Source organism: Notolepis coatsorum (genome assembly GCF_963971535.1).
Source record: "Notolepis coatsorum genome assembly, chromosome: 9".
Taxonomy (NCBI): Eukaryota; Metazoa; Chordata; class Actinopteri; order Aulopiformes; family Paralepididae; genus Notolepis; species Notolepis coatsorum.
This window is the reverse complement of record NC_140173.1, coordinates 28,743,510-28,815,598: the sequence shown is the minus strand read 5'-3', so window position 1 is coordinate 28,815,598 and position 72,089 is coordinate 28,743,510.

The window sequence follows — 72,089 nt, the reverse complement described above, 5'->3', positions numbered from 1 at the left end:
GCTTTATAAATACTTACTTACTTACTTACTTACTTACTTACTTACTTACTTACTTACTTACTTACTTACTTACTTACTTACTTACTTACTTACTTACTTACTTACTTACTTACTTACTTACTTACTTACTTACTTACTTACTTACTTACTTACTTACTTACTTACTTACATGGACAGTGTCACAAATATTGTGTCTATTACTAGGCTTGGTTAAATTGTGATGAAACAAAGGAGAATATGAATTATGATTTTTCTTTGCATCTTTGACATTGAATAACACCATGCTAATAATGACCAGACATGAAGACCTGCCACTGATCTCGTTCAGTACCTTCTTGCGATCATGTGTACAAAAAGATCTAAGGAAATTAATAAAGGGAAGATGATTAAACAGGTTCTGTAGATACAGTACTGAATTCTCCCATCCGGACCAATGCAATTTGAAATATTATTATAGCCAATTTGCACATTTATATATATATATATATATACATATATTATCCTTCAAATGGCCGAGTTCAATTTGGATTTAGTATCACCAGGCGTGCATAAGAACAGATAATGAAATCTACTGTAATCTACTGTACTTTTTTTAAATGTTGATCCGGGTGCAACTGTTTTGAAACAAATTTCAAATCTAATTGTTGCTGCATGCTAAAAATAGGGAAGAGAAACTAACTGCGCTGTCAATATGTCAATAACGTTAAGTGTTGTGGTTTATTATCCCGAATAATAAGAGATTGCATACAGAAGTATGACACTTGAACCCCATAGAGCCTTTTGAGAAGTGTCTATCTGAAAAATTCCAACGCTGATCGACAGCTAGCGATGTCCTTGACAAAATGGCCCCTAAAAACTACAATTCCCATGGTCCAAAATGTCCAAAATGGTCACCTCTCGCGAAATAAACATGACCAAATCGAAAAGTTTAATCTATCTAATAACACTTTAACATATTGCTAAACTAACGTATTGATGATAATATACATTATAAATGCTGTTGTGACATGGTTATGATGTTTATACATGAATACGTTTGGGGGAAAAAACGATACTTTTGTCAAACAGTCTGGAGAGATTGATTTATGAGGTGATGTCATTTGCGGTCTGCCGACGGACTGCACGGGCGGAAAAGATTAAGGCAACTCAAATATGTTCTACACCAATATATCTTTCACCCAGAGTGAAAATTGTGTAGTCCGCCGAGGTGGGAAAGGGGTGAAACAATACAGCCTTCACTTTACGGCCTATAGGGACATTTTATTTCAATGATGCAGTCATCAGACACCATCCCATCTGGAGAGCCACGAGCAGGCCGCTGTCAGACAGGAACACTCCCAACTCCTGGGGCGAAGTCATCATACCTGCAAAAAAGAAAATAAATTGTAAACTCTATGAAGCATAATCTCAGGAGGCTCATACACAACCAAATGTTTCACTGTAATGTACATGTACCTTATATGTGACAAATAAAACAAAACTTTAATTCGTTATATTGTTTAAAATATATAAATCAGTACTACTGAGTAATAATGCTAATCAGATGTATGTACAGAGTTGTAGTATTATTATGTACAGTGATACAGGAATAAACAGAGTGGCGCACAAGAATGACGAGGACGTTAGAAGGGCAGTAGAAGAAGGGCAGTAGAAGAGCAGAGCAGAGCACCGAATCCAAAGAGCTTCATCTGTATGTACTTACTGATTCAATATTCTCTTTCGGTCCCGAAGACTTGGTACATGCTAGCTCCCTTCTTTAGCAACAGACAGGAAATCACAGCAGCATTATAAAGTCCTTTGTCTTTGCAAAAATCCAAAAACAAACTTGGCCCATTGCTTGTGGAGCACGATATCATTAGGAAATGAGTGCAAGGACGTATTCGCTGCTTGCCCGTTTTGGTCATAACGTCAATGTTACACTAACTTCCTCGAATTGTTGATTGTGGGAGGTGGCTACAACAACAGAAGGAGCTGAGGTATGCAGATCAGCAGTGTCTTGCTACGTAGGATAGCATGTCAAATCAGAATGGCTTGGTTCAGTGGGGGAGGACCTTGTCTCATCTGAATTGGAGCAATCCGCCAAAATGAGCATTTGAGACATAGATAGTGTTGATACAACGCCACATTGCTAGAAAACAATGCTAAACACTGGAAAAGGCAATTTATAAGATAGTTCCCCTTTAAAGAAGACTTGTCCAGCCCATGGGGACATTAACCTGTGATTGCGGACTTTACAAATACATTTGATTTGATTTGACCAGTAGCCTGCATTACTTTTAGAGAACACACAGCATAGCTGCTAGTTACTGTAACGTTAGCTTACCGGTAACCTGCATTACTTTCAGACACCATGGCCCCTGCTCTAAGTCCTCCTGCTCCCCTTGAATCACCTTGGTTACCTTCCCTGTGAGTTATACAAACAACGAATGCGTCGAAGACAGATGAGAAGACAGCGACAAGTCCACCAATATCCTCTATTTTCTATTGATATTGTGTGTGTCTGGGTCAAATCCAGTGCAAATGAAGCCTTTCCAAACAAAACTTGTCAACAAAAATACCTTCTCATTCAGTTAACAGGGCTCTCTATGTCTATTATGGGTGTATGGACGATGTGGTCTAATCACGATAATTAGGTTACCATTTGTTTCAGCAATGGCCTAATTTGTTTCCAATCTGACAATGAGGGGTGATGTTTTCTAGGGAACAGTTATTGCATTAACAAACAATGCAACAGGAAATAAACCTCCATTTAAAATGTGAAAGACTAAAGAGAAAGATTATGAATGATTATGAATCTACGAGGCTCACTGGTTTAATGCCATCCTCCTCATATCTCCCAACACCTATGTATTCCCCCCACCTACTGTACACAGGTGATAACCCCTCTCCACACACACACACACACACACGCACGCACGCACGCACGCACGCACGCACGCACGCACGCACGCACGCACGCACGCACGCACGCACGCACACACACACACACACACACACACACACACACACACACACACACACACACACACACACACACACAGAAACACACACACAGACACACACACACAGACACACACACACACACACACACACACACACACACTCTTTCTCTCTCTCTAAACTATTATTATTATTATTATTATTAGGCTGATTGATTGATTGATTGAATTTATTTGACAATCAAAATGACATACAATACCGGTAGACAACATATACAGCCATCACATATAATCTAAAATCGTCGAGGATTAAAACACAATAATACCTTACGGTTTATTTCCATTGTGGTCCTCACAATGGGAAATGGACAAGATGACTAGTAGGCCTATGCACCATGCACAAATAAGACATATAAATATAATACAAAAAATGCAATAACACAAACAAACACAAAGTCTACAGCACACCCCCATATATCATCATCCTGCGTGACTAAGCCATTTCTTTATATCTTTTAAAAAAAATCTTTCTGAGACAATAATCTTTATGGACACTGGCAGTTTGTTCCACTCACAGGCTGCAGAGTACCGAAAGGTATTTTCCCCCATTGAGCTCCTGAAATTGCAACGTTTGATGTCAGTTAAACTGCCCCAGGTTGCATAGGAGTGGGTGTCCCTAAAGCACATAACATAATTTGCTAGATATGAGGGGACCCTATTGTACATTATTTTATGGGTAAGGTCCCACTTAATTTGAATAACCCGTTTTTCCACTGGGAGCCAATTAAGTTGTTTAAATATGGCTACATCCAGGTGAGTGCTGGTAGGATGCTTCATCACTACTCTAATAATTTTGTTTTGGGCAGTCTGAATTTTTTTTTCTTTTTTTCTTGGGTGCACTACAGTACCAGAAGGGGGCAGCGTAGTCAAAATTACTCTGGATCAGGACACCTGACAACATCCCAAGTGTTTTACTATCCAACATCTCAGACTTACGTGCTAGGAATTTGGTCCTTTGGCTTATCCTAGCCAGGGCTTTCAAGGCCATAGCCTCCCCTGTGAGTCATTCATCCAAGGTGCATCCTAAATACACTACCGAATCATTACCAGCAATGACCGACTCTCCTACCTGGATCTTCAGCCCTGGGGACCTTCGCAGCTTTACTTTGGATCCAAAAAGTATGGCCTCAGTTTTCCATGTTCCCACATTCTGAAGCTCCTTACTTAAGGTCTTCTCTACCTCTCCTAGGTCTTTGTGAGACACAAGAATGGCAGAATAATCGGCGTATAAAAACAGGTCAGACATACAGGCAGATTTCATATAATTAATATATAATAAAAAAAAGAGTGGCCCTAGCACACTTCCTTGAGGGAACCCACAGCTAACATCCTTGGGGGAGGAAAAGGTACCATTTATATGGACCATTTGGGTGCTTCCCGAAAGGTAGGAGTTTACCTATTCAAAATGTCATTAGCAGGATGCCATGGTCGACCGTATCAAAGGCCTTTTGGAGGTCGAGCAAGACCATTCCACAAAAGTGGCCTGTGTCAACCTCTTTTCTGATGCGGTCCGTTAAATAGAGGAGGCATGTTTCCGTAGAGTGACCCCCCCCCCTGACACTGCTACACGGAGGGAGGGTGAATAAACATACACAGGTGACCTCCTCCCCCCCTCACACTGCTACACGAAGGGAGGGTGAATAAACATACACAGGTGACCCCCCCCTCACACTGCTACACAGAGGGAGGGTGAATATCCTCCTCGCGGCCCTCGCAGGAATGGCTCTGCGCTGACATGGCTGACATCATACCTCAATGGCCGCTCCTACCAAGTGTCATGGAGAGGGACCCTGTCGGCCACCCGCCCCCTGCGGACGAGTGTCCCCCAGGGCTCGGTCCTAGGACCCCTTCTCTTCTCCCTCTACACTAAATCACTGGGTAACATTATCACGTCTCATGGCTTCTCATATCATTGTTATGCCGATGATACTCAACTCTTCCTCTCCTTCCCTCCCTCAGATATCCACGTCTCTGAGCGGATCTCGGCCTGTCTGTCCGACATCTCCGCCTGGATGACGACCAACCGCCTCAAACTGAACCTAAGCAAAACAGAATTGCTCCACCTGCCGGCCAAATCCTCCCCCCTGACCGACCTTTCCATCACAGTTGAGAATGCAGCTGTGACCGCGTCCCAGACCGCCAAGAACCTTGGTGTTGTGCTCGACGACCAGTTGAACTTCTCTGCTCACATCGCAGCGACAACCAGAACCTGCAGATTCCTCCTGAGCAACGTCAGAAGGATCCGCCCCTTCCTGACAAAAGAAGCCACCCAACTCCTCATCCAATCAACAGTCATCTCCCGCCTTGACTACTGCAACGCACTGCTCGCTGGCCTCCCGGCCACTGCCACCAAGCCTCTTCAACTCATTCAAAACGCAGCGGCCCGCCTGATCTCAAACCTACCGAAGTCGTCCCATGTCACCCCACTTCTTATGGACCTGCACTGGCTCCCCATTGCTACACGTATCCGCTTCAAGGCCCTCGACCTAGCATACCGTGAAGCAAAGGGAACCGCTCCCGCCTACCTCCGGTCAATGGTCTCTAACTACACACCCTGAAGACCCCTACGCTCTGCATCTTCTGGCCGCCTCAGACCTACTCCTATCCAAGCTCCGGGAGGGTCATCAAAGAGAAGCCGCCTATTCTCAGTCCTTGCCCCACAATGGTGGAATGAACTACCCACCCTAGTTAGGACAGCCAAATCCCGTCCAATCTTTCGCCGTCGACTAAAGACGCACTTCTTCAACCATTATCTGAAATAATGAAAAGAAAAAAAATAATAATAATATCTAACGCTAACTAACCTTACTGTCATGCACTTGTCCTAATAAACTAACCTACACTGTAACACGCAACACTTTGATGAACATTGTTACTCAGCTGATAGAGTTGTACCCTTCCTGATGACTTGTCGTACAAAACTTGTAAGTCGCTTTGAATAAAAGCGTCAGCTAAATGACTAAATGTAAATGTAAATGTAAATTAATAAACATACACAGGTGACCCCCCCCCCACACACTGCTACACGGAGGGATGGTGAATAAACATACACAGGTGACCCCCCCCCCCCCCTCACACTGCTACACGGAGGGATGGTGAATAAACATACACAGGCGACCCCCCCCCTCACACTGCTACACGGAGGGATGGTGAATAAACATACACAGGTGACCCCCCCCCCACACACACTGCTACACAGAGGGAGGGTGAATAAACATACATCCATGTTACGACCCCTGTGAGTCTAAGGGTAAAGGGCTGTAACATAACAGTTGGTTGACAGAAAAGATGGACCACGTTTGTAAACAACAATGATATTTATTGGTAAATGCAAAGGAAGCACATGTAGCTCAGGGGTGAGCCCAGGCCAAAACAACAAACAAACACCACTATACTCCAAATAAACACAATCTAATCTATGGTAAAAGAGATTACATTACCTAAACTACTCTTACCTAACCAAAACAGGAGAAAACAATGTCCAAAGGAAATGGCAGCTCACCCCATCTGTGCTTCCTGAGAAAGAGAGAAAAACACATTAATTATACAGAAACAAAAGCAGAATATATACAAAAACAAACTATAACTTAACAATGCTCTCTCTGTGGCCATACACACACAATGAAATTACTGCCAAGCACCAAAAGGCCAATAAACAAGATGCAATATTGTCAAAGTACAGGTTTACCAAAATCACAACATGCCTAGCCTCATGCCAGAGAGAGAGAAAGACTGAAGGGAGAAAACCATGCTTTAACAGGTGTGGGGTGATCCATGATTGGGGGGTGTGGATTGAGTGTTGGAGTCTGGAAAGCCAACCACCAATCACTGCTGTGTTGCAATAATGGAAGGATTGGCCTGGCAGGGACCAATGGGGAATGGAACAATGGCTGGAGGGAGGAAACAAAATGGAGAACACACACACATGGAGACACACACTGGGGAATATATACATTGGGATGTAACACCCCCATACATAAGACAAAAAACATGCCTACATAAACTACCAACTAAACATGTTTTTTTTTTCTTCTTTAACAACGAGACAACATCCCCGAGATAACATGCACTCCAAAACAAAGAGCTATGAAAAAACTAGCAGCAACATAAAACGAGTCCACAGCAACATAGACCGAGTAGACAGAAAAAATAGATCAAGTCGACAGCAATATACAGTAGAACGAGTCGACAGCAAAATAGAACGAGTCGACAGCAACAGACAACGAGTCGACAGCAACAGAGATTTCAACTACGAGACAGAGCATCCGCCAACACATTATCAGACCCCTTCTTATGCTTTATGCTGAGGTTATAATTTTGCACTATGAGCGCCCAACGCATGAGGCGCTGATTGTGGTTGTACATCCGCGACAGAAAAACCAATGGGTTGTGGTCGGTATATACTACCACTGGTAATACGCTCGAACCGACATACACCTCAAAATGTTGCAACGCATACAACATTGCCAAAGTCTCCTTTTCAATAGTGGAATAGTTTAGTTGATGTTTGTTAAATTTCCGGGAGAAATAACAAACCGGGTGACTGACACCATCGTGATCTTCCTGTAATAACACCCCTCCAGCTCCCACCCCGCTGGCATCCACCTCCAGCTGGAACGGCAGGGAGAAATCTGGAGCAGAGAGAACAGGGGAACTGCATAAGAGAGCTTTAACACTATCAAATGCATTTTGACAATCAGCTGTCCAAATGAATGGTTTGGACGGGCTACACAGGCTAGTGAGAGAAGTGACGACAGAAGAAAAGTTCCGGCAAAAACCACGGTAATACCCAGCCATCCCAAGGAATCTACGCAATTCCCGCCTAGTAGTAGGCACTGGAAAAGTTGTGATTGCAGATATTTTTGCATCCACCGGACGCACTTGGCCTTGTCCTACCTGCTTACCAAGATAGGTAACCGTAGCCTTGCCGAACTCACACTTGGCAAGGTTAAGGGTCAGGGAGGCTCCAGCTAAGCGGTCAAAGACAGTTTGCAAGGTTGTCATGTGGTCACGCCAGTTGGTCGAATAGACAACCAGGTCATCGAGATAGGCATTACAATTTGGAACACCAGCCAGGACTAGGGTCACCAGTCGCTGGAAAGTGGCCGGGGCATTACGCATTCCAAAAGGCATTACAGTATATTGCAGAAAATTGTCAGGAGTAACAAACGCCGAGATTTCCGAGGCACGGGGGGTCAAAGGGACCTGCCAGTAACCCTTTAACAAATCTAGTTTGCTAACATAGGTGGCAGATCCAAGGTTGTCAATACAATCTTCCATGCGGGGCAGTGGGAAGGAATCAGGCACGGTGACAGCATTTACCTTTCGGAAATCAGTACAAAATCTAGGAGTTCCATCCGATTTGGGAGCTAACAAGCAAGGTGAACTCCAGGGACTGCAACTTGGCTTGGCTAAACCATGTTTTAACAAATAGTCAACCTCCTGTTGCATCATGGCCCTCTTGGTGATGTTAACACGGTATGCATGTTGCTTGATAGGCACAGCATTGTTAACTTTAATATCATGGGCCAATACAGAAGTACAGGAGGGAACATCACCAAACAGAGCCATGTAGGCCTGAATCAAATTTGTGATGTCCTCTCGCTGCTCCTCAGGTAAGTGTGCTAAGTGAGTGGGCAGGTTCAATAACATCTCAGTGTTGGACAATCTAGCACCCTGATGGGCTGCATTGCGCAACTCCAAGCCATCTACATCCTCACCACTAACGTCAGGAGAGTCCGGAACTATTGGAGTTGAGGCAACAGCAGAGACGGCCAGTCCGGCTGTCTGGTCTGAGGTCTTCACCTGCACACTATCTCTGGAAAAATATGGTTTAAGCATATTGATGTGGCAAACACGAGAGTGACGTTTACGATCAGGGGTGCGAACCACATAGTCTGTATCACTTATCTTCTTGTCTATTGCATACGGTCCGGAAAAACGAGCGGAAAGAGCAGAACCAAGGATAGGTAACAGGACTAGAACCTTATCACCTGGCTGGAAAGATCGAGAAACAGCTTTCTCGTCATAGTGCCGTTTCATAGTTCTCTGGGAAGAAGAGAGCGCTTCTTTTGCGAGAGAGCACGCCTGATGCAGTCGCTCTCGAAACTGGCTAACAAAATCTAGAACATTAGTGGGTGTGCTGGCACCCTTTGACATGAACCGTTCTTTAAGAACTTTCAGAGGCCCTCTAACAGTGTGCCCAAAAACGAGCTCAGCAGGACTGAAACCAAGAGACTCCTGTATGGTCTCTCGCGCAGCAAATAGAACAAGGGGGACACCCTCATCCCAATCTTTCTCTGTGTCTAAGCAATATTTACGCAGCATGGACTTTAAGGTCTGATGCCAACGTTCTAGAGCCCCCTGAGTTTCAGGGTGGTAGGCACTGGACACTATATGTCGGATACCCAGGGACTGTAACACTTGCTCAAATAACCTAGACAGGAAGTTGGTGCCTTGGTCCGTTTGTACTACCTTAGGCAGTCCAAACGTGGAGAAGAACTTCGTCAAAGCCTTAATTATTACAGGCGCTGTAATTCTGCGAAGAGGGATAGCCTCAGGGAAACGGGTGGCGGTACACATTATTGTCAACAAAAACTGATTGCCGGCTTTGGTCCTTGGCAACGGACCAACACAGTCAACTATGACATGTTCAAATGGTTCACCGACCGCTGGTATAGGACAGAGGGGAGCAGGTGGAATTACCTGGTTTGGCTTTCCGGTGATCTGACAAGTACTACAGGTACGACAGTACTGTGCTACATCGGACTTCAAACCGGGCCAAAAGAAATGTTGAAGTATTCTGTTGTATGTTTTAGTGACTCCCAAGTGTCCAGACCAAGGGTGGTCATGGGCCAAGAACAGTACATGCTGACGATAAACTGCAGGGACAACAATCTGATAAACAGTGCTCCAGTCTGGTACCTGATCTGGTAGCCCTATCTCCGATTGTGCATGCTCTGCCAGTCTAGTACCATGGGACCTCCATGTACGCATCAAAACTCCTTCATCCACAAAATAAGAATGCAACTCTCTCCTCTGTTCCGTTTCAAGAGAAGAGAAACATTTTGCAAGAGAAGGGTCAGCCATCTGGGCAGTAATTAGCATTTCACGAGTAACGGGTAACTTCAATGCGTCGGAACTAGTTACAGTTGTCTGTGGGGGTACCTTACTATGAGTCGGTGGTTTGTCAGCGGTATCAGAAGTTGGAGCCAGCAACTCCTCCCTGACAAAGGCTGAAGCAAAAACAGAGTCAGACAAATTAATTTCATCACCTCTCTTTTTCAATTGAGCCCGAGTGACAACACTTGCAGAAAAAACTTCAGGGAAGTTCGGTGACAAGTCATCAGGCAGAGAATCTGTGTCTGGGTGATCCAACACTTCCAGCACAGCGTTCACCTGTCCTCCAGCTAAATCATTTCCCATGATAAAGGAAATGCCTTTAACTGGCAAGGAAGGTCTCACCCCTACTTTAAAGAAACCAGTGACCAAATCAGATTGTACATGAATACAGTGTAACGGGGCTGGCACGAAACCCATCTCAATACCTTGAACCAGGACACTAGAACCACAGGAAGATTTCTCAGACAGAGGTAGTACATCAGAGAGGATAAAGGATTGTGAGGCTCCAGTATCTCGTAAGATCTGAACTGTACACTGATCTTTTGGATCCCCTGTCAAGGAAACTAAACCCTTGGAAGTAAATGGCCTGAAACAAGGATCGAGAACATCCTGATCATTGTGCATCTGTTGATCGGAATCAGGTGCCATTTTAATCAGACCAACCCCTTTGGGTTGTCTAAAGTTCTGAGAGGACGGTTGCTGCTTACGTTTCAATGTTAAACAGTCAGAAATAACATGACCAGATTTATGACAGTAGTAACATGTCCGCTCCTCTTTTGAGCGTGGAGGTGACATTTTTGGTCGGGGGTGTGTGAATTCTGAATGGTTGGGGACAGAAGGTCTCTGAGAGAAATCATGGGGGAGAAACGAGTCACGCCTGTCTACAAACACAGTTTTATGGGTTAGCGCAAACTCATCAGCTAATACAGCAGCTTGCTGCAGAGTGGACACTTTCTGCTCACTCAGGTAAATTACAATACGCTCTGGCAAACGATTCTTAAACTCTTCTAATAGAATGAGTTCTCTGAGAGAGTTAAGATCTGAGGCCTTGCTTGCTGCACACCATTTATCAAAGAGAGTTCCCTTCTCTCTAGCAAACTCTACAAAGGTCTGGTTGACAGCTCTCTTGTGACTGCGAAACCTCTGCCTATAAGCTTCGGGCACAAGCTCATATGCACGAAGGATGGCAGCCTTCACAGTATCATACAGTAAACTATCTTCTAGGGAAAGTGTTGAACAAACCTCTTGGGCTTTACCAGTCAATTTGCATTGAAGCAACAGAGGCCAGACCTCTCTTGGCCAGCGCAATGAAGCAGCAATACGCTCAAACACATTAAAATAAGTATCAACTTCTGTCTCTCGGAACGGAGGCACCAAAGCAATGTGTTTACTTATATCAAAAGTGTGTGATGAATAAGCTGTGGAGGAGGACATACCCGGGCCTTGTGGAGGAGTCGGTGTAGCATAGTTGGATTCACTCCTTAGGACTTCCAGCTCCAACCTCCGCAGTCTGAGCTCTTTTTCCACTTCATGCTCAAGCTCCAACCTACGAATGTTAACAGCCCTTTCATTTTCTGCCTCCAGCTCCATTCTACGAAGCCGATACTCCGCCTCACGTGCTTGTGCCTTCTCCTGAGCCTCCATCTGGAGACGGGCTATTCTAACCTTGACCTGGGCCCCTTCTCGAGACCCAGTTGACACAGGAGAGGTCAAGTGAAAATGTGGCAATGTGACGTTCACACCTGCCTTTTCAGCACCCTGGGCTTGCTCCTCAGAAGGCGGTGCTTCTGTAGGTTCACCAGGAGGACTTGCATGTTCATCAGAGACCGCAGGTAAAACAAGCGTCCCCTGCTCCAACAGCTTATCTACCACAAGACACCTGATATCCTGCTTAAGATGCTTTTGTTGAACCGAGAGTTGAAAATGTGTGGCAATCTCCACTAAGTCTGCTTTGCGGCAGCTATCTAGCGCTTCCCAAGTAGGATTGCTCAAGAATTTCCCCAGATCAAAAGTACTAACTGCCATTATTTTTTCTTACACAAATGCCATTTTTACACAAATTAATTAATAACTATACAAGTGTAAACAAACACAGTTCACCAAATCCATCAACCAACAATTGAACACGGGTTATAAAATCCAGGCAGAGCCCCCATTTATGTTACGACCCCTGTGAGTCTAAGGGTAAAGGGCTGTAACATAACAGTTGGTTGACAGAAAAGATGGACCACGTTTGTAAACAACAATGATATTTATTGGTAAATGCAAAGGAAGCACATGTAGCTCAGGGGTGAGCCCAGGCCAAAACAACAAACAAACACCACTATACTCCAAATAAACACAATCTAATCTATGGTAAAAGAGATTACATTACCTAAACTACTCTTACCTAACCAAAACAGGAGAAAACAATGTCCAAAGGAAATGGCAGCTCACCCCATCTGTGCTTCCTGATAAAGAGAGAAAAACACATTAATTATACAGAAACAAAAGCAGAATATATACAAAAACAAACTATAACTTAACAATGCTCTCTCTGTGGCCATACACACACAAGGAAATTACTGCCAAGCACCAAAGGCCAATAAACAAGATGCAATATTGTCAAAGTACAGGTTTACCAAAATCACAACATGCCTAGCCTCATGCCAGAGAGAGAGAAAGACTGAAGGGAGAAAACCATGCTTTAACAGGTGTGGGGTGATCCATGATTGGGGGGTGTGGATTGAGTGTTGGAGTCTGGAAAGCCAACCACCAATCACTGCTGTGTTGCAATAATGGAAGGATTGGCCTGGCAGGGACCAATGGGGAATGGAACAATGGCTGGAGGGAGGAAACAAAATGGAGAACACACACACATGGAGACACACACTGGGGAATATATACATTGGGATGTAACAATCCACAAGAAAAATGACTGTGCTGGTCTGATAAAGTGGCACAGTTACACTTTAAAAACAAGTAAAAATCCTGAGTTGTCCAGAAGATTTCTGTTTTCACCAACTACCCCCATCAACAGAAGCACCTGCCCCCATCAAAAGAACCAACTACCCCCATCAACAGAAGCAACTACCCCATCAAAAGAAGCAACTACCCCCATCAACAGAAGCACCTGCCCCCATCAACAGAAGCACCTGCCCCCATCAACAGAAGCACCTGCCCCCATCAAAAGAAGCTCCTGCCCCCATCAAAAGAAGCACCTGCCCCCATCAAAAGAACCAACTACCCCCATCAACAGAAGCACCTGCCCCCATCAAAAGAAGCACCTGCCCCCATCAAAAGAACCAACTACCCCCATCAACAGAAGCACCTGCCCCCATCAACAGAAGCAACTACCCCCATCAAAAGAAGCAACGACCCCCATTCAAAAGAAGCACCTGCCCCCATTCTAAATAAGGGGAATTAAATTGTTCATGCTTTCCCTTCGCTGATTCCTGGGAGTCCACATCTCAGAGGACCTCTCTTGGAACGTCAACACCTCGTCACTGGTCCAGAAGGCTCATCAGAACTCTGGTCTTGTCCCAACCTACGCACATTCTGGTCTGCTATATTCACTTTTAACAAACAGTGGAAACCCTGCCGTTTAGTGGGCTCTTTCAACAATGCTACTCTGTACTCTGGCAGTGAAAAATGGCCCGTATTTATGGGTGCTGTATTGGCTAAACAGCTCATTTTGAGACTCTGGTAGTCTGATGCAGCACCCTCATTTGAAACGTGGATGAGAGAGCTGGGGGTGAGACCTCTACTTAGAGAGGCTTAGATAAAAAATGCAGGAAGGAGAAAGGTTTGATAAGGTGTTGTGAAGGGCCAGATTAAACTGAATATATATATGTATCGTTTGATATACCTTGTATATTATTTGTATATATACACGGAATATCCCTTTACCTGCGTACAAACCAGAGTAATATTCGCTCTCCTATTGGACGGCGACCCCAGGCGCCAACGACCAAGCCCCCAACGGCAAGTTCAAAGGCAACTCCGGGCATGTCGGTACATGCCCAGAGTCTGCGTAGTAATACGAGACAAGAACTGAGGTTGGGACTAGATATTCACCTTACGTATAAATACGGCGCAGGTGTAAACAGCAGTAGTCTTACCAAAACCTTAATACCTTCACCACGAGTCAACGTGCAGTGAACTGAGCAACCTTGCATCTAAATGGAGCATTGAGAACCGCGTGCGAATAGAATGTTAAAGTGTCAGAGTTTAACGCAGTAACGTTGAGTTCGACTTAATCTAATGTGAAGTAATAGTCGATCATTTATTGTGTATTGTGCGGCTACAGTTCTTCAGTGACCAGCATTACCATCGGTTCGTCGTGTATTTAGCTAGTGCACTTATCCAGGCTGTGCAGCCTAAATCCGTGCCCACACCCGAGGAGTCCTAGGCGAGAACCGTTGGATATGTACACAGGAGAATCTGCACCGGCGATTGCGGAACCATTTCTGGTTGGATTGTATTGCTTTGGGACCGTGACCACCGGAGAAGAGCACCGTTGATTCCACTGTCGTTTGGGATTTAACCTTGTGAGGATCACCACTCGGGCCCGCCTCTTGGAAGGGGCTGGCTAGCTGTCGTCAATGCTATCGAGCATATCTTGGATTACAACTATTGCTTTGTCTGCTGATCAAGGGAGTACATGCACTGGCTTCTGTATCTGGAGCCTCTTTATTCCTCGTTGACCTAGACTGGGTACCCGAACATTCCTCTACCCCTCCCGGCCTTACACCCCGGAGGGAACCCAGTGTCTCCAGTTGGTACCGGTGTGGCCCATATAATTGCTATACCACAGGTGGCGTCAGCTTAAACCCATCGTAGTATTCCTACTATTCTCATTGACTTATGCTCTTGACTGACTTTACGTATGTTCTTCGCCATACAAGCGCGAGCCTAATTCTCAATCTGTAACCTAACGTTGCTTAATAATAATAAATAACCCTCCAATATAATTTATGTGTCAATGCCGTATTCTTGTGTGGGTGTTCACCATATATATTCATGTACTGTATGGCCAGTAATTAAAGTACATAACTAGTAGTGGTTTAATATATCACAATCTTTAATACAGTCAGGGTTTTGTAACCCCTCAGTTACATAAGGCATGAGGGCCGGTGTTGGATTACTTAAAGGGTCTGAGGGAGGATGAAGATGGTATATTTGGCATGATCCCTGGCTGGGACCATGACAATATTAGTTCACAGTGTTATTCGTTTTAGCTTTTTCTATTGTTTTGGTCTTTTGGTCTCTTCCTCTTTTCCAGCAAGAATCTATCTCATCTAGTTATCCTGTTCATTTGTATGTATGAATCCGGCAAATGATAGAATGTTTGGTGTTTTATGCCGCTGTAAAATTGTCTTTGAAGAAAAAGAAAAAGAAGATTGCTTGTGTGCATCAATATGGAATGTATCCAAAGTACCCTGCAATAAAAAAATAGAAAAAGAGGCTCATTAGCACCTCTCCTTCCCAGGGAGACTGAGGAAAGTCTCCTCAGATTCTGGTGAACTTCTACAGGTGCGCCATGTGGGGCGGCGTGGCTCAGGGGTAGAGCGGGGCATCCAATGATCGAAGGGTTGGTGGTTCGAATCCCGCTCAAGCCCATGTCCATCCCACTGCCGTTGTGTCCTTGGGCAAGACACTTAACCTACTTGCCTCGTATGAGTGTGTATGCATGTGAATGAATGTTGGTGGTGGTCGGAGGGGCCGTAGGCGTTGATTATTCGCCACGCTTCCGTGAGTCTGCCTCAGGGCAGCTCTGGCTGCAATTGTAGCTTACCACCACCGGGATGACTGTGTATGAACGAATAATGGACTCTGTGAAGCGCTCTGAGTCAGAGAAGAGCGCTATATAAATCCAATCCATTATTATTATTATTATTTATAGAAAGCATATTCACCAACTGAATCACAGTCTGGTACGGCAGAACACATCACTGGTACACAGGGCCGCCTGGGAGATATGCGAGGCCCTGTGCGAGATTTAATTCATACAGTCAACATATTCTTAAATAATAGCGCTGCCCGAGGCTGGGCATGATACAGTCAACATATAGCAAGAGAGAGAGCGAGAGAGAGCTCCCGTTCTACAGTCAATATACAGTGTACAGAGAGAGAGAGAGAGAGAGAGAGAGAGAGAGAGAGAGAGAGAGAGAGAGAGAGAGAGAGAGAGAGAGAGAGAAATTGGAAATAAATTTAAATGCTATTTGGCCCTAAACAGAGAGTACACAGTGGCAGAATACCTGAGCACTGTGACTGAAGATCCTTGACTAGGTACAGACTCAGCGAGCACAGCCTAGCCATCGAGAAAGGCCGCCATAGGCAGACTGTGTGTGTTAGAGAGAGAGAGAGAGAGAGAGAGAGAGAGAGAGAGAGAGAGAGAGAGAGAGAGAGAGAGAGAGAGAGAGAGAGAGAGAGAGAGAGCATGTGTGTTTGTCGTGTGTGTGTGTGTGTTAGAGAGAGAGCATGTATGAGAGAGATAAGCAAAGATGAGCCCCTAAAAAGATATTCAACTTTTAATGGAAGAACAAAACAGAAGGAAAAGATAACTTCACAAAGGCAACATGAATATACATATATCCAAAGGACAAAGATCAACACTTAAATCCAAAGAGAAGAGGGTCTATACCAGAGAAAACAAAGTAGCAAGGACTCGGAGCCAATGGCCGACATCAGCTAAATGTACTGACACCAGGCCACACACAGCTTTGGCCAACGGCCCAACACTACCCAAGCTACACAAACGACCAAGACAATTCACACACAGCACATGTCGTATCTCCAAATGTTGTGAAGTAACATATGTTTTGCCTGGAAAAAAACATCGTTATTAACAAAACATTCGGGAGGGGAAGGAAGGAAGAGTGGGGTAATGTTATGACATCTCTTACCTGCACCAAGGAACGCAGGGCGAAAGGCCGCAACACCGGTCTCCACGTTGACAAAAGGCCTCTCGCTGGCGGGACAAAAAGAAGCTATGGTCGGAGCCTTGTCATGGTGCAGGCCCGACTACATCTTCTGTCAAAGATGATGTCGTAGTCAGAGTGCCAGAACCCCCTGCTATTCTCACGGCTAATGTCAATGGTCGTAGCACAAGCTAACAGCTAACTCTAGGCTAACTGATAGCATCAAACTAACGTTCCCAGCCGAGCGCAGCCGACAGCTAACGTCGTAGCTAAACAGCTAACTGGCTAACAGTTAGCTCAACCCGGCTATCGCTAACCATTAGCTAATGCAGAAGCAAGCTATGCGGCTACCACTGAAAAACTGTACAACGTGAGAAAAGCAATACAGGTGCTGACACCAGGCCACACACCATTAGCTACTAGTACTACAACAGCTAGTCGGCCAGTTTGGCTCCAGAGAGAGAGAGAGAGAGAGAGAGAGAGAGAGAGATATCCACGGCGGGAATAGAATAGAGTGCATTAAAAACTCACCAAACGTCCAAGAGGATGGAGACAACCGCGTGGAGTTGACGAAGTTCATCTGCCGAACGACCATCCTCTTCATCTTGGCATAACAATGCTGCACGCGCTGTCTCTAGGTTAGCTAACGCTAGTTAGCCTATAGCTAAGCTAGCTACTAGCCGACATCATCATGGCTATATCCCGACTGAACCACACTTAATATTATAACGTAGCTAAAGCTAACTAGCTGTCCCTGTCTTTAGCCGGGATGGCTAGCCTGACTGAACTGTCTAACATGCAACAACTTTCATCTTCAGTCCATCTGCCGAACGATGTCCTCTTCATCTTGGCTGGCATAACCTCCAATGCTGCACGCGCGAAATAGTCAGACGCTAGTGATGGGTCGGTCATGAGCGACTCGTTCATAAGAGCCGATTCATTGCCGTGAGCGTGAGTCGAATCGCTCACGTCTGGCAATGAGTCGGTTCACGCCCCCCCCCCCCCCCCCCCCGGCACGCACACAGACACACACAATGAACTCAACAGACGCTACCTTACCTGTAACTCCTCCCCTCATTGAAACCAATTCTGCTGCCTGCAGAGCCTCAGAGCCAGGAACGTGTCTAATGTGAAATATATAAGCATATAAGCAAAACTAGATTTTAGGTCTGTGATGAAAAAGGGCCTCGCGGGAAGGGGGGCCTCGCAAAAAAAAAAAAAAAAAAAAAAATAATAATAATAAATAAAAAGATTTTTTTTTTATTTTTTTTTTATTTTTTGTGCGAGGCCCCCCTTTCCGCGAGGCCCTGTGCGACCGCACTGCTCGCAAACCCCCTGAGACGGCCCTGCTGGTACATGTACATCACAATTGAGTTGATCACAAATGGTGTCTGAGCACGTCACTCAGACCCATATATAATCGACGCACAGCCCAAGACACAATGTTTCAAAGGGTGCTTGATACCGCCGCCTGGTAGGATGCGGCCGGTACTGCACCTTCGGAGTCCCAGTATGTATTTTACAGGCAACATACAGCTACCCGACATTGAATAGGGTATTAAATCGATAAAAATGAAAAACGACCCAGAAACGTGATAACACGTGATTGGCACTGAAAGGGTTAACCTACCTCCCTGGTTCTTACGATTTTCCCACCGGCACTTTGACGACCACTAGTGGTCGGGTGTGCATATTTTGTAATACAATATATATATTGAATTAAAGCCCCATTTGTTGCCTGTCGATAGCCCTTTCAGGTGACAAAATACATTCAGCGGTTCTCGAGCTACATGCCAATATTTGAGGTTTGTGCAAAGTATGCGGTATTGCGCAAATACTACTCCCGACTCATGGGGCTCTAGTTCCGTCAATCATTTGGCGATCTCGAAAATGATTGGACAGGGTTGTAGCCAATGAGTGTGGCAGGGATCTAGGTGAACAGTTACGAGCAAAAACAGCAAGAGAAAAACTGCCGAATTAATTGAAGTCTATGAGAAAACAGAGCTTTTCTTTTGTACACAGTTTACCAAAATCACTCCTAATCACTCATTTCTGAGTGATCTTTTTGACATGTACTACATAAGACTTCAGGCTACGGATCTTGTGAGTTTTTTAAGCCATACGAATTTCTGGGGAAATACTACTTCTGGACTACTAACTACTACAGAAAAACTTGAGTAACAAGTTCAGACCTATGTTACTCTATTCAGGCCCGGACTGGCCATCGGGAGCAACGGGAATTTTTCCCGGTGGCCTAGCCTGCACAGATAAAAAAAATATATATATATATAAAAAAAGAATTATATATTTTTGTATTACAATAATTTTTTATTTATTTTTTGCCAGGCTATTGTTTCTAGTTGTGGCGGCGGCGCGGCACGATAGTTAGATAACCTTAGTGGGTGGGGAACAACCAGGATTTCACTGTCTGCGACAGAGTTGGAGAACTATCTGACTCTCTCTCCCTCACATGGATCTCACACACACACAATGGAGCCGTGCTGCCGCTTTTTATTGGTGGAGGCGGGACCAGGCGATACAACTGATTGACAGCGGAGGCGGCGAATGGAATGGCAGATGGCACTCAGATGCAGAATAACAGCCAGGCAATGAGCCAGGTAGTGAGGGACTCAGGAGAGATACAGTAGAGCGAAAGTCAATTAACGTTGATGTCAAGATGGACAGTGGAAGAAAGATAAAGGGTGGAGGAGAGAGGGATAAAACAAAGAAAAAGAAAGGAGATGCTGCTAAATCCGGCAACATTTATCAAATGTTTTCTTGCACCAAGGTCAAGGAACCAGCAGGTTAGTCAATGATAAAAATAAACATGTGGATGTTAGCTAGCTAACATTACCATGCAATGCATCATCTCCCCTGTCAAAAGCCCAATGTTAAATCTGCCAAGAAACAAATAAATAATTTAACCCTTGTATCTGAAAACTAAAGTGTTATACTCTTACCATATTAGGGGACTAAATTGAAAAACGCCATAAAAAGATTATATGTTGAAATAATTTCACACTTTCTTTCCCATAAATATTTTATTCAACTTCAGATTAAAAATGAAATACTCCCACTTTTCTGAAAGGAGTTGTTAAATCTGACATTACAAAAAACAATATGTGGTGGTTATGATTGGGGCTGAAGTTGAATAAACAATTTATGAAAGAGAAAGTCAAAATAATTCCAAGATAATTCAAAGATTACACACCTTTGCCACATATATTGGCTACAAACATAATCACTGCAAAGTTATCAAAAAAATAAGAATCTGATCAGACACAAGGGTTAAGTTGTTGTTCCCTTTCTAATTTCCTCAAAAACATCTAGTCTAGTTCTGTATCGTTAGTGGCTTAGCTTGGCATCACACTGCACTATCTCGCGTACGTGCACGCGTACTGAATAAACCACAAATGTACCTCTAATACCAGTATTAGTCTGACCACACCCCTCATCAGCTTACCTTCATAAGCAGGTGTGTGGTCACCTGCTCTCCTCCTTCTCGCTTTCACCACAAGGAAGAAGTGCCTCGGTAGATCCCCACACTTGACACCATGATGGAAGAAATTGGATTAGGAACAGCTTTGGGAAACAAGGATACGTTGACATCATATCTTTATTTTCTCTCTCACTATTTTTCGAGAAAATACGGCGATATTGTCTTCGTACTGGAGTGTCTAGAAGATGATGATCATTCTAAAAACCCTCCACCGGTTTTCGTATTGGGAGCACGCCGCTGCATGCTTCTCAACTGCAGTTCCTTGCTGTGTTTGTTGGGGTGAAACCTGTCAGGCCACAGCTGAACTGTCGGACATGCCGCTGTTGTGAGGAGCGGTGCGTTCCAGGTTGGGTGAGTAGTGTTTGCTGGCGGGCTCCACTTGTCTGTTAGTGCTATGGGGGCTACTTGACAAAGTTTATGGAAACCGGCCCCAGGCTAGGGTCCTTTGTTCAGCCACCTAGGCGACAGAAGGCCTTGGTCTGGAGACCATTATAGTTTTAACTAGTGGGCCGCGACCATTGACACTGGTGATCCCTGTGTGTTCTGGACGAGTGGATTCTCTCTGTCACCGTGTTAAGGCCCCATCTTTCATATCCAAATGAGAGTATTCCTTCACGAGGGGATATGTGCATGTAATGTGCGATAGCGGCAGATTCATGTTCAAAGTCAGCTACACAGGCCAGTTGGTACTGTGCTGATTTCCGTTGGATGTGGTAAAGTCACCGTTGTGAAGCGGTGTTGACATCTTGTTTTCTCTTTTCTCTTAAAGTGAGGAGAGGTTCAGAACGGCGGCCTGTCTGGGTGAGTGTTATGTCATTGTTTACATGTTCATAGCTTACGGTTAGCCAGTCAGCTGTTAACTGCTGCGTTAGCCTGCTGGATCGCTGCATGGCCTGCTTAGGGCCTACCATTAGCCAGTCAGCTGTTAGCTGCGGGGCTAGCATGTCGTGGTCGCTAGGTAACGTTAGCTTGCTGCTATGGCCATGGCCTGGCGCGGGGTAGCTTAGCTTCTCGCGCGCCGTCGTGAGCTCGCTTCTGATCGTTAGCTTGATGCTATTCTGTTGAACGTGCTTTGATTTTAACATGTTTTACACTCTTGACCACGACGTCATCCTTGACAGGGGATGTTTTCGTCGACCCTGCCCTGAGCCAGGACGGCAAGGATTGCGTCAACAAAGGGACCGTTGCGACGGGTAGAGCGGCGACGCTGCCCGGATCGAACAACACAGGACGGCTGTGTTTCTACGGTGTCTTGAGACTGCACTTCGCTGATCTGCGTTCCGGGTAGGAACGGGGTTGACCAGGCCTCATAACACGTCTTCTGGTTTTACTTTGCTAAATGTATTGTGAATAACGGTGTTTTTCCCAAAACGTGTGTTGCTACAATGCATTTAGGATACGTTGCGGGTTATGTGTGAGCTGTTTTTGTCACTGGCAGTTAGCTTCTCTGTGCAAACGGGATGTAATGATCTGGTTGTTGTGTGAGAAACACGGCTGTGTACTCACAACTAAGGTAACTAACCTATGAAGCTATGCTTGGTGACAAGTGAGTAAGAGAATGTTCTTTCTCAGACTGTAATGACAATGAACAGTGTGTTCACACATTAACAGGTTTTCCTGTTTTAACTGGCCGTATTGAGGGTAAAATAGGAGGATTGTGTTTTCCCCCCCGGTTCCCTGGGGACTTTATCACCTCCTATCAGACATGTTGTGCATTAATTGTGTCTTTTGTGTGGTAGGGATACGATGTAACTCTTAGCTTGATTGCTGAGGTTGTGCTAAATCTGCTGGAGAAACTTATTTCCTAAAGGGAAATTGGTTTGGTTGCTGTCATGTGTGCTTAGCAAGGCCTGTGGTCGATACTAATCAAGAATGATGTATTCTCTCATTGTGAAAAAAACGGCGTTCCTCTGTTGAGTGTTTTTGCCATTTTTTGTAGGTGATGATGGGTTGTGTGTGTCATGTGACCTACAACTGGGTTGTACTGGCCACAGAAGCACATGTGTATGTTGGACCGGGGTTCTTAGGGCCCTCTCTATTCTGTGTTTTTCCTTAGTAAAAATCAGATAGCAGGTTAGCTCATGCGCTGTGTGGAGCTGTGAAACGCTTCATGGAGCTGACTATGACTGTGTCATATTCTCTTTTTGTCGTTACGTCGTATCATGGGTGTGGGGTCGTAAAGGGGTGAACTGGTAACCTTTCCTCTCCCCATTGTTCTGTCGGTCAGGGGTACACCCCCTGTCCTTCAAGGTTCCCGTCACGTGGCGGTTCGGCACGTTACGGGGGGGGGGGGGGGGGGGGGGGGGAGGGAGTTCCTGGTCCCACGGCCTGGTATATTGGGCGTGTGCACCGCAGGAATTCCCCCGCCATAGAGTACGTCACCGTGCGCGTCTCTGTTGGTAGGACTTCCGTGTGCTGTTCAGGTCCATGTGATGGATCTGTTTTCAGGGGGGGTGGTCAGGGCTCCTCCTCACCAAGCGCCTATTCAGGCCTTCTGTGAGTTCGGACTCCTTCTTCCATGTGAGGAAGCCTCCATCAGAGTACAGAGCCTTCCTCCTCAGATTGTCAAAGTGAGTGGACCCTCTAGAAGGGTCCTTTTCTATTGTATGTATATTCGATTCAATTCGTTTATTGAGTGTGTATGGGTTCAGTGCCTCTTCCCCGGAGGCCCTAAAACCAGTTTTTTACATGGCTCAAGGTGCAATATATTCTTTTCAATCTGTACAGCTCGCGTGGGAAGTCTCTCTGGGGATCCCCGTCTCTTTCCTATGGGAGGGTGGTGGGATGTAAAAATGTGAACATTTTTTACCCCGGCTGTGTAGACTGGGATACATACTGTTGATGCTTCCTTCTTTCTATTCCAGAAGTGTTGGAGTTAGGGAGTGTCACACCCCTCTTGTCGTTCCCCTGGGCGCCTTGGGGATTCAATGACAGGTCTAAATAGCCTGTTCATTGATGGGGGTGTGTCCCGACGCACGTATAGTGCTAGCTCGCTGTAAACAGGCGATTGACTGGCACGCCTTGGTTGCTTGTGGTTGAAACAGCGTTTTTATAAAGCAACTGAGAGGGGGGTTTTTCCTCTTCCGACGACCACATCCCATGACCTGGGTGGGTTGTCGACGGATTCTCGTTCATGTCTGGGGGATGATGACGGGATGGATCTGAACATATGTGGTGGGGTCTCACGCCCTTGGGGTGGGCCACCAGGCGCGGTTCGTCCGAACGTCTGGGTGGCGCCTTCTTTTCATGTTAAGATCAACACGCATATCTGCCCTTCTCCTGGAGTAGGCATGTCGGCGTGGTTAGGGCACGGGACTGGTTCTGGTCACGCTGGTCCAGATCAGTTGAACCCGTTGTCCGCCGGGGATGCAGATCTGCTGTTCTGGTACCCTGAGGGACTTGGGCTTTTTTCAGGGGGAAAAATGCCAGGTCGGTCTGGGTGTCACAGGGTTAAGCGCTATGGAGAACCTGGTTGGGTATGTTTTTACTCAGCACTGTCGTCATGGCTTACAGCCATGCCATTCTGTACGCGCTCGATCTCGTCGGATCTCGGCCGCTACACAGGTTGGTCCTGGTTAGTACTTGGTTGGGAGACCGCCGGGGAATACCAGGTACGGTGTGCTTAGGGGCTGGTTCTCCATTATTTTTCGCTCCTCTCTCACGCATGGCGAAGAGGGGCCTGTGGGGGTGGTTTTTTGACCTCCTCTGGTGACCCTGTGCTTCCCGTACCGCCAGGCCCGGTCCGAAGTGATGTTTGCGACCCGTAGGCCTGGGTTAACCCTTTTTGGAAACTGAAACACTTGTACTGCGGTATAGCCGGTGTATACCCGCAGGTGTGTTTTGGAGTTTTTTCTTGAGGGGTTATAGGAACAACCACCGCATTGGGTAACACCGAGGTGGTTGATTCCCTGGTGTGTTGGAGCAGTGTCAACTCCCGGGTTCACCGTTTGAGGGTGCCCCTGCACGTTCATGACGTCTGCCAATCGTGTCAGCCTTCTCTGCCTCGACCCCTCTGGGTGGGGGTTTTTAAATGGAGGCTTGGTCATGCAACACCGCCAGCTTACGCTCCTTCCGCCGGGGCGGCTGTGTTCAGCTGTCCCCTCTGGCGCCTGTCTCGTCCGCAGTCTCCAGGCTAGGGTTAACAGCCTGTTGCCTGGTTTTTCCCCGGTGCGCTGCCTGCTTCCATTGGTTAACCTTTTTTGTGTGCTTACGGCCATGCTGACTGTCTGTTCTGCAGGGTTAGTGTGCCAGGCGGTGTACTGTTGGGGGGACGGGGCCCGCTCGGCTTACGGCCATACCGACCTGAACACGCCCGATCTCGTCCGATCTCGGAAGCTAAGCAGGTTCTGGCCTGGTTAGTACTTGGTTGGGATACCGCCTGGGATTACCAGGTGCAGTAACTGGGGGGCCTTTGTCCGAATACGCTGGCGATGTGGGGGGCGGGGCACTACGTGCCCACCTGGTGGGGTCTTGATGCTGGCACCATGGACTTCTCCGGGCCCCCATTCCAGGGAGTCCAGTCCTTTTGGTGGGTCTGGGTCTTCCTTCGCGCTCCGCTGCTACGGCCTTGCTACGGGGTTGGGTTTGCCCTTGACCCCGTGATTCTGGGGGCAGTAACGAGGTTGTTCCTCCGTTCGTTCCCGGGTGGCATGCGGGTTGTGCGTGTGTGTAGTCGTGGGGTCAAGCCACGGTCTGCTCACCCTGTGCGTTAAGTTGCTTGAGTGCCTCTTCGCACGGTCGGGTCCGTCGCCTTCCCGTGAAGCCTCTAATAGGGGGGATACCCTCCATTAGGGGGGGTCGGGGGGGCTCGGCCCTCCCTGTTCTGATGGTTTTGGGGGGCTGTCAGCGGGGTGTATTTGTCAGCCAGTGGCTCCGCTTGGCCTCCCTTGTGCAGTGTGATGCCAAGCTAAGCCACTAACGATACAGAACGATAGGTTATGACTATAACCAAGTTCTGTTAGTTAGGGGCGATGCTTGGCATCAGACGGCCGCTGCAGCCCTTGACCTCACCTTGTGGTGAAAGCTTGGGAAGGAGGAGAGCAGGTGACCACACACCTGCTTATGAAGGTAAGCTGATGAGGGGTGTGGTCAGACTAATACTGGTATTAGAGGTACATTTGTGGTTTATTCAGTACGCGTGCACGTACGCGAGATAGTGCAGTGTGATGCCAAGCATCGCCCCTAACTAACAGAACTTGGTTATAGTCATAACCTATCGTTAATGTGATAAAAATTATTTGACAATTGATGCTTTTTGTTGGAAATTTCAGTCAGTGAGCTCATACTTTGAGCTCATTTTATAGTTAAAATGATTGAGACAACGCAATCTTCTGTCTTCGTTGTGCATGCATGCGTGTGCTCACCACACGCGATACATGTGTCACTATTCTGGCAGTGGCTACTGTTATTATAGTATTGTAATGAAAGGTCTGTTATTTAATGTTTGTGTAAAGGGCTATTTTAACTGTTGATGGGTAGTGCATCAGTAAAGTGAATCTGGTATTGTGCTCTTGCTCTGTTTGAATAGGTGGAGAGAGTGGTTAACTGTATTATAATAGTAAATAGACAAATATGTTGTGCTCTTGCTTTTTTCTTTTTGAAGGTGGAGAGAGTAGCATTGCAAGTGCAACAACAGTTTTATTTGAGGTTCATAACAGTACATTGTACTAAGCAATTGTTGGCTCATTAGTTTGTGATTCACATGCACTAAAATTCACCAGAATGCAGAAAATTAAGTCTTTGTAACAAAAAATGTCCTGGTGGGGGACCCCCAGACCCCCCGCTTAAAAAGTGGCCTGATTGGGGATATATTTCGCGCTACTGTATATCTCCCGGTATGAATTATTTCCCCAGTCCGGCCCTGACTCTATTTCATTACCACTAAAGGTGAGTTTCCCTTATTGTATCATAAACTTCAGAATGTCATTTTCAAAAGAGACTAGGCTCATGCATGTGGTATAAGTATAAAGTATAGTATTTTGGTTTGCAAAAAAAGTATGCAGTCCTCAAAAACTAAAACTAAAATGGCCAATTTTGGGGGTCGCCTGAATAAAGGTTAAATACAAAAATTATAATAATAAAAAAAGTATATGTTTTTTTATTCAAATGTATATACATATATACACCCTATTCATAAAAAAACTTAATTATTCCAATGTAGTCTTCTGCATTAAATAAAATAAAATTATGATCACAAAAAAGCAGCAATAACGTACAGGAGGTACATCTACCTCAAAGAAGTCATCACCCCTCACTCCTCCTCACGACATCTCCGCTCCGGCCAGGCAAACCTCCTCCAGCGCCCGAGCACCAAACTCTGCACCGTGGGAGATCAGGCTTTCTGCTCATCCGCTCCCAGCCTATGGAATGCTCTCCCTGACCACCTGTGAGCACCACAGACTGTGGATGCTTTTAAAAAGGGCCTAAAAACTCATCTTTTTAACCCTCATGTTGTGTTAGGAATTGGCACCACTGACCGTTGTTAGCGAGTCAATGTTGACCCGGGGTCTAACTCAGTCCTGACCACTAAAAAGAAAGGAGTATCTCTCAATATAGTTAATACTACATCCTAACTAACATTATATGCAATCATAACTATTATAATCCCATTGTAATTCAATTTTATGGCCCACGAGACACATCATGTCCCTTATTTTTAAAATGAAAATGAGGTTGTTTAATCATAATATACTAAATGTGAAACCCATAGATAATAATGTTTTCTGACTATAATAGAACAATATTAGAATATAACTTCTGAAAAAAAGTTTTAACATATATATATATTTATTATAGTTACATTGGTGGTGCTAGGGTCAAATTTGACCCGTATAGATTTGTTAGAAAAAAGGAGCCTTTGTTCTTCAGAAAACAACTTTATTTTCAGAAAACACCAACCTCATTTGATTTGAATGACGTTCATAACAGAATAATGATTAAATGAACACAGAAAACACAAAAAAAGTTGGTTTCTGAAAACACAGAAACTTTATTTGATTCAGAAAACACTTTTTTTTCAAACACCAACTTCATTTGATTCAAATAATATTCACAGATTAATTATGATTAATGAACATGTGTGTGTGTGTGTGTGTGTGTGTGTGTGTGTGTGTGTGTGTGTGTGTGTGTGTGTGTGTGTGTGCGTGTGTGTGTGTGTGTGTGTGTGTGTGTGTGTGTGTGTGTGTGTGTGTGTGTGTGTGTGTGTGTGTGTGTGTGTGTGTGTGCGCGCGCGTGCGTGCGTGTGTGTGCGCGCGTGCGTGTTCACCTGCACAAATCACAGAAAGCAAATGTTTGCATGTGCTCCCTGCAAATGTATTTTTTACAACTGTGGCAGGTTGTGGTGGTTTTTCTGTCTTTGTTTGAAGGGCAGAACCTGTTTCTTTTGCTGCCTTTGGCATCCACTGGCTGGAGCCCTGTAGAAGTCGCTGCTGTGGCTGCAGCCTGCAGCTCTCTCACCAACTTGGCACTGCCAGGAGCTCGGGGTAACCGCTGGCGTCTCTCTATGTGTGGATTCACCAGCGCTGTGCTGACGACACAGTAGTGGTGGGCCTGATCTCTGCAAACGACGAGAGGGCCTATACCTGGAAGAGGTCAAGGTCCTGGCGGGATGGTGCCAGGAGAACAGCCTCTCCCTGAACGTCAGCAAAACAAAGGAGATAATTGTGGACTTTAGGAGGTCGGGGGTCAAGGACTACAGCCCCCTCAGCATCGACGGGGCACCGGTTGAGAGAGTGAACAGTTTTAAGTACTTCGGAGCCGACATATCCGAGGACTTGACATGGACCACACACATTGACAGTGTTGTGAAGAAGGCACAACAACGCCTCTACTTCCTCAGGCGCCTAAGGAAGTTCCAAGTCAGTCAGAAGATCCTTAAGAACTTCTACTCATGTACAATAGAGGGCATCCTGACTGGCAACATCACCTCCTGGTTTGGGAATAGCACTGCACAAGACCGAAGCAGACTACAAAGAGTGACACGTTCAGCCGAACGCACAATTGGAGGGGGGCTTCCCACCCTCCAGAACATTTACAACAAGCGGTGCAGGGGTAAGGCTAAGAGAATCATCAAGGACTCCAGCCACCCGAACAACTGCCTCTTTGAACTGCTGCGGTCAGGCAAGCGATACCGGAGTCTCAAGGCGAGCACAGAAAGACTCAGACGAAGCTTCTATCCCCAGGCCATCAGGCTGCTCAACGAACAATAAACACTATGCAACAACCACCAAATGCACACAGCACACACTCACTTTAAACAAACAACACACTGCAGCACCCACTCTCCACACTTTAGATCACCTAAACACACTTTATATTTATTGGTAAAGGATTTGCACTACAACTCGTACACCTTACTGTAAATTGTACCTAAATTGTACCTCATCCCATTTTATGCTTTGCACTATATAGTATTGTATATTAGTACATTGCATAGTATATTGTATATTGTATGGTAACTCAGTTACTTCTATTCTGCATCGAACATTGTACATATGTCTATACTGAACACTGTGACCTCTATTTTTACTTCTATTTTACATGCTATACTATTTTATTTCATACTTATCTTGTCTAGCACAGTCTCTGGAGTGTAACAGTAAGAAGCATTTTGTATAAAAGTATTCTGTACTTCTGTATCTTCTTTCGCTATTAAAGAAACTTGAAACTTGAAACTCTCCCCAGCTCCTCCAGAAAGAGCCTCCTCCTGTCTCTGACAGGTGTATGTGCCAGTGACCTTATCAAGGTTGTCGACTCCCCCTTTGCAATGGTTATAGTCCAATATTATTGCTGGCTTCTTGTCCTCCCTACTGCTCACAGCAGCGTCCTTGTGGAGGGTTGAAATCAGGGTGACATTCTTCCTCTTCTTCGGAATGTAGGACACCATTGTGGTGGTCTCTGTGAACGCACATTTTGAGGAGAGGGGAACTCTGTCCTTGGTGTCACTCAGGGCAGGAGGGAGCTCTGGTTTATTTTTTTGTGACTGTTCCCACCATGGTGCAGTTTTCTCTTCAGCAGCTCTTGGCCGAGGGCATAAGAAGTGAAAAAGTTATCACAGGTGATGTTGTGCCCTCGTAGACCCTCTGTCAGTACCACCCGCATGCCCTGGTTCTTTTCTGCCACTCCACTTGCAGATTTGCCTGTGTAGACCTGCATATTCCAAGCATAACTGCTCCTGGCATCGCACGCCGCCCAGATCTTGACTCCGTACTTTGCAGGTTTGTTTGGAATATACTGCCTCAACGGACAGCGGCCTCGGAACGGGACAAGTGGCTCGTCCACAGTGACCTCTGGCGCAGGGTTATATATGCATGGCAGACGCTCCACCCACTTGTCCCAGACATCCCTGATGGGAGCGAGTTTGTCAAGGGCACGCCGTGCAACTCTGGTCTCCCGGTTATCGAAGCGGATCACTCTCGACAGGACATGAAAGGTCTGAAGGGACATTGTGGCGCGAAAAATACTCCGGCCTGACTCAGCATCCCAGAGGCTCGAGGTAGCTTCATTGTTGGATCTGTCAAGGCAAGACAAGGAGAAGTTATTTATAAAGCACATCAACAAGGGTGATAGAAACACATAATGATGATGATCAATAATAATATCATCATCATCATTCATTCTATTCATAAATATAGTGCATTTACATATTACATATTATATTACATATTACATATTATTACATATTACATATTATAGATGCTCTACACATAGAGAACGAGGCAAACCACAGACTTAGTAGTTAGCTGTGGCTATTTACAAACATGTCACATACAGGGATGTTCTACTGGCTAGGTGGCCGGTGGGCCAATTTTACAATATACATTGTAAAATAACATTTGAGTTTGTAAGAGATTAACATTATGATGCAGAATACACACCTAGTACACGCCAGCAAGAAGCAGAAGACCGAAGTAGGCATCTAGTTTGGTACCGTCAATGTCCTCCCAACTGTGGCTGAAGACTTTCCTCCCTTCCAGGTTTGTCATATCAATCAAGATGGGTTGGATGGAGTTTGGTATGAATAGCTCAAATGCAGTCTTTATGTCTTGGATATGTGACTTTGCAAATCGAGTGGATCCAGGGGTCATTTTTATGACGTTCGCGGATGTTGCTCTGCCTTAATTTTCATACGGGATTGAGGACCAAACCTTCCCATTATTTGAAACAAAGCCCTGTTCTGGCTCATTCAGTTCCACTTCTTCATCTGAATCCGATGTGTCTTCATCTTGATGTGGATCATACTCCACAAAATCATCCTCAGACACGTCTTCCTCTATTTCAGCCTGATCTGTCTCCTCCAAAGGCTCTCCTCTCCGTCCAAGATGTGATCAAGAACCTCACGGACCGTGTAATGCCTTTTGCTCATGATGAAATTGACAGATGCTGCTGCACAATGAAACTCAAATGAACCTGGCTTTCAGCTTTCCTTTTCTAAGCATTTTCGGGGCTACATGTGAATGAGTAATAGTTGCGGGACGCCCAGATGTACCCACGTTAGAAAGCTCGCGTGGCAGCGTTTTTAAAATCACGCGAAATCTTCAGGGTCGCGAGCCGACCTTTTCCCCTCGTTTTCGATGATGGAAGTGATTGAGGAAAAGCTTCGGCACGCCGAGAGGTACCCGTGGATTTAATCTCGCGAGGATCGGGGCAATATTCGGCCCGTGGGAGCACTCGGGGGTGCTAAGATAAGTGATATAATAATAACAACAACGACCACTGCCCAGTCCGCGTACAGTCCGCTCGACTATGGGAGCACCTTCACGCTCAGCTCTGCGGAGCGACACAAACAATGTAACCGTAGTCAGCTGGCTAGCCCTATCACAGGTGAGCAAATAATTACAACATAGCAGGGAGGGGGGGCCCCGCCCTCTGCGCGAGATGCATCCAGCTGCAGCCCCACAGAACCATACTCCCACTGCCACACTGCGACCTGTTTGTTACGAAATCTAAGAGGATAGCCTACAGTGGGGGCGGGGCCTCCGCTACGCAACTGGGGAGTGGTGTGTGTGTGTGTGTGTGTGTGTGTGTGTGTGTGTGTGTGTGTGTGTGTGTGTGTGTGTGTGTGTGTGTGTGTGTGTGTGTGTGTGTGTGTGTGTGTGTGTGTGTGTGTGTGTGTGTGTGTGTGTGTGTGTGTGTGCGTGCGTGCGTGCGTGCGTGCGTGCGTGCGTGTGTGTGTGTGTGTGTTTCTTCTCTTGGAGGAAGGGGGTGGAGGTGGGGTCAGATACTGTATGAGTTTTGTATAGTTTTACCTGTATAGTATAGTTTTACCTTGCCGGGTCAAGAATGCGGGAAGGGGGGCCTCGCACAAAATAAAAAAAATAAAAATACAAAAAAAATATTTTTAATTTTAAATTGTTTTATTATTTCTTTTTATTTAAAAAAAAATGTCGAGGCCCCCCTTCCCGCGAGGCCCTTTTTCATCACAGACCTAAAATCTAGTTTTGCTTATATGCTTATATATTTCACATTAGACACGTTTGTAGAATGTGTCTACAAACAAACGCACGTCACAAATGATGGATTCAGTTCACCTCCAATACCTGTTATTATCCTTGTCACATTTTCACCTCTCTCTCTCTCTCTCTCTCTCTCTCTCTCTCTCTCTCTCTCTCTCTCTCTCTCTCTCTCTCTCTCTCTCTCTCTCTCTCTCTCTCTCTCTCTCTCTCTATCTCTCTCTCTCTCTCTCTCTCTCTCTCAATTCAATTCAAATGGGCTTTATTGACATGGGAAACATACGTTTACATTGCCAAAGCCAAACAAAACAATCAAACAGATAAAACAAAAGAAATCAGTACATTACAGAAGGAATTTCTTGTACAGACTTTATGGTGGTTGTATTCCGTTGGATGTCCTTTTCTTGTCACAGCAGCTCACAAATCTGGCTGCTGTGTTTGCACATTCTTGTATTTCTCCCAGTAGGTATGGGAGTTTTGTTTTCAAAGTCTCTTTGGGTGTTTGCAATTTGTGGGAAGTATATGTCTCTGATGTCTTGGTATAGTGGGCAGGTTGTTAAGAAGTGGAGCTCGGTTTCCACCTCTTCTTTGTGCAGTGGGTGCATAGTCTGTCTTCGCTTGGGAGCCAGGTCTGCCTATGGCGGCCTTTCTCGATGGCTAGGCTGTGCTCGCTGAGTCTGTACCTAGTCCTGTTTTCTGAGCTGTGTGCTGAGCTGTGTTCTGCATGTGTTCTCTGTTCTGAGCTGTGTTCTGAGATGTATTCTGAGCTGTGTTCTGTGTTCTGAGCTGTGTTCTGAGCTGTGTGCTGAGCTGTGTTCTGTGTTCTGAGCTGTGTGCTGAGCTGTGTTCTGCATGTGTTCTGTGTTCTGAGGTGTCCTGTGTTCTGAGCTGTGTTCTGAGCTGTGAGCTGAGCTGTGTTCTGCATGTGTTCTGTGTTCTGAGCTGTGTTCTGAGATGTGTTCTGAGCTGTGTTCTGCATGTGTTCTGTGTTCTGAGCTGTGTTCTGAGATGTGTTCTGAGCTGTGTTCTGTGCTGTGTTCTGACATGTGTTCTGTGTTCTGAGCTGTGTTCTGAGCTGTGTTCTGTGCTGTGTTCTGAGATGTGTTCTGTGTTCTGAGCTGTGTGCTAAGCTGTGTTGTGTTCTGAGCTGTGTTCTGAGCTTATATAGTGCTTTTACTAACTATATTATATTTCTCTCTCCTCTGGTCAGGGGCATTGCCGGGTCTGTGCAGCGATAACACTGTATTGACTGTAGAACGGGAGCTCTCTCTCGCTCTCTCTCTCTCTCTCTCTCTCTCTCTCTTGCTATATGTTGACTGTATCATGCCCAGCCTCGGGCAGCGCTATTATTTAAGAATATGTTGACTGTATAAAAAAAATATTATAATAATTTCATATAATATATTATTTTTTTTATTTTTTTTACCTTTAGGGGGGGGGGGGGCCTCGTGTTTAAATCTCGCACAGGGCCTCGCATTTCTCCCAGGCGGCCCTGGTGGAGGATATCATAAAGCCTTGTTCTAATCAAATCAACTACATGGTAGTGTAGCAACCTGAATATGTCTGGTTATTATTCAGATTGGCTAACGTGATCTTTTGCATTCCCCGTGTTCACGAGGACGTTGTGGACATTTAACGTGCGGTTCTCTTTGATCATCCCTCCCTGACTTTGACTATTAACTGGCTGCTCTTTGATCCTCCAAGGGAGACAGGATTACAAGTGCCGGCAGGCGGCGGTGGTGGTGCTCGTGGGGCAGGAAGGATATCAAGAGAAGAAGAAATCAGTCATCGCAAGGTGCAACGGGGAGTGGCTCTCTCTTCGGCGTGTGACACAGACAGAGACGGACGTCTCCACCGGAGAGCACCAGACAAGCGAGCGTGGAAGGAATATACTCTGCTGCTACCAAACGGGTTATCCTAGAAATACATGCGGTAGTTGAGCGGTTGATTAATGCGCCGGATAAAGGAAGGGCTCTGCTACAAACCGGGTTATCCCAGAAGTACATGCGGTAGCTTAGCATTTGGCTAATGAGCCAGAGACACTGTGAAGGCTTCACCCATCGAGGAGAGCCGAAGACCAGGTGATAGACATTGGTCACCTCGTGGTAGCTGTGTATATAGGCGTCATAGTAGGAGGGTGCAATACGACCCCCAGTTTAGTTGTGTTTAGGACGGTACTACAGTTTAGCATGCGCGACGGCCCATCTCTTCAGCCCAGCAGAGGACGCCATTACACTGCACGTTGCTCCAGCCTCTTCAAGCCAAGCCTGCAGCATCTGCCCCAGCGCCTGCCCCGCCCCGCCGGCTGTTATCGCGGGATCTCCGTCTGCCATCTTAGCATCCGGACTAGTGATGCTAGGATTGGGCCCCCATCTTGGATAAGTATCAGAGGTGCTCTGAGTGTTGAAACGTGTTCGGTAGACAGTCTACTGTGGGAAGCGAGCTCTATGAGGGTGAAGATAAATGGTGCTTTGAATGCACACTGGAGAGCAGTGTAAGAGGGGCGCCCCAAACATTTCAAGCCGGCTCTAGTTTTATTTGCTAACTGTGGTACCACTGTTAATTTCTTTTGAGTGTAATAACATGTGTGTTCTTTTATAATATTCCCATTGAACTCCTTTACTTTTTACCTGGTTCTCCCCTACCGCGAAGCGGAGCAGTAGATAACCATTAAAGGGAAGAGGTTCTTACTGTGTCTGTAACATAGAGAGAGCACAAGGTGCCCATTGTGGGAAGAGCTTTCAGTGTGGGAATAGATTTCAGTGTGGGAAGAGCTTTCAGTGTGGGAAGAGCTGTCAGTGTGGGAAGAGCTTTCAGTGTGGGAAGAGCTTTCATTTTGGGAATAACTTTCCTCTATGTGTATTGTAGAGCGAGAGCACTAGGTGCCATTGAGTAATACCCATGTACCTTGAACCAGGCTATATAAAAGGAGATGTAAATGGGAGCACTGTGTGTGTGTCTGTTACTGAGTCTGTGTCTTAACCCTTTTTGCCCGGGTAATGCTTATCATTAATTAACTCTTCCCTCTACAGGTCATTAAGGAAGGGTACTGCTTTGGGGAGCAAAAACATTATCCATCTTACTGCCATCAGGTGTGGGAGGGCTATGGAAGTATTGGGGGAAGTGTGGGTGTGTGGGGAGCTACTGCTGATCGCCCTGGAGGGCAAGAAGGACAAGAGTACCACCCCTAGGTCAGTGAATCCTAGGCCCCATCCGCTCCTGCTGCTCGACCTCCATTTCGACATTCCTGGCCTAAAGTCGGGGGTCCAGCTAGACTCAGCTCTGCTGCGTCCCGTTACCAGTTGGCCGTGTACAACCACTCCCATAAAGCAGGGATAATCCACCCTGCTACATTAGTTATTACATATTATAACCTTGAAACGCGTCGCTGGAGACCCTAACACCACATAAGGGTTTTAATAGAGCCTTTTGTTGATTTTTATCTAGTTTTAGCTCCACACATTCTATGTTCTTTTACCAGTTTTAGCCCTTATTATTTTATGTTTTCTTCTACTATTTTACTAGTTCTAGTGTTCTATTTTACTCCTTACTATTTTTAGTCTTGCTTATTTTACATTCTGTTTTTTTACTCTCTTGCTAGCTTTTATGTTCTTTTACAATGTGGCGCTTTGAGATTTGCTCCACAACTATAAAGCGCCCTACAAATCAAATATGTTATTATTATTATTATTATTATTATTATTATTATTATTATTATTATTATTATTATTATTATTATTATTATTATTATTATTATTATTATTATTATTATTATTATTATTATTATTATTATTATTATTATTATTATTATTATTATTATTATTATTATTATTATTATTATTATTATTATTATTATTATTATTATTATTATTATTAATGAATTAGTAGGCATAGTGTCCAGTGGACTGAGGCATAAACTCCATAACGTATTGTGGCCTCTGGGTCATACAGTAGACAAGTGGTAGCTGAACATGTACAGGGTGATGATGTACTCCGGCTGAGCAGCCAGTCAATCCCTGGAGCTCAGCACACAAATCAGTCAGTTTAGTTCCTGGCTGTGACATGCTGGCGGTTTCACTTCACGGCCCCTGAAATAAGCCTCTTCATCTGACATAAGGTCCACTGTAGTCTGACTCACAGGATGTCCACTGTAGTAATACATTTAAAAAAAATCACTTTAAGGAAAGTGGTTAGCAAGTATAGCATAAGGATATAGAGTAAAAACTGTATATTGTATAGTAGTGTACAGAGGACCCAGTGCCTTAATTCGTAGCTAACATTGTATTGCATCAGGACTTTAACATGTCTATTGTATCATGTCTATTTTATGTCTATTTTATTACCTGTTTATTATTTAGTATTTAGTATTGCACAATCAAAGCGGGCATGGCCACCCGCATTTCACTGTATGCCCTGGTATGTATGTGACAAATAAACCTCTTGAATCATGAATCTGGTCTGACTCACAGGAAGTCCACTGTAGTCTGACTCACAGGATGGGTGTTACGAACGGGTAAGTGACTTCCAAGTTGTCGAGGTAGAAGAACGAGACGGAGAATGTATTACTATAACAAAACAGTTGAACTGTTTATTTAACAGGGGAAAAGCATAAACAATAACAGGAGAAGACAATCTGTCTGTGCTTGTCCAGCGGTAGGTACGTCCGTAGAATAGGTGAAGCTCTAGCAAAGAACAAGGAATAGAGCAAATGTTAAATACGTCACATTCTCAACATTCCACGCTGTCAATGAGGAGCAGCAGTCTAACAGCCAATGACAGCACCCAGGTGTGACAGACAATTAGTGATGACAGCAATCAGTGGTGACATACAAGGTGAACAATAACAACAGGAGTGACCCAGGTAGACAGTGGGAGACAATCCTAAGGATGATAGTCTCCCGAACGTTACAGTATCCCCCCCCGACGAACGGCACCTGACGTTCACCTAGGGGCCTCGGGATGCAGCCGCCGGAAATCATCGATCAGGCTGGGATCTAATATGTCCCGTTGAGGCACCCAAGAACGCTCTTCTACCCCGTACCCCTCCCAATCCACCAAGAACTGAAACCCCCTACCCCTCCGCCTACAACTCAGGATTCTCCGCACCGTATAGACAGGCTGACCGTCAATAATGCGGGGCGGAGGAACCGCAGGGAGTGGCGGGGACAAGGGCGATGAGAGGAATGGCTTCAACAGGGACACATGAAACGTCGGATGGACCCTCATAGAGGCCGGAAGGCGTAGCCTGTAAGCCATAGGATTCACCCGACGTACCACTTTAAAGGGCCCTATAAAGCGAGGAGCCAGCTTCCTGGACTCCACCCGGAGAGGGAGATCACGAGTGGAAAGCCAAACCCGCTGTCCCGGACGGAAAACCGGAGCCGGACGACGCTTGCGGTAAGCTTGCCGCTGAGCCTTAACCGAGGCCTTCTGCAGCGCCGTCCGCACTCTGCTCCACGTCCTGCGACAGCGAGCCACATGTGCCTGGGCCGACGGCACCTCCACCTCCTGCTCCTGTTCGGGAAACAGAGGAGGTTGAAAACCATATTGACACTGAAAGGGAGACATACCAGTAGAGGAGGAGAGGAGGGTATTATGCGCATACTCAGCCCAGGCCAACCTCCTACTCCACGTCCGCCAGGTCACAATAGACCGCAGGAACACCTGCCAAATCGGGGTTGGGGGATAATAAAGAATCTGCAACGTCCACCGTCAACCTGGAGAGAGACAAAAGAGGGAGGGGGGGAGGGACGGATGAACTCACGCCAGCGTCAGCGCTGACGCCGCTTCCCATGGAGAGTTCACCCGTAGCCCAATTAATACGAGGATTATGCAGCACAAGCCAGGGGTGGCCTAAAACAATGTCGGAATGAGGAGACATAACAACAAAAAAGTTCAAATATTCCCCCTCGCTACCCGCCACCCGAACCCACAGTTTCCCGGTGCGCTGGGTAACAAATCCACAACCAAGCGGTCGGCCGTCCAGCGAACGGACAGGGATGGGCACCTCTAGTGTCTCTAAAGGAACCCCCCATTCTAGAGCCACCCCCACATGAATCAAGTTGCCCGCAGCCCCCGAATCCACTAAAGCCTTGGCCGTTGTAGAAGAATCCCCCCACCTGACAGTGACATCAAAAAAAGTACGTGAGTCTTGATTAACGTTTATGACCGGAGAGACATGCCCACCTGCTAGCACCTTCCCCAGGCCTAGCGGGCTCCTGCGTTTCCCGAGCCCCGACAGGCGGCGAAGCGATGCCCCGTGCGGCCACAATGGAAACAGCGCTTCTCGTTGACCCGCCTCTGTTTCTCCGCTTCAGAGAGGTTCAACGCTCCCAGCTGCATGGGCTCGTCATCGCCCCGGTGCTCTCTCATTGGCTGGTATGCTGGCCGATCGACACTAGGAGAGGGACGGAAGAGTACCTGTGACGAAGCCTCCCTCTCGCGTCCCCTCTCCCGGTGACGATTATCTAACCGAATGGCCATGTTAATCAATAGATCCAGGCGTTCGGGTAGCTCCCGCGTCGCCAGCTCGTCCTGCATGCGAGTGGAGAGACCATGCAAAAAATGGACACAGCAGGGAACCTCAGGCCAGTCCGCCTCCCGAGCCACAATACGGAAATCTATGGCGTAGTCTGCTACGGCGCGAATGCCCTGCCGGCAGGACATAAGTCGACTGCCGGCCTCGTAAATGGAAATCACCCTGGAGGTATCGAATACACGGCGCAACTCCAGGGCGAAGGCATCCGCGTCGCGGCAGACCACAGACCCACTCTCCCACTCCGCTGTGGCCCAAGAGAGAGCGCGACCCGTGAGGAGAGTTATAATATAGGCTACCCGAGCCACACCACTGGGGAAAGTACGCGGCTGTAGTTGAAAAATGAGAGAGCACTGGGCGATAAACTCACGGCAGCCGGTAGGAGCCCCTCCATAGCGCTCCGGCGCCGGCAGACGTGGCTCTCGGTAGTCCTCCCGATCCACCGGATACCCCCGCTCGCCTTCCCCGCCGATCGATGATGCTCCTCCGGCTGTGGATATCCTCGTTGATGTCGTAGAGCGGGCCTGGCTCACCGCCGCCAACGCTGTCTCCGCCGTCTCCTGAGAAGCCAGGGAAACATCTCCCAGTCGACCCAGCTCGACACCGACTGCCATCTGCCGCTCCATCATGATCCTGAGCTGGTCCCGTAGGCTCACCATCTCGTCCCGTATCTCCTCGTTGGAAGTCATGATGGCTAGAGCTTCTGTTACGAACGGGTAAGTGACTTCCAAGTTGTCGAGGTAGAAGAACGAGACGGAGAATGTATTACTATAACAAAACAGTTGAACTGTTTATTTAACAGGGGAAAAGCATAAACAATAACAGGAGAAGACAATCTGTCTGTGCTTGTCCAGCGGTAGGTACGTCCGTAGAATAGGTGAAGCTCTAGCAAAGAACAAGGAATAGAGCAAATGTTAAATACGTCACATTCTCAACATTCCACGCTGTCAATGAGGAGCAGCAGTCTAACAGCCAATGACAGCACCCAGGTGTGACAGACAATTAGTGATGACAGCAATCAGTGGTGACATACAAGGTGAACAATAACAACAGGAGTGACCCAGGTAGACAGTGGGAGACAATCCTAAGGATGATAGTCTCCCGAACGTTACAGATGGGCACTGATGTGCGAAAGCCATTGGCCGACTGTTTCAGTCGGAATTCTCTTCCCCTTCCGCTTTCAGTGACACTATTTTGCAAGGGCACCATCGCTGCATCCTGGGCGTAGCGCCACCCACGATGATTGTGATTGGTTTAATAGGAATACAAAGAAGCCAGAGCTATTCCCCTATCCTATAGGTTCAGCCAGACCTCAGCCAGAGGTCTGGCTACGTAAGACTATGTTCACTGTTAGCACCCCTCCAGTCTTGCATCCAACGGCTGTAAACATATAAATGCACAATCAGAACTGTACACAAGACATTATTACAATCATATTATATTGTAATAATATATACAGTAATAGTACAATACACTATTGCCCAGCCAAAAGATCCTCCTGACCTCTGCCTGGGGCGCTTCATCTGGCTGCTTGAACATTGTTCAAGTTCATGCCTCGTAGTATGTTTTACAGGAAGCTGCGATGAGAAGGATAAAAAAAGATATTGAGCGGAATAAGTCAGGCGAATGAATCGGTCTGGTTTTTAGACGTAAACGCTTCAAGTTACAGCTGTGGTTCTGCGCTATTTGGAACACTTAGATCGAATCGTAACTTGATCCACATCATGCATGTCTGGACTTGCAGCTACTGCAGCGGATGTGACATATTCCTTATGCAGCAGCGTCAACTCTGTGATAGGAAAATGGAAAATGCAAATTACCAACTGGCTATATAAATTTACACAACAGATATATTTTCTAGCACATACATATACACACACACACACACGCGCGCGCGTGCGCGCGCAAACACGCACACACACACACACTCACACAAAATCCAAGCAAGACTGTGGAAACTCACAGCAGTAGACCATATAGACAGAGAGAACGGGAGACTCTTATATTGTTTCCTATACTTATAATGAGATGTAACAATACAATTCTTGAAAATATTGCAGAATCTTGAATGCTCTTAATCGTATTGCTCTGGGTCATACTGATGCCTCCAGTTTGCTTCAAAACTGTACGCTAAAGTTTCATATAAAACAGTAACATTTATTTGAATGACCAAAATCAGCATGAATACATAAATATAGCCAGGCTACAACTGAGAATAAATAGGAATAAGGACGGTGAGAAATACGACTTCTCAACCATGAGAACGAATAGCATAACAAGAGCTAAATAATACACCGGGCGAGATATCCAACTTCTCCCTGTGGACGACTGCTTCCAGTAACACTGCTGAAGAACCGACAACAGAGAGGAGAACAGAGTATTATGTAGTATAATTAGCTGCTTTAATTATACGTGTTTTTAATAATCAGTGTTTGTTTTACAATATAAACTTAAATAATTGAATAGAAATCTGACCTAACAGACCCTTCAAGCCAGACAGAAGTAAAAGAGATTTCTGTGTAGCTTGAAAGGCAATAAATTGGGCGACAAGAACCAAAATTTAAATACAGACATTGGATCCCCACCGCGTCTATATTAATCCCAGCCGAAGAGTGCAAGAGCCCTTCCGCATTCTTCCGCATTCGCCGGTAAGCAATGCGCATTTCTTTTTCCTTCGCCCAGGTGCTCGCTGTTATGTACCAGGAGCCTGATCACTCCTGTGTCACGGGGCATGCAGGTGAGGGCTGCCAATTAGCCAATTAGTGCTGATTGGTTACCTGCTGGGAGCTTTAAAGCCAGGCCTAGTAACACACATGCAGTGTCTGTGCTTAGAGAAAGAGCTGTCAGGTTCTTCCAGTCCTTGTCCGTTGGGTTTACCTTAGTACTTTAGTTTACATTTACATTAATAGTTCCTTGAATTAGTAGCATTTTGAGTTAGAGCACGGGGTGTTGGTGTTGGTTACACATAGGTTGCGTACCCATGAGCCAGGGTCGTAACACTCGCTGCGCATGCGCATGAGGTCTTCGCTTGGTTCAGACCCCCATTCAACACGGTTAATCACACGGTTAATCACAGATGCCAGAACGCGCCATATTAAAGCCTTTGGTTCATATTAGCAACGCTGGTCGCAACGCAATCACATTAATCACAGAATGGTGAACAAAGCAGACTTTGTGGAGCATTTGAGGTGTTTACCATTAACAAACAGCTGTGGTGTTGTAATGGCAACATTAAACTGAAAGGCTGAGACCATCCGGTACATGTTTCTATTGTTCATGGGCGTATTATGGGGTATGTTTTATTGCGAAAATTCTGTACATCTATGTCAAATATGTGAATTTCAAAGGTTGTTCAAATGGAATGTTTGAGGTTGAGGGGTTATAAAATAGGCTAATCTGAGATTTATACAATTGATTTTGCTATAACAGTCTCCCCTGTTCAGACCTCTGGTGAGTGTACTGAATTAATAAAAAGTCACCTTCAAAGTAATGTGTGTCTTCAATTATTTTAATTATGCAGCAAAGGCCCAATCAGTGATCCAAATGTAAACCACAGGGTATAGTCTCCACCACCAGAAACAATAAGAAATTAAGGAGACTGGTTGATTGACTTCTTGATACAAGGACTACATTGACTAGACAACATGTAACTATGAGTTTTAATTGTAATTGCTGTATTGTGTTACCAGGGTTTGTTTACTTTGGTAATTGTATGTTTTGAGCTGTAATGTACTGTACCCATTCTGCAATCTGTTAATAAACTTTTCAATCAATCAATCAATCAATCAATCATCTGCGTTGTGTTAACGTTACAAAGTACAGTTGCACGTTACAATGTACAGTTGACAGCTGGGCTACAATGTACAGTCGCGCAAAATAACGTTATGAATGCCCGAAATAACATAACGTTACAAAGTGCAGTTGACAGCATGCGTTGTGTTAATTTACAGCGAAATAACGTTATGGTGTTATGAAAGTACAGTTGATAGCTGCGTTGTGTTAATGTACAGCGAAATAACGTAATGGCGTTATGAAAGTACAGTTGACAGCTGCGTTGTGTTAAGTTACAATGTACAGCGAAATAACGTTATGGCGTTATGTGGTCCTCGTTTGGATAATATGTAACGTTACAATGTACAGCGAAATAACGTTATGGCGTTATGTGGTCCTCGTTTGGATAATATGTAAAGTACAGTTGACAGCTGCGTTGTGTTAACGTTATATGTACAGGGAAATAACGTTATGGCATGTTATGGCGTTATGTGGTCCTCGTTTGGATAATATGTAAAGTACAGTTGACAGCTGCGTTGTGTTAACGTTGCAATGTACAGGGAAATAACGTTATGGCGTTGCGAGTGAATCTGGTCCGCGTCGCAATAATATACATGTATTCCTTTTCGGCAAAAAAGAAAATGCGCATTTGGAGGGCGTTACCGGGGCCAATCAGGGCAAAATGCGGAAGCGCTCTTGCACTCTTCGGCTGGGATTAATATAGACGCGTCCCCACCTGGCAAACATAGCACAAAGGGCTCGGCCGGAATTACATCAACTTGTGAACTATTTGAACAAAGGGTGAAATTCAACCGCGAAACTGGAGACAATGAGTTGGCCTACGACGTAAGTGTTAAACATTCAGGTCACATGACTAGGTGACCACAGCTGAGTAAACACAGCTATGGTGGGGGAGATTGCTTGCTCTGAAAATCATTTGAAACATGAATTAAGTTGCTTAAGAAATAACTTAATGTAATAAAGCGTCAAGGTATTATGTGTTAAAGAACAAATCTGGGTGCCTCCTCCATAGAAAAGTCCACATAAAGAAGACAAAGTCTTTTAACAATATCTCAAACTATGAAAATGTGGTTTTAATTAAATATGGTTCAAGTAAAATTACATGTTTGAGTTAATACCAATTGCAACTGGTTAAATTAGTATCAAATAATATAACTATTTATAAAGACATGTTTTAAGGAATCCAGGAGAACACTTGAGTGAGTCTAATGATAAAATGTCATCTTTTATACAATGGAATGGGAACAAAGAATTTGAACATAAGCATTGTGTTGTAATCTGGTACAAACTGGTAAAATGTTATGTTGAACTGTGCCTCTTTGAGAGACCCACATTAATATATATGTAATATGTTTGACAAATGTAATAGTTAAGATGATTTAGACCTTAGAATAATTTGTAAAGATATTCTGAATTGCAAGAACCGTTGACCGTAAGCCACGCCCATATTTTTAAATTAGCTGGTCTCCGGATTGGAGCAAAACTGGGTGTGACGTCATTTCCGGTGAGGCCGAAATCAGGACTCGGCCCTCCTATAAGTATGAGGACATACTGGACATCGGACTGGACACGCATTGAGAAAGCTGACAGAAGAATCTTCAAAAGGACCTCGCTGATAAAGAACATTCATTTTACGCTGCCAAATTGATCACGAAGAAACTGTGTTGTTGAAAACCTATGGACATTTAGTTTAGATGCCATTCAGAGCATCAACATTTTTTACATTAAGTGTTTTGTGAGCTGATATTGATTGAAAGACTATTTGTGGTCAATAAATCAATCTAGAAGAACTTGAACGCTTTGTTTGGACTCCAATACATTTTTTAGGAAGTACTACTTTTTGAGAACCGCAAAACAACCAGAGTATTAGTAAATCCTTTACAAGGAGACGTTAATTACTATAAAGGGCAAGAATACCAAGCATACATCACACAGCAATCAGTGACACAACACACACAGGTGACAACAGTCAGAGATAATTGCAGAGACAGGGTGAAGTACTCCAGGATGGCAGTAGGGCTTCCATTCCTGTGAGAGGATAGAAAGCCCAAACGTTACAGTATTTTGGTTTGCAAAAAAAAGGTATGCAGTCCTCAAGTTCAAGTAAAAAAATTGCCACTTTTGGGGGCACCAGTTAATGTGCTTACTGTCTTCTCCACACACTAAAAACAGATGGGTCAATTCTATAACCCAATTTCTTGGTTAATCGTGTTGGGTTAAAATTATGGGTTAATTCTCTGAGCATAACCATTATTTGGGTTATTGAGATTTAATTTTGACCCAATTTTGACCCAATTTGTGAGTTATAATAATTATGGGTCAATTTTCTGAGACATAACCCATGTGTTGGGTCAGAGAGCTGGGTGTTTCCGCCGGGATCTGCAAAGCTACACCCCTCCCCCACTGGGAACTATATGTTCCAGTCAGTCAGACGGTCATGTTCACAGTCAACACGGTCCCACGTTCACAGTCAACACGATCCAACAAACCCTCTTCACGATCACGGAAAAGACTTCACTGACTCAAGGTAAGATCTCGTTTCGTTAGCACAGTTTTTATATCTCAACCCATCCATTGTACATATTGCGTCGTGTTAACCATGCACTGTGAATGTTGTGGAACTAAATTAGCTAGCTCTTCACAGCTATCTGTCGCGTCATCAGCTAGCTAGCTAGCTAGCTATCCACCGCAAGTTGCAACTTAGCTACTCATTTCTATAATCGGTTCATCTCTAACCTTGTAAAAATATGTGGTAACCTCTATTAATAAATAAGCCACACGACACGACACGACACATAAATCATTACCGTTCAAGCATGCTACCGAAAGTGACCAAGTCTATGAGTATTACAAAGGTTCTGGCTAGTAGCTAGGCCTAGTTAACCAGTACTAGTAACGTTACTGTTATTGCTAATTTTACCGTGTTTTGGGTTGTAATGATACCAGATTAACTGGAGACTATCTATAGCTGTGTAACGTTATATGATTGATATCTTTATTAACCATATGTGTGTAATAAAGCTGTTGTCCTCTCAATGCGGTGACATAGCTGGTTCGCTAGCTAGCTACATACTGAGATTTAGCGCCATTTTGCGCCATTTTGAGGTCTACATTTCCATCATCTCTCTAATGTCCCGCGATTCGGGCATCAATTTACAACATCCTATACTAAATTAAGCAGTAGACTGCGGAAGCCAGACATGTGGTGAGGCTTTTTACACCTGAAATCAGTGCTAAATATTCTAGGCTGCTATGTCAGCAAGTATACTTGGCCTATCGTTCACACGTGGCTGAGTACTTGGGCACGCATGAGGCATTAATTAATTGCAGATGTGTTCATTTCCACATTGCTTTCTCTTTTGTTTCAGGCTAGTCTTGATGGACAGCTTTGTCGCAGAAAAGCTTATTGAGTGGCAATTGCCAGAGCTAAAGGTGAGAATTTTTACTTTCTTGACCATGAAAATGTTTCCATGACAAAGCAGTATTGTATAGGGTTTCAACACACATGCAGGCACACACACATTATTCTGTTCTTCATCTTGGTTATCTGGTCCTGCCAGCCTGGTCCTGTGTTGGAGTTAGCTGCCACTGGATGGCACTGAAATTACTGTAAAAGTATTTTTGTTTTCTGTCTTTGTCTTTCAGATCAAGATATCGATGAGGAGGCGTTTCACCTTTTAGATGGCGAAACAATCCGGAACCTCATCCCCAAAATAGGCCCCAGGCTCAAGTTTTCAAAACTTTATAGAGAATTTGTAAGTGATCACTAAGTGTTCTAACATCAAGGCAGATGGCGTATACATGCTTTAAATGCAAAAGGCTAATTCCTGGTGATGCCAAGTCTCTCTTTTCACATTTACGATTACATTTACATTTACATTTAGTCATTTAGCTGACGCTTTTATCCAAAGCGACTTACAAGTTCTGTACGACAAGCCATCAGGAAGGGCACAACTCTATCAGCCGATTAGCACACAATATAATACAAGACTGATGCAGAGGGCTTCCAAGGTTCTTTAAATCATTCTTACTTATTACAGAGGGCTTGTTTCCCACATCACAAAAGCCATAATCAAAGCTGGTGATACGATAGTTTAGCTTATCTAGTGAGATAAGCTTTTGTTCTATGAGTGCATTTAACACAAGTTTAAATTCGTATGGCCCTACCCCTTTGAGGATGTCATGCATTATGTCTAGTGCCATATTGTCCGTAACATGATAAAAAGACAGACTGTTGAGGACACTGTCTCTTTTAAGGCCTGTCTGAGAGGGGTTGTCTGTCCGTAAATCCTCTGCGTGAGTATTCACATCTCGGGACAGCGTATCGTCTACCTGTGTCTGTACTTTCAAGACATCTCTGTGTATTTTGCATAAACGGCACACATGGTTCCCCGAAAAACTCTCTATGTAACCAAGTATTGCGTTCAATCCTAAATTGTCTCCCACTACCTGAACAACGGCGAATTTGACAACGCCTTGGAAGCTAGGCGTGTTAACAGTTATGCCATCCCTCTCAAGACACTTTAGTTCTTCCACAATAGGGCGCAACACTGCATCAATGCCATAGGTTTTTGCATCATCTGATTTATAGACTGCCAACAAGAAGTGTGACTGCAAATTGGATAGGATGTCTGGTGGCAAACTCTTCAAGATAAAATATATAAATCCTAACTTGTGAACCCCAGTCTTTGACCCGAGGGGGTTCACAGTTTCACAATCATCATTGTATAACAGCAATGGGATTGACACCTCTTTCAAAAAGAGTGGAGGATTTTTACAGAGTATTACAAAGGTTCTGGCTAGTAGCTAGGCCTAGTTAACCAGTACTAGTAACGTTACTGTTATTGCTAATTTTACCGTGTTTTGGGTTGTAATGATACCAGATTAACTGGAGACTATCTATAGCTGTGTAACGTTATATGATTGATATCTTTATTAACCATATGTGTGTAATAAAGCTGTTGTCCTCTCAATGCGGTGACATAGCTGGTTCGCTAGCTAGCTACATACTGAGATTTAGCGCCATTTTGCGCCATTTTGAGGTCTACATTTCCATCATCTCTCTAATGTCCCGCGATTCGGGCATCAATTTACAACATCCTATACTAAATTAAGCAGTAGACTGCGGAAGCCAGACATGTGGTGAGGCTTTTTACACCTGAAATCAGTGCTAAATATTCTAGGCTGCTATGTCAGCAAGTATACTTGGCCTATCGTTCACACGTGGCTGAGTACTTGGGCACGCATGAGGCATTAATTAATTGCAGATGTGTTCATTTCCACATTGCTTTCTCTTTTGTTTCAGGCTAGTCTTGATGGACAGCTTTGTCGCAGAAAAGCTTATTGAGTGGCAATTGCCAGAGCTAAAGGTGAGAATTTTTACTTTCTTGACCATGAAAATGTTTCCATGACAAAGCAGTATTGTATAGGGTTTCAACACACATGCAGGCACACACACATTATTCTGTTCTTCATCTTGGTTATCTGGTCCTGCCAGCCTGGTCCTGTGTTGGAGTTAGCTGCCACTGGATGGCACTGAAATTACTGTAAAAGTATTTTTGTTTTCTGTCTTTGTCTTTCAGATCAAGATATCGATGAGGAGGCGTTTCACCTTTTAGATGGCGAAACAATCCGGAACCTCATCCCCAAAATAGGCCCCAGGCTCAAGTTTTCAAAACTTTACAGAGAATTTGTAAGTGATCACTAAGTGTTCTAACATCAAGGCAGATGGCGTATACATGCTTTAAATGCAAAAGGCTAATTCCTGGTGATGCCAAGTCTCTCTTTTCACATTTACGATTAGCACACAATATAATACAAGACTGATGCAGAGGGCTTCCAAGGTTCTTTAAATCATTCTTACTTATTACAGAGGGCTTGTTTCCCACATCACAAAAGCCATAATCAAAGCTGGTGATACGATAGTTTAGCTTATCTAGTGAGATAAGCTTTTGTTCTATGAGTGCATTTAACACAAGTTTAAATTCGTATGGCCCTACCCCTTTGAGGATGTCATGCATTATGTCTAGTGCCATATTGTCCGTAACATGATAAAAAGACAGACTGTTGAGGACACTGTCTCTTTTAAGGCCTGTCTGAGAGGGGTTGTCTGTCCGTAAATCCTCTGCGTGAGTATTCACATCTCGGGACAGCGTATCGTCTACCTGTGTCTGTACTTTCAAGACATCTCTGTGTATTTTGCATAAACGGCACACATGGTTCCCCGAAAAACTCTCTATGTAACCAAGTATTGCGTTCAATCCTAAATTGTCTCCCACTACCTGAACAACGGCGAATTTGACAACGCCTTGGAAGCTAGGCGTGTTAACAGTTATGCCATCCCTCTCAAGACACTTTAGTTCTTCCACAATAGGGCGCAACACTGCATCAATGCCATAGGTTTTTGCATCATCTGATTTATAGACTGCCAACAAGAAGTGTGACTGCAAATTGGATAGGATGTCTGGTGGCAAACTCTTCAAGATAAAATATATAAATCCTAACTTGTGAACCCCAGTCTTTGACCCGAGGGGGTTCACAGTTTCACAATCATCATTGTATAACAGCAATGGGATTGACACCTCTTTCAAAAAGAGTGGAGGATTTTTACAGAAATCTCCATCAAATATATCCTGAAGAGCATCACTCTCTCTCTGTTGCCATTCCATCATGGCCTGTAAAACACCAGGAAGCTCCAGTATCTTGACCAGAAGACGCTTTAGTGGAATACGCTGAAAGGTATCAGTCAGAGCAACTTGTCGAACGGTGCCAGTGGCAGAGTCTCTCCGCTGTACAAAGGTTTGGTTATCGGAGAAACACTCCTCAATTGGCTGGATGAAGTTCCCAGAGTTAGTAAAATACCTAATCTGTTTATAGTCTGTCTCCAGACCCTCGAAAGGGTTAGCTGCATCTAAAAAGTCCTGCCTGAGCTCCTCTACCTGTGGGTTTTGATCATGCCCAAACTGACTGAAAAGCGACATGGTCTTTGTTTGTAGTCTGCTCACTAAATCTCCAATTAAACTTGAGGTTTGCTGAACCACAACATTTATATTTGTAAAGGTCTGGGAAGATTTTGATCTAAGATGAGCTATAAAATGGGCTACTCTCTCTGTGATTCCCTCTTGCTCTAGTTCGTCCCATTCATCATCATTATCTTCATCTTCCTCCATGTGGCTTATCGACATCAGATAATGCAATGCTACAGTTTAGACTGTGAATGGCCATCTGAATGGCCACTGCCACTTGTAAATAGTGAGGAAAAAAATCAGGAAAGAAACACTGCCTTGAATTACTAGAAACACAGTGATAGCCTACAGTATATATTCCGAACATATTTTGAATAGTTAGTCTTTAGTTTCATGCTGTGGACTGCCTTACTCTGCTACAACTCTTCGATGACTGAGATACATTGTTGGACTGCTGGGATGGGGAAACTCCTTGGACTACTGAGATGACATTAATTGTTGTAAGTAAGAATGTGTTTAATTAAAATAGTTCTACAACTAAACACTAACCACTTTAAACCCTATGACAAAATAAATCTTCACCAGTATTTACATTTTTCCATGTGTGTAGGCTATTGGCCATCTTGGGTGTCAATCGGTTAAATGGAAAACGACACTGCTGACTGCAAATATATTTTGTATCTGTACACAACAACTCACGTTAACATAAAATGCCTCTAAGCTGATAACCTTTCTTTGCTGCAAAAGGCTTTGAATGCTGAGCCACCTGCAACAAGCCTTGTTGCTACCATATCCCCCATGGAGGAATCTGCAGCTTCTGGATCAAGCCAGGAGGTCTCCACCGTAGAGGAATCGAGGGCAGCAGACCAGATTGTGATTCTACGACCGGTTCCACTATTTGTAAGTTGTTCAAGAAGCATGGATGGATCTGGAAGCACTTGGAGCCAGTACATATCTCAGAACTTCAATTCTTAAACTAACAGTTTGGTTGTCAATATCCCAGTGTACCCAACCCCCCCCCACCCAACCTCCTCCAATGTACAGTTTCTACATCAAATGTATATACTCCCTTTTCTTGACTCCTTCTGTATCACAAACAGTACTGTATTTGCAAATCTGGTATGTCATAAATGTATAGATGTAGCAGTACTGACTATCTGTATGTCATGTATGTCATATATGTCCTGATGAATTGAAAATGGGGGACCCTGGTGGAAACAAGACGAAAGTCTTTCTCTGGTCTGCATCCCCTTAACAATTGTGTGTATTGAGCTGTACTGTATTGTACCCATTCTGCAATCTGTTAATAAAGTTTTCATTCATTCATTCATTCATTCATTCATTCATTCATTCACTCATCTATACTCTTGTCAGTATTTAGACCGTGGCTATGTAAGTTTTCTTCCTCCAGCCGAGTTCATAGAGAAATGGAACATTTGATGAGTAGTAATATTAGTAGAAAATAAGGAGTCATTTTTCTCTCGAATCACATACGGGACACCCAATGTTAACCCGTTGAGTAACAAGTTTTTCTACAACTCAAGTTCAGACCTATGTTGCTCTATTTCAGTAGCACTAAAAGTGAGTTTTCTTTATTGTATCAGAAACTTCAGAATGTAATCTTTCAAAAGAGACCAGGATCATGCATGTGCTATAAGTATAAAGTATAGTATTTTGTGTTGTTTGTAAATAGCTGTTTAAAAAAAATTATGGCATTTTACAATACAACACTTTCCATTCCTGCACGAAAATCAATCAGATCCAATTTGATTGTACTCCAGGTACAGGGTTGATGCATTTTATCCCCCCCCCCCCCCTCCCTGCTCTTTGTTTCAGGTACAGGACTTTTTCCATAATTTAAGCATAACATTGCAAAGGGTGACAGAGTTCTATCTTGTCTTATCGTTTCCAGGACATATGGTGCATCAAAGGCCGGAAGGGAATGAAGAATGGCAAACCTTTCTACTATCCAGCTACTGGATTCATTGAAGAAAGGCTTCGGAATGTCCGAAAGAGGCGGGGTTCTGGGTCCAGACAGCGAATGCCTGAAGCCAACAAGCCACCCAGGGCATATACCAGGTAATACCTGGGGTCGGCAAAAAGGGCCATGTTTTCCTGTGTCCCCAGGGGGTAACTATATTCTTCACCAGGGGGAGCTTACTGCACATGAATCCTCAAGGGGGGCTCCATGGAGCAAAAATGGCTGATTCCTGACTTTACCTTGTTTAATATACCTTGTTGAACCCCTCATCAAAACATGCAACAATGCTGGGCAATAGCACCTCCCTCTGGTCAGCCGGGGCGCCTGACTGGAGGGAAAGGATCTGATTGTAATAATGTGCTAAGTCCTACTGGTGAAAATGGGTTACGAAATTGGAGATAATTTTTAGATAGTTAATTTACAATGTGTTGTATATATGTTTCTATAGAATCGACCCTGCCAGAAGAAAGGGCCCAGCAGCAAACGGAGTGGCTGAAACATAACCTGGAGCCCTTCACTCAAGTTCAGGAGTACATGAAGGACACCGTTCTCTACAGAGCCAAGTGGATTCGGGGAAATCACTCCAAGGACATAGAAGAGGTCATTACGGAGTACCCTCGCCTCACCAGCCCAGGCATGGTATGGATCTACTGTAACATATTGCATCTACAAGGTTTTGTACTGCTTTACTGCCCTATTGGAACACTCCCCAGATATTGATAGATCAAAACACATATACTAAGGCTGTCAAAGTTAACGCGGTATTAACACGTTATCGCCCGATTCTATTAACGCCACTATTTTTTTTAACTCACGATTAACTTTTAAGATTTTTTTTTACTAGACTATACTGCCCTGTCAAGGCAGACCGCAGTAACTCAAAAAAAGTCAGAATTGAGTTATGAGTGAAATTGAACTTGTCAATAAATGTTTTATCTTGTGACCAAGTTTCAGATGTTAATGTCGCTCAGTTTTGGAGATATGGGGTTTTAAAAACTGCAGTAACTACAAAATCACACTCAAAAACCAGGCAGACCGCAGTAACTTCCAAACAGTGAAAAATGGCTTTAAAGTGTTTTGACTTGACATCCAAAATGTGTTATAGGTAGATAGATGATAGTACCCAGATTTAACATGTATTAATGAAGTAATCTTTAGGCATACAAAAATATGACATAATTATTTTAATTAACCCCCAAAAAGCAGATACTGCACTCTGCTGCACAGTTCCCTTAAATAATTATACAGGTAATGTACAGGCAAAGTGCAGTAACTTCAAATACAATGTTGTTTTCCCTCCAGCTTTCATAACTTAACCTAGCCATTTTGAAAATGAAATTTAACACCTGAATATATTGGAATGATGATGATCCAAATAAAATGGCTAGGTTAAGTTATGAAAGCTGGAGGGAAAACAACATTGTATTTGAAGTTACTGCACTTTGCCTGTACATTACCTGTATAATTATTTAAGGGAACTGTGCAGCAGAGTGCAGTATCTGCTTTTTGGGGGTTAATTAAAATAATTATTTTCTTTCCCCTATTATTTCATGTACACTTTATTCATTGGTTTAATGAATTTTCTTTCTTTTAAGTTATTTTGTGCATCACTCTGTTTTGAATTTGATGCAAATTTGCAATGCATGAGGGTCATCCTTTTGTGTTAAATTACTGCATAACGAAAGCATTTGTTGACTCGCATGTTGATAAGAGAGTATTAAAACTTGGAACTTGAAAAAGATCCGTTTAAGGTAGAATTTCTTTTATTAATTTGTGATTAATCGCGAGTTAACTATGGACAATCATGCGATTAATCGTGTTAAATATTTTAATCAGTTTGACATGAAAGCACTTTTTGATGTCCACACGCCGTGACATGTATATGCAACAAGTGTAATACATTTTGAAGTTAAATGTATTCTATGCCTTGGTCTGTTCTTTTCATTGATTTCAGCACATTTAGACTGTTATACCTTTCAATCAAGTATCTGTGCCAACCTAATGTAGTGTACTAACTATAGCAGTTGTGTTAATAGGCCCTTTTCACAGCAGCCATCTTGACACAGCAGGGTAAACCTACATCCTGTGAACCAGACTGACAGATGTGTAACTAATCATGTTGCTGTGTCCATCTGTTGGTCAATCGTTGTCAATCTGGCTCACAAGATGGCTGCTGTGAATAGGGTCTATTTGACCCTTTTGATGTAACCCAAGATTCAGTCAAAGCAACTATTTTGACCCTTAAAATGGGTCGTTTGTATAACCCAATACGGGGTCAAATCAACTAGGAGGTTGGGTTATTTTGACCCTTAAAATGGGGCGTTTGTATAACCCAATATGGGGTCAAATCAACTTGAAAATTGGGTTATTTTGACCCTTAAAATGGGTCATAGGTATAACCCAATATGGGGTCAAATCAACTTGGAAGTTGGGTTATTTTGACCCATAAAATGGGTTGTTGGTATAACCCAATATGGGGTCAAATCAACTTGGAAGTTGGGTTATTTTGACCCTTAAAATGGGTTGTTGGTATAACCCAATATGGGGTCAAATCAACTTGGAGGTTGGGTTATTTTGACCCTTAAAATGGGTCGTTACTATCCGTTTATTTGACCCAAGTTATGGGTCAAATGAAATAACCAATAATATTGGGTCAAATTAACCCACACACTGGTCGGGCCCTTTTTGACCAGTGAATTGGGTCAAAAATAACTCAAATTGGGTCAAATATGACCAATCTGTTTTTAGTGTGCAGAGTCAGAAAAGAAGATAGATACCAATTTCAACCCTCAGAGCATAGTGATAATCACCTAACCCTTAGTGATATCAAGGTACTCAGTTATCACAACAGTAACAGTCGTCGTGTTTGTCTGGTCTGTGGATTGTGGCCTTCAGTCTCAAGTCGGCTCAATTACATAAAACATTTCTGGGTTTATGGAGACTTTATCTTCAGGCAACTCACAATGCTATTGTGCAATAAAAACATGTAAAAGTATTCATGATTTGAGTCTGTACCCTCCATCTTTGCTTTAAAGTAGGGATGTCCGATATTATCGGCCGACCGATATTATTATTTTTCTTTTTTTTTCTTTTTACATTTATTTAAACTTTATTTACCCAGGCAAGCAAGTAAGAACCAATTCTTATTTTATTTATTGTCAAAAGTATGCATGTTGGTTTAATTCAACAACAAGAGATATGTAATGTTAATTTTTACTTTTTTAATTATCATATTTTGCACAGATAATGCTTACATTTAGAAAGCCTTTTGAATGCATCCAGTGAAATTATTAGTTACCTGAAATTATTCTGTTTTTTTGGGGGGAAACCCTGCATATATCGGTATCGGTTGATATCGGTATCGGAAATTAAGAGTTGGACAATATCGGAATATCGGTATCAGTAAAAAAGCCAATATCGAGCATCCCTACTTTAAAGATTATGGGCCACTGTGAGAATGCATTACCTCATTGAACCAAGACAGACAGACACACACACACACACACACACACACACACACACACACACACACACACACACACACACACACACACACACACACACACACACACACACACACACACACACATGCACACGCACACAGACACACACACACACACACCTACACACACACACACACACGCACACGCACACGCATACGCATACGCACACGCACACACACGCACACACACACACACACACACACACACACACACTGTCCTCTATACTTGCACTACATACAGTAGAACTGGAAAGCAGCCATACTCTAAAGGCCTCTGCATGCTACAGAAACTTCAAAGCAACTGCAACACAACATCGACAAAGCAACAGTGTTTTAGACACTCTGCCTTTATGCTTCTGCAACATCGACGCGCAAAGTTAGTTTAACTAAAGTTAGTTTAGGTTCGTGTTAACATTAGATAATGTACAAAATAAACGTATTTCCGGCATAGGCGGAGTTTGAACTTGACGCCAGGGGGTGCGACTGCTTGGCGACTGATACCCGCGCGCACGCGCAGCGGGCGCGCGCGATTTTTTTTGACCTTTATTTTATTATTTTAGCGTTTTTACAATGCCCTAACCCCTAATTTTTTATTTTATTTAGGTAGTACAGCAGCACACACACACACTCACACACACAGCACTACGGGGGATCATTTTTAACTGACTTGAAAAATGGAGGCTCTAATTATTATTATTCATAGAGACTCTCAAGCAATAATAATTATTACAGCCTCCATTTTTCGTGGACGAAAAATATACCAGACTATAGATATCAATTTTCCCGAAATAACGCTACCTGCCTCGACAAAATCCGTGCATTGGTTATCCAGATACATTAATTATCATCTCAGAATAAGTGGCTTTTATCGTGCTGCTGCTGCTGTGAATGGTGGTGCTTGGCGCGCGTTAACCCTTTCACTGCCACACTACAGAAGGTTCGCCTTATAATGTGACATGATTACTACTATAAAATGAATGTATTGTAAAACAAAACATAATATAATTCAGATTTGTTTCTCACAATTATTATAATTTTATTAAAATAAAAATAATCTTGATTTTTTTTTTTTTTTTTTTTTAAGCAATGCACCCCCTGCACCCCCATAAACTCCGCCCATGATTTCCGGTGATTTTAGACGTCGCTCTTTTATTTTGAAAACCCCCGACCGGAAGTGTTATAGTGTCTGTTGCTAGCAGCTTAACTTTCTGTGCTTTTCGAGCTAACGTTACCGTAACATCATTAGTTTCCAATGGAGAGGACCTCGGCTCACATGCAGCTCAAACTACCTATTGGAATAAATTAATTGATTGATGTTTAACTTGTCCCTGTGTGTGTCCAGTCATTTCGACTAGCAAACGTTGTATTTAACGTTACCTCAGGACGGATACCATTGTATTTACTTGGTTAGCTATGTAGCTAATGTGGATAGCATTTTGAATAGACCCAATGCTAGCTGGCTGGCTACAGCTTTATTTACTAAATTATGGAGGCTTTTTAATCATCAAGGTAAGAGAGGATTTGTCATGATCAACTGAAGGCGTATGCTATGGAACAATATGTGCTTGGGTTTTCAGAAAAAGGCGAGCTATGTGACGCTGGAAACAACAATGGAGGATGATATTCTCTGCAGGACTAATATTATTCTATGACAGCCCCGCCCCCATTCGCTAACCAACCAATCACTGCTACGCAATATCAACGCAACGGTTGTTTAGGTTAGATTTGGGGGACATGTACGCAACGTCCAAGCAACACAGTCTACAAGACCCTCTAAAACAACCGCGCTGAAATCGCGCCGATGTTGTGTTGCAGTTGCTCTGAAGTTTCTGTAGCATGCAGAGGCCTTAAGGCTACAGTCACATTACATGGAAAGAAGTCACTCTAGAATCCCACTGACCCCCCGCTGTGACGCTGCTCGGGGAGCTTGTCTTAATCCTATTTAAGGAACGGACCGCAGACGGTTCCGTAGCGACAGCGTAATAATTGAGTTCAGATGCGTGACAGAAATTGCCAAAAAAAAAACATATTCCATGTGCTGTTCCACTTACAGGGCTAAAACCAAGACACACAGCAGCCGCCACCGAACCAGCCCGGGTACGTCGGCGTGCGGCGCCACGCGGAGGAGAGAGGCTTTTCCTTCCTTTCAGACAGAGTGCTCTCTGGCTAAAGGCAGAGCTTTATTTTCAGCCGGCTAACGCGATTATCCGGAAGGAATCACAATAAGTCCACAGTAAGTCGAGATTTGAGGATATATATATATATATATGAAACAAATAAATAGTCATTAAAAAATTACGTACATTTTCTGACAATTACGCTCACAAACATATTGCTGGGGTGAGAGTAAAGGTCGCTGCGGACAGAAATAAATACATGTATTCAATAAGACCTTTAGTTACAAAACAATAACACTGTTGAGAATGGAATCACGTGTATTTCTTTATCTTTGAATCGTATGAAACATAGGCAACATTATCTCGTTCCCAAAATAGACACAGGGTATAGTAGGCGCCTGCATACATAGACCTCAAAGGGTGCTTGAGCACCTGCTGTTTGCCTCCTAGAGAGAAAGTGCCCCTTTTCTTTCTTTTTTTTATTTATAAATAAATACATTCATGTTTGCACACAGCCTGCTCTGCTGAACAAATATATTGATTGAATGAAAATATCAGGTTGGGAGACTGGTGCTCTGAATCCAGGGCGATGCCTCTATACCATCCCTCCATCCTTCCCCAAGGGGATCAGTAAAGGAATATCTTATCTTATCTTATCTTATCCCTCCATCCTGGGCTCCTGCTACTGGGAAAGTGAAAGTGTAGTGTGGGTAGGGATGTCCGATATTATCGGCCATTATTACATGGCGTTTTCACATTCGCCGAAATGCTTGCTTGTGATTGGTCAATAGCGCGCGTCAGAGGTCAGTTATCAGACAATAATGGCCGCTGTTGGACAATAATGACCGCTGTGCGCAGCTGTTCGCAATCAAGCCCACTGACAAACACTGTTTCAGTGCAGCCAATCAGACACACCTGCCGGGCTGCCCGCGATAATAATAATCACTTTATTTGGGCTGACAGAGCCACAGAACAACTGCGATTTGTGCGATTGTAGTAAGTTAGCCATGTAATAAGTGGGATAATGTATAGCTTTACTCGGTCATCATCGCAAAATAATTGACCTTCACTGACGTTTAAAACACCTCGCCGAGGCGGCTCGGTATTTTAAACTACGTGTCGGTCAATTATTTTGCGACAATGACCTCGTAGCTATACATTATCCCTTACATATTGGTATTAAAATGTAATATTGGAAATTATCGGTATCGGTTTAAAAAAATTATAATAATAATATATATATATATTTTTTTACATTTATTGAACCTTTATTTACCCAGGCAAGGAAGTAAGAACACATTTTTATTTTATTTATTGTGAAAAGTATGCATAATGTTGTGTTTTTGGGGGGGGGAAACCCTGCATATATCGGTATCAGTTGATATCGGTATTGGAAATTAAGAGTTGGACAATATCGGTATATCGGATATCGGTACAAAAGCCAACATCGAACATCCCTAATTGTGGGCACATCATACAGTAGGCACTCAACAGTCAGTGTGATGAGTTACTTTGAGGCAGACAAAAGTAAGTGCAGGTGTGTCTAAACTACGGAAACCGAGAGCGGCCGTGTCTTTATTTGTTATTTGATTGGCGTTTTCTCATGATACCGACTTATTATTTTGTTATCTCGATATAACCGAGTCCGTTTTCTCGTGATAACGGATTCATTTATTTAATTATCTCGATATAAAAAAGATCGTTTTCTCAGACACACTGTGTGTGTGTGTGTGTGTGTGTGTGTGTGTGTGTGTGTGTGTGTGCGTGCGTGCGTGCGTGCGTGCGTGCGTGCGTGCGTGCGTGCGTGCGTGCGTGCGTGCGTGCGTGCGTGCGTGTGTGCGTGTGTGTGTGTGTGTGTGTGAAATCAAGCCGTGATGATACCATTCTGTCTGCTGGCTTACTTTAGGATGTGCTGAATCACATAGGTCATTATTGACTGACAGACTGCCGTGTATCTAAGTCCTCCATAGTTATTGTGTGTGTAACCAAGCAGTGATGATACAATTGTGTATGATGGCTTACTTTAGGGGTGGGGGGGTGTAGTAGTAGTAATGCTAGTAGAAGTAGTTCTACACAGAGCAGTTACATCCTTACTTTCTTAGTTCAAGTTTGTTTATTATTTGTCACAAATAACAAACAAAATACAGAATACTTTATAATGAAATGCTTGTTTCTGTATGAGCCCCTGAGAGTGTGCTACATACAGTAAAAAGAAAGTAAGTAAGTAAAAAAAAAAGTAATTAAGAAATAAGTAAAAACAAAGTAAACGTAAAGTCAATATACATAATACATATATACAATATACAATACAGAGTAAAATGAGTCTCTATTGCTCAGAATATAAATTATTGATTTCTCTATTGCTCAAAATATAAGTTATTGATTTCTCTATTGCTCAGACTATAAGTTATTGATTTCTATATTGCTCAGACTATAAGTTATTGATTTCTATATTGCTCAGACTATAAGTTATTGATTTCTTTATTGCTCAGACTATAAGTTATTGATTTCTCTATTGCTCAGCCTATAATATATTGATTTATCTATTGCTCAGCTTATAAGTTATTGATTTCTCTATTGCTTAGTCTATAAGTTATTGATTTATCTATTGCTCAGCCTATAAGTTATTGATTTATCTATTGCTCAGAATACAAGTTATTGATTTCTCTATTGCTCAGAATACAAGTTATTGATTTATCAATTGCTCAGAATACAAGTTATTGATTTCTCTATTGCTCAGCCTATAAGTTATTGATGTATCTATTGCTCAGAATACAAGTTATTGATTTCTCTATTGCTCAGCCTATAAGTTATTGATTTATCTATTGCTTAGTCTATAAGTTATTGATGTATCTATTGCTCAGCCTATAAGTTATTGATTTATCTATTGCTTAGTCTATAAGTTATTGATGTATCTATTGCTCAGCCTACCGTAAATCCTCTAATAGTGGAGGGTACTCGAATAAAGGACGGGCCTCTTATAATGGCAGAGGGTTTGATGCATGCAGACAAATACAGGCCGGTCTCCAATATAAAAGTATTCTTTTTATTTTGCATGCCGTGATATAGAATGAGATAAACTTTTGCCAATGCAAATCAAGTGCTGCCTCCCGCTACACTGACTACCGTACATTAACGTTTCCCTCGCGTTAGCTTTAGCTTTAGCGTTAGCTAACGTTATCATAATATCTAGATCTGTGGTGTCAGCTGGATGACGTTGACTTCGTTTGAAAACGTTAACGTTCGCTATCTATATGGCGTTGGCAGGCGAGGCTGGCATTGTCCAGTTGACACATTACAGATCATGATGCTATGATAACATCAGCTAAAGCCACTGCATTATTATCAACTCGATTCGACTGAGGAAGAGTTTAGAGGTACCACACGCTAAAACGTCCCCGGACCCCGCAACCTAGTATTGACAGTTCCAACTTCAGTGTGTGAATTACGTTAATTTAATCCCACAATTACTCAACAGCACTCAATATTTAAATACCAATGCTAGTCTAAATAAATGTAGACAGACAATGTACATATAAAAAAAAAAAAAAAAAAAAAAATAATAATAATAATAATAATAATAATAATAATAATAATAATAATAATAATAATAATAATAATAATAATAATAATAATAATAATAATAATAATAATAATAATAATAATAATAATAATAATAATAATAATAATAATAATGCAATAAAAGTCTGAAAATGAAGGGATTATGTCCATGAGTGTAATTTTTTTAAATTAAGGCCTGCCTCTTATATAAGCCTCTCTCTAATAAAGGCCTGGTGCTCTTTGCAGCTGAGGTAAATAGAAGACCCGTCCTATATTTGAGGATTTACGGTATACGTTATTGATTTATCTATTGCTCATAATATAAGTTATTGATTTCTCTATTGCTCAGAATATAAGTTATTGATTTCTCTATTGCTCAGAATACAAGTTATTGATTTCGCTATTGCTCAGCCTATAAGTTATTGATTTCTCTATTGCTCAGCCTATAAGTTATTGATTTATCTATTGCTCAGCCTATAAGTTATTGATTTCTCTATTGCTCAGCCTATAAGTTATTGATTTATCTATTGCTCGACCTATACGTTATTGATTTATCTATTGCTCAGCCTATACATTATTGATTTATCTATTGCTCAGAATATAAGTTATTGATTTCTCTATTGCTCAGACTATAAGTTATTGATTTCTATATTGCTCAGTGTAACTGAGGGGTACAATTCCCTGACTGTATTGATAAGTATGGTATCATTAAACCACTACCGCTTGATGTACTTTAACTTCTGGCCATACAGTACACGATATCTAAGTATGATGAACACTTTCCCACATATGAAATCAGGTCCACACAAATATAACAGTCGAAGGTTTAATATAGCAAAAGGTATATACAACATTCACTTAATTACATTTATGATTTGAATGCACTTGTAAGGCAAATGAGTATTCGTAGGCAAATCAACACTGAATGTCCAATCTCTGGTTACGCAGGAAGCAAGTATACAACCTGGTTCTTTAGGGAACTATAGCGATGGTACTTAAGGATTATAGCGGGATACTAAAGGGGTCCTGCTGGTTGTAAGTCAGTAGGGGGGGGGGGGGGGGTTTGGAGAGCCGTCAGCTGCATCCCATCTGGCCAATGATTCCTGGGGAGAATTCAGGTACAGAACACAGTGCCCGCAGGATCTTGATCCACAGATGAATACACTTGGGCCCTCTTGTAGACGGTAGCTGTAGGCTGTAGGTCCACAACGAAAGAGAAGCCAGGCGGCCTCGGTCTGGGTTGAGCGCCGTCTCACCTGGGCTCCTCTCGGGGGTAATTCCAACACTCACCGGCGTTGGCTGTTATCCGCTCCACAAATCAAAGCACCCAAAGCAAATAGATATTCCATGCCGTATAGGCTCAGCAGTCGTCCGTGTAGGTAATCCAATGTGCAGGTCCACTCGTCCTCGCCCAGAACTCCTCGGATGAAAGCACCACGCGTGGTCTGCCCAGCCTGGTTAAGACTCTAGATAACGCGAGGAAACGATGGGGGTGCTGCTCACTTTAGAACTCTAACCGAACGATGCACCATACATAATAGACTATTATTAACTTAATAGAAATACGGTGCCAAACTATGACAATTCAGCTATGAATTTACACGAGGTCTCAATGCCTATTCTGGGGCCAAATAGGCCATACTGCACCACACGTGGGTCGTGGGTGAGGCTTCACGTCTGTTACTAGGTTGGAGGGTAAAGGACTAATGGACTAAAAAGAAAGTTCTACTTTACTTGCGCCATATTTATATGCACGGCGAACAAATAGTACCATTCGTATTTCGGTAGCCGTATTCCTACGCGGAACCGGGGCTAGTTGGGACATGTTCGTCGGCACTATTGAACTTGACTCAAGGGGCCTGTCTGCTGGCGCCAGGTTCTTGTCCAATGAGAGAATGAACTATTATGGGCTGTAGTAGACTAAAGGGATATTCAGTGTATATGTACAAAGAATATACAAGGGATATCAAACGATATACAAATACTATTAAATATATATCCATAAATAAATATATATATTCGGTTTAATCTGATCCTTCACAACACTCAGACTATAAGTTATTGGTTTCTTTATTGCTCAGCCTATAGGTTATTGATTTCTTTATTGCTCAGCCTATACATTTATTGATTTCTTTATTGTTCAGCCTATAAATTGTTGATTTCTATATTGCTCAGACTATAAGATTGATTGATTTGATGGTGCTGATGTGAAGATCGACTATTTCCTCCTGGGCTCCGTTCCCCGTACCTGGCTAACTGAGTTAGCCGGATAATTTCCAGGATAGCCTGACTTAAGCCGGACCTTCCTGTTCCCCGACGCTCGATTGTCTAAATCACCATGACAACAGATCAAAAAGTTTGAGCCTGGTCGAGAGCAGGGTTAACTTCAGTTACCCGGATGAACCATGGCCACGCCCCCGCAAATAAATGACAGCTCGCTTCCTGAAATGATTCTCACAGTCTAGAGATCCCATTTATACAATTCTGAATTATGTTTCTGTGCTTCGTTTTCCTAGAGGGGGCTTTTGAAATGTATAATAATAGAACTAAATGCTGATAATAAATCATATTCAGCCTATAGATTTACTTTGTCCTAAATAAAATAATGCACGTCATATACGGCGCTCGGAGTCGCGATACACGCTGCATGTGGTTATTTTAATAACGGCGCATTGCAAATGTGAATCCCGCGGGGATATTTTTCGGCCGTTTGGCTCTGATTAGTTTCATATATTCTCCGCTGTAGATTTGCTTAACGGAGCGCCCGGATTGTGTTTCATTCAAGCATAAAATTGAAGTGTCTATGCGTGGATTGTGGTTTTTGTGTGATATTGTAACTGGGATTAAAATGTCTGATGAGATGCGCTGTTTGACGGATTTGAGAAATTGAATGAGCCGTTGACGTCACATTAATGCATTTGAGAATAAAGAGATAAAACTTCATTCAAAAGAAAAATATTCTAAACACGGGTCTCTCATCCATTAATGGATAAACAATGAATATATCCTGTCTGGCACAGTGGCGCAGTGGCTAGTGCACAATCCTGTCAACTGGGTGACCGGAGTTCGAAACCCTGCGTTGCCAATATAATTTTTTTGGAATATAATATTAATGATTATACGCAAAAGTAGCCTAGTTTTAAGTAAAAATATTATAAATCTACATGCATTGAGGATGTCATTATTTATATAGCTCTCAACGTGCACCAAATTGAATTATTCCTACATTGCAAAAAGAAGAAAAGGACTAGAAGAAGTGGGATTCGAACCCGGGCCGTCTGCGTGAAAGTCAAAACCACAAACTGTCACACCACAGTGCAGATAAGTAAAATATCCACCATACATCAATCAATGGGTAAGAGAGCCGTATCCTTATTCTGTATAACAGTTGAACTAATTATTTTCGCTAGCAAGATCTCATTTGATTATCCATTCCATAAACCTACCGCCAGCAGGCAAGTTTAAAGAAATATAATCTGATTGATTAGGGTAATGAGGGATTTAAAATTAGCCTATAGATTATGCATTTAACTTGTCGGCGAGGCTATTGAGCCGTACTGCAATCTGTTAATAAAGTTTTAAATCAATTAATCAATCAATGCCGTTAGAGAATCAGGATTTCTGCTCTCGATACTTGCTGGCTTTTCAACTGAAGCGGCCGCGCGCACTTATCCTGGGTCTCAAGTCTGATTCGAGACTGAATCCACCTTCGAGGAACAGGAAAATCCCGGCTTCAAACATCGGGTTAATTGAATCTGGATAATGGGACTCTTGATCGACTTAGTTGAACCAGGTACGGGGAATAGGGCCCAGGTCTGGGACACACACACACACAAACACTTACTCACTCACACACACACACACACACACACACACACACACACACACACACACACACACACACACACACACACACACACACACACACACACACACACACACACACACACACACACACACACACACACACACACACACACACACACACACACACACACACACACACACACACACACACACACACACAAACACTTACTCACTCACTCACTCACACACACATACACACTCACTCACTTACACACAAACACTGACATGCAGTTACACAAACACATGCACTTACACACACACACACACACACACTCACACACATACCCCCCCCACACAACACACACACACACACACACACACACTTACTCACTCATTCACTCACACACACATACACACACTCACTCACTTACACACAAACACTGACATGCAGTTACACAAACACATGCAGTTACACACACACACACACACACACACACACACACACACACACACACACACACACACACACACAAACAATTACTCACTCACTCACTCACACACACATACACACTCACTCACTTACACACAAACACTGACATGCAGTTACACAAACACGTGCACTTACACACACACACACACACACACACACACACACACACACACACACACACACACACACATACCACCCCCCCCCACACACACACACACACACACACACACACACACACACACACACACACACACACACACACACACACACACACACACACACACACACACAAACACTTACTCACTCACTCACACACACATACACACACTCACTCACTTACACACAAACACTGACATGCAGTTACACAAACACACGCACACACACACCTACACACACACACACACACACACACACACACACACACACACACACACACACACACACACACACACACACACACACACACACACACACACACACACACACACACACACACACACACACACACACACACACACACACACACACACACACACACACACACACACACACACATAATGACTTTGACCATGAGAGGAAGAAGAACTCGACTGACAAATCTCCTATAACATTTACACACAAATAATCTCTTTGGCATTCTATAGGCTACTATCTGATAAGTTAGTCTCTCTCTCTTTCTCTTTCTCTCTCTATCTCTCTCCCACACACACACACACTGCCCACCCTCATCACTAGTGGTGTGAGAAGACATTGATTCAGAGTCTAACGGCCCATTCCCTCTGGGTTTCTCCTCTGCTATTGCTCCTGGACAAAGGTTAATGGGAAACCGTAGCAACCCCCCACCCCTCTCTCCCTAACCCCCCCCCCCCTGCCCTCCTCCCTCCCCCTACTCTCCGTCACTCAGTCTGTGTATGTATGGATTTCTCTTGGTCAAACACATTCAGACACTCTCTCTCTCTCTCTCTCTCTCTCTCTCTCTCTCTCTCTCTCTCTCTCTCTCTCTCTCTCTCTCTCTCTCTCTCTCTCTCTCTCTCTCTCTCTCTCTCTCTCTCTCTCTCTCTCTCTCTCTCTCTCTCTCTCTCCTCTCTCTCTCTCTCTCTCTCTCTCTCTTCTCTCTCTCTCTCTCTCTCTCTCTCTCTCTCTCTCCTCTCTCTCTCTCTCTCTCTCTCTCTCTCTTTCTCCCCTACTCACACATACCCTTTTCCTTCCTCACTCTCACACACTTTTTTCTTCCTGTGTGTGTGTGTGTGTGTGTGTGTGTGTGTGTGTTTAACACATGTGCTCTACGGTACCTGCCCTTGTCAGCAGAGCCCCCCAGCGGTCCCTGAGGTCTAGTCCCTCAGGCGGTCTTAGCTCCTAGTGCAGCTTATTCAATTGGCGGCCCGCGGGTCACATCCGGCCCAGAAGCGCTGACCGCGGGGAAGGTGACACAAGAAGATGAAGAAGTCCTTTGTTTTGACTCGAGAGGCGGAATTAAGGACAGTGGACGGCCATTTTGGATAATCACGCTGAATTTTACCGGTACACACATTTTCCTATTTTTTGGTGGGATTTTTATAAACTTTGGACCTGTACTACACAAGACTTCTGGCTATGGAACCATTATGTTTTGCAGCTCCTACTTCTCAATCAAGCTTTTCGCACATTAACTCAATAAAAAGCAACTCTTGTTCCACTCTTCACCAATGCCTTTGGATTGCGTTGACATCTTACGAGCCAAAAGTCACTGCTCTCGTTCAGAACAAAATATGTCACTTCTCCCACTAAGACAGTCATGTCAGCAGGTAGGCTACCCTTTGCTGTAGTTTTATTTCATTATTTTAGAATGCACCTGACATTTTTCTTTTTTAAACCTGCAGTTAACTGTACATACAACATAATGTGGGATGTGTAAACAAAGGTATGCCTAATCGCACATTTCCTGGTGATTTAAAAACACATTTGTTATGTTCATTCAGTGTGCAGTTGTGTTATGCCTGTGTGTGTATGTGTGTGTGTTATTGGTTACTGTGCATTGATAGCTCTTTTTTATTCTGTTTCTGCACTTTGATGTGCCTGGAGATATACAGACTCCAAGGATGTAAGAGTTGAGGCCGCAGCATATCTATACATTACGTCACCATAATCCAGGACTGATAATAAAACTGCTTCGACAACTCTCTTCCTACTAATCAAAGGAAAGCTGGTTCTGTTTCTGTATAGGCAGCTAATTTTCTGTCACAACTTGGAGGCAAGTTTGTCCACATGGAATTTAAATGTAAATGTCTCATCAAGCCACACACCACCAACATATTTATATTATATGAAATATGGTTATAGAATATAGAATATCAGGCCTATAAATTACCTTATTAAGGTCAAGTCGCACATCTATGGTTTGGGCCAAATCTCCCCTTTCCAATGGCAGAGTTCAATAAGTTCAGTAAGAGGTTAAGCCTGAGCGGTCCGGTGGTGGACCGCAAATGACATCACGCCATAAATCCATCTCTACAGAATGTATGAATTAATGTTGGGGTCAAATCAAATGTAGCCTAGAGTAAAGACGCTAACCCTGTCAAAACAGCAGTCAAAGTGTATATTCTCAGCAATATGTTTGTTTACCAATAGTTTAAAGTGTTATTAGTGAAATATGAGTTATAGAAATCTAGTCGGAAACAGGCGAATATTGACGCTAGGAAATGCGTGCCACCATTTTGTTTGTAGTCCTATGAGGAGAGGAGACGCGTGATTTTTTTCGTAGCCGCAGTTTGCGGAGACGCTCTCTGATTGGCCACTGACGTTTCTGGTCATGTGTCATGTGCACCCAATCGCGTGACGCTTGTGTCTTTGCCCATTTTCGCCTCGAACAGCATGCAAACTACCTAACGCCTAGTTTATCACTGGTTAAGCTTAGGCGACTCTTTCGAAGTTGGTTAAGGTTAGAGTTTGGAATCAGAGCTGGTGTTCTATCGCCCTGCTGTGAGGAGGGGGTTTTTGCGGAGCCCAATAGCAAACACAGGAGGAGAGAGAATGGAGCGGTTTAGGGTGTTTTAATCGTTCTCCCCAAACAGACAAAAATCACATCCAGGAATGTACAACAGACAGGAATGAATGTTCTTGGGGTTAGTACAGGTGCACTCCTTGTGCAGTACGGGAGAATGTTCTTTAGGACAGGTGCACTCCTTGTGCAGTACGGGAGAATGTTTTAGGACAGGTGCACTCCTTGTGCAGTACGGGAGAAGGTAGACACCGGCTGTGTCGGGGGTGAGAGCATGAACTCCTTCGTCAAGCTCCAGGGGTCCAGACGGGCTCGCTGGAACGGAGGTCCTTGGGCACAAGAGAAGGAAGGTTAGAACAGGGAACAATAATACGAGTGTCTAGCAGGTCTTCGGACTGAGGCGTCGTACCTAGGTAGGCAGTTTAACACTGCGACGAGGGACGACAGGATCCGTCAGGTGATATAGGGGCTGCTTGATGAGGGAATCCCTCACAGCCGCGCTGATTGATGCTCGTCTGGCAGCGTGGGAATGCTGCCGCAGGAAGCTGCCCATGTATGGGCGCGGCAGGATGAGGGCAGAGGAAGGCCCGAGCCCTGACCATGACACCTGCTCTAAGACAAACTCTAACCTTAACCAACTTCGAAAGAGTGCCTAAGCTTAACCGGTGAAAGAAACAGGCGTCACACGATTGGGCGCACATGTCACATGACCAGAAACGTTAGTGGCCAATCAGAGAGCGTCTCCGCAAACTGCACTACCCAGCTCATGCCAGCCCCTGTCAATCATCTGACTTCTGGATTGACTTTCATTTACATTTACATTTAGTCATTTAGCTGACGCTTTTATCCAAAGCGACTTACAAGTTCTGTACAACAAGCCATCAGGAAGGGCACAACTCTATCAGCTGAGCAACAATGTTCATCAAAGTGTTGAGTGCTACAGTGTAGGTTAGTTTATTAGGACAAGTGCATGACAGGACGGTTAGTTAGGGTTAGATAATTTTTTTTTTTTTTTTTTTTTTTCAGATAATGGTTGAAGAAGTGCGTCTTTAGTCGACGGCGAAAGATTGGACATGATTCGGCTGTCCTAACTGGGGTGGGTAGTTCATTCCACCATTGTGGGGCAAGGACTGAGAATAGGCGACTTCTCTTTGATGACCCTCCCGGAGCTTGGATAGGAGTAGGTCTGAGGCGGCCAGAAGATGCAGAGCGTAGGGGTCTTGAGGGTGTGTAGTTAGAGACCATTGACCGGAGGTAGGCGGGAGCGGTTCCCTTTGCCGCACGGTATGCTAGGTCGAGGGCCTTGAAGCGGATTCGTGCAGCAATGGGGTGACATGGGCCGACTTCGGTAGGTTTGAGATCAGGCGGGCCGCTGCGTTTTGAATGAGTTGAAGAGGCTAAGTGGCAGTGGCCGGGAGGCCAGCGAGCAGTGCGTTGCAGTAGTCGAGGCGGGAGATGACTGTTGATTGGACGAGGAGTTGGGTGGCTTCTTTTGTCAGGAAGGGGCGGATCCTTCTGACGTTGCTCAGGAGAAATCGGCAGGTTCTGGTCGTCGCTGCGATGTGAGCAGAGAAGTTCAACTGGTCGTCGAGGACAACACCAAGGTTCTTGGCGGTCGGGGACGCAGTCACAGCTGCATTCTCAACTGTGATTGAAAGGTCGGTTAGGGGGGAGGATTTGGCCAGCAGGTGGAGCAATTCTGTTTTGCTTAGGTTCAGTTTGAGGTGGTTGGTCGTCATCCACGCGGAGATGTTGGACAGACAGGCCGAGATCCGCTCAGAGACGTGGATATCTGAGGGAGGGAAGGAGAGGAAGAGTTGAGTATCGTCGGCATAACAATGGTAGGAGAAGCCATGAGACGTGATAATGTTACCCAGTGATTTAGTGTAGAGGGAGAAGAGAAGGGGTCCTAAAACCGAGTCCTGGGGGACACCCGTCCGCAGGGGGCGGGTGGCCGACAGGGTCCCTCTCCATGACACTTGGTAGGAGCGGTCATTGAGGTATGATGACAGCCATGTCAGCGCAGAGCCAGCCACTCCCATTCCTGCGAGGGCCGCAAGGAGGATCTGGTGGTTGACTGTGTCGAAGGCTGCAGATAGATCTAGGAGAATCAGGACAGAGGAGAGGCCTTTCACTTTTGCTAAGTGAAGTGCCTCTGTGACCGCAATGAGGGCTGTCTCTGTGGAGTGACCAGTCCTGAAGCCTGACTGATTAGGGTCTAGGAGGTCATTCTGTAAGATAAGCAGTAATTTGGTTGGATACAGCACGTTCAAGTGTTTTAGAAAGGAAGGAGAGAAGAGAGACAGGACGGTAGTTGCCTATGACGGTAGGGTTCAGGGTTGGTTTTTTTATGAGCCGCGTGACTCTGGCTTGTTTTAGGGAGGTGGGGACCACCCCCGAGTTGAGTGAGGAGTTGATGGTTGCCGTTACGAATGGGAGGATGTCTGGTGCTATGGTCTGGAGGAGTGGGGAGGGTAGCTGGTCCAGCTGGCAAGTAGTCGGACGGTTCGACGTTACCAGTGTCAGGGTCTCTGCTTCTGTAATGGGAGAGAAAGATGACAGAGTGAAGGATGAGGTTCTCGATTCAGCATTTGGAATGGGTGGGGGTTGGGAGAAGGAGCTGCGGATGTTCTCCACTTTTTCCTCAAAGAAGATCGCAAAGTCTTCGGCAGAGAAAGATGAGGGGGGGGGGGGTGGGGGGGGAGTGAGGAGGGAGGACATGGTAGCATGCAGTTTGCGAAGATTCTTGGCAGAGGCTTCGATCCTATGGTGGAAGAAAGAAGCTTTGGCATTAGTGATGGTTTTGGAGAATGTTAACAAGAGGTTGTGATATGTGTCGATGTCAGCAGTGAGGCGTGACTTTCTATACTTCCTTTCAGCTGCTCTCAGGACCTGTCTTTGTTCTCTCACTGGATCTGTCAGCCATGGACTAGGTGGGGAACTTTCTTAGGCGGCGGTTACACCTTTCCTTTAATTTTCATTTTCATTGTCATAGGCGTTTCGCCGCAACGTCGCAGCCTCGAGTCACACTTTCGTTTTTGTCACCTGAGCACACTGATGTAGTACACTTCCAAAGCAGTAGGTGGCAGTAGGTGGCAAACATGAAGGCAATTTCAACCAATCATAACTTGAATGTGCCAATACACTTCCTGGAAGCTCCAGCAAAGAAAATGTCAACAAGGCAGGCGCCTATGCCGCGCCACCATCTTGCCTATTTACTCAATGCAGCAATTCTTTTTCAGCAAAGCCTAATAAAAGTGCAATAAACAAAACGGATACATTCACTGTGTGTTCTGCCTGTCATTTGTTGATGAAACAAAACTAACATCAACACAAGTGACCACCAAGAGCGGATAGTTTAGTCTAAAAAAAGATCGGTAGCATTGTTAGCTGCATGCTAACGTCAATGGAGTATGCCATTATAACAGTATAGCATTGTGGCTAGAAGCTAACGTTAGCTCACGCTAGTTAGCCAGCACCAAACTGATGATATCGGGAGCTATCAGTAGTTAGATAACATTAGAGACAACGCTGTGTGTATTAAACAAAGGTGAATAGATGACTGGGCCATTTTGTTTAATGCTTGTTAAGTTGAAAGAGGAGCTCTGAGCTAACAGGGTCTGAATCCTGATAGCTATTGTTAGCCAGCTGCTCATGCAATCGGTAATGCTAGCAGAATGAATGGATGTAAACTTTATTTGACATATTGCATAATGGGTACAATACAATACGGCTCAATACAAACAATTGTTAAGGGAATGCAGACTGTTGTAGCTTGGACTGGGGTCCTTATAACAATAACTTGACAACACATGGTAGCTGCAGCTATGCAGGCATTTGGGACGCCTGATTTGGGACACAGGGACACAGAGCTGGGAGCTATGTCCCAAACACACACACACACCCACAAACTCTTCTCACCGGAGGGCACGCGATGGTATCTACTGCGCATGGGCGTTTTCGCAACAACGGCTCCGTGCAGACTACACGGCTGTTGTCGGCGCGTTTTTTAGGGGTTCTCCAAAACGCAAACACAATTTAGCGTTTCAGCCGTATCCACAAAAAAACGCCAAAAAACGCATTTCTGTGTAATAGGGACATCAAACGTATTCAAAAACGTATAAAAACAAGCCACAAAAACGCTAGTCTAACCATGGCCTTATTTCTCTTATTTTTCGGGATTATCTCCCACAAACCTGAATACTAAATCCAGATTGAACTCTGCCATTGGAAAAGGGAGATTTGACCCAATCCATAGATGTGCGACTTGGCTATAATAAGGTAATTTATAGGCCTGATATTCTATATTCTATAATCATATTTCAAATTGCATGTGTCCGGATGGCATAATACAGTACTGTATCTACATGCAAATGAACCTTGTAGAAGT